General features: G+C 63.2%; 3 protein-coding genes across 4 annotated transcripts; 2 read left to right on the top strand and 1 right to left on the bottom strand.

The window, feature by feature from the left end:
* Positions 1 to 12,188: 12,188 nt before the first annotated feature.
* Positions 12,189 to 16,071, bottom strand: LOC135317552 (ADP-ribosylhydrolase ARH1-like). The gene is made up of 7 exons (XM_064473836.1): positions 16,021 to 16,071; positions 15,708 to 15,931; positions 14,797 to 14,895; positions 14,596 to 14,701; positions 14,017 to 14,096; positions 13,751 to 13,934; positions 12,189 to 12,895 (listed from the first exon to the last, which is right to left on the bottom strand). The coding sequence occupies exons 1-7, from the start codon at positions 16,029 to 16,031 to the stop codon at positions 12,523 to 12,525; spliced, it is 1,077 nt and encodes a 358-aa protein (XP_064329906.1). The 5' UTR covers positions 16,032 to 16,071; the 3' UTR covers positions 12,189 to 12,522.
* Positions 16,072 to 26,068: 9,997 nt separating this feature from the next.
* Positions 26,069 to 28,973, top strand: LOC135317434 (leukotriene B4 receptor 1-like). 2 transcript variants are annotated; one of them, XM_064473712.1, is made up of 2 exons: positions 26,069 to 26,389; positions 27,470 to 28,973. In XM_064473712.1, the coding sequence occupies exons 1-2, from the start codon at positions 26,086 to 26,088 to the stop codon at positions 28,588 to 28,590; spliced, it is 1,425 nt and encodes a 474-aa protein (XP_064329782.1). In that variant the 5' UTR covers positions 26,069 to 26,085; the 3' UTR covers positions 28,591 to 28,973. The 2 variants fall into 2 exon arrangements, with proteins under 2 accessions (XP_064329782.1, XP_064329783.1); XM_064473713.1 differs by having other exon boundaries at positions 26,140 to 26,402.
* A 662-nt stretch (positions 28,974 to 29,635) lies between these two features.
* On the top strand, positions 29,636 to 60,357 carry LOC135317506 (complement C4-like). Its single transcript, XM_064473799.1, is given in 45 exon segments — positions 29,636 to 29,747; positions 30,492 to 30,684; positions 30,812 to 30,989; positions 32,058 to 32,128; positions 32,701 to 32,789; positions 33,321 to 33,403; positions 34,011 to 34,107; positions 34,790 to 34,884; positions 35,181 to 35,269; positions 35,508 to 35,631; positions 36,037 to 36,149; positions 36,619 to 36,678; positions 36,680 to 36,791; positions 36,967 to 37,118; positions 37,120 to 37,155; positions 38,840 to 39,035; positions 39,819 to 40,012; positions 40,497 to 40,617; positions 40,820 to 40,891; positions 42,147 to 42,356; positions 42,964 to 43,072; positions 43,567 to 43,637; positions 43,822 to 43,961; positions 44,744 to 44,944; positions 45,842 to 45,893; positions 46,443 to 46,532; positions 47,009 to 47,247; positions 48,201 to 48,277; positions 48,573 to 48,729; positions 49,402 to 49,518; positions 51,774 to 51,875; positions 51,877 to 51,946; positions 52,714 to 52,880; positions 54,446 to 54,616; positions 54,695 to 54,754; positions 54,872 to 54,965; positions 55,085 to 55,481; positions 55,880 to 55,970; positions 56,466 to 56,540; positions 56,641 to 56,743; positions 56,947 to 57,036; positions 57,138 to 57,221; positions 57,768 to 57,851; positions 59,227 to 59,347; positions 59,463 to 60,357. Coding segments are annotated over 45 exon segments (5,460 nt in total). The 5' UTR covers positions 29,636 to 29,667; the 3' UTR covers positions 59,596 to 60,357.
* The last annotated feature ends 9,214 nt before the right edge of the window (positions 60,358 to 69,571 follow it).

Raw genomic sequence — 69,571 nt, forward strand, 5'->3', positions numbered from 1 at the left:
AGCTGCTGTCTCTTCTGCCCCTCGCTGTGAGTGCCAGGCTCAGGCGCTCCCTGCAGCCAGAGACCTGGACAGCTGTGGGAGGGCTCTGTCTGCGTCTCCATATTCCTTCTCGCAGTGGTTCTCAAGTCAGTGGAGACCATGGCTGGTGCCTCTCCTGGAGGGGGACGGTGACCACTAGCTGAGTTACTCGTTAGGGCCAGGACGGGGACTGCACCCTGCCCGCACGCCCTGCCTGCACCAGCTGCCGCGCCAACTGCCGCACCCTGCCCTGGCTGACGCGCCCCACCCTGGCTGACGTGCGACGCCCTGGCTTACGCGCCACGCCCTGTTCGCCCATCCTGGTCACGGCACTCCTGGCCGCTCACGCTCCCTAGAGGCCATTTAAATCTCCTGCGGTTGCTCATGGCAATGCCCAGCCCGCGTCAGCCTCCCTCACGAGAGCTGCCGGGACCCGGGTGGCCGCTCTGCGCTTCCTCGGGCTTCCCTGGCTCTGGGAGCCCCCCTGTCTGCCCCAATCTAGCGCCCAGACGTGGAACTTACCATTGCTGCTGCTGTGTTTGTCGCCGATTAAATTCTTGTCAAATCAAATCTGAACCGGAAACATTAATGATATTGAATTGGTTTATAATGGTTGCATGTTTCAGAGCTTTGGAACGGCATTTCACCAATTTTCCTGGTTTGTGCGAGGCAGAAGGGCAGCATTCAGAGTCAGGGAGCTGAGACAGGTTCTCTTTGTTCACTCCCAGAATGATTTGGCAGCAGTCTAGGAGAACACGCAAAGCCAGTGCCGAGCGCCGTGGGAAAATAGGTAGTTTCAGGAGTTTCTGCATTGAAAACTGAAGCGTTAAAATGGGAAACCTTTATGGAAGACCATATGCAAAGATGGCAAAGGCTGATTTGGAACCAGTTGTACAACAAATAAACCTTGAAAGAAAAAGAAGTTTGCAGCAACACTGGAACATTGGCTAATTCTGCAGCACAATATGTGCAGTATTTCTGCTTTCCTCGTAAGAGTCATCAAGACTTGGAGCAGCAAGAATTTGAATAATCAAAACACTTTCTGTAGTGCTTTGAGCACCCAAGAAGACTGGAAACGTAATTTGATTTCCAGGAAATCTCTCCTAGATTCCTGTGGGTTAGAATCCGTGTAGCCAAAGGAAAGGCAAATTCTGTAGCAGGTTGCCAGGCAGGGCAGTCACAGCAAGTGCTCGATATGGGAGAGGAGAAAACCTCGGGGTTTAGTTCATTCTGTGCAATGAACTTGTTGTGATGAGTTAACTTCTTGCTTTAACTTCTCATTCATCAGGATGAGCCTCATCCTTGCTGGAGACAGAGAGCGGTTGCCAGAAATTCTCTCTCAGGCCAACATGGCAAGACCTTTCCTATAGGTCAGAGGCAGCTGGCTGTAGGGAGAGCCAAGCCTTACCATCTGCCTTCATCCGGACCAAGAGGAGGTAATTTTTAGGGGGGGAGGGAATAAAACGCACAAATAACCATTGCTTTGATTACAAAAGGCAGCCTTTCAACAAGGTTTAGTCTTGAGCTACATGTTTGGAGAGAGGGAGGAGAATCTATTTAAATTCTGTTAGTGTTTCGGAGGGAAAGGTGCACCTGACTAAAGCTTTGTTTGGCTCTTTTGCATATGCAATGTGTAACATTTAAGAATCAATACATCATAAGCAATATTTGGAGAGTTTTCCTACTATGATAATCTTCGTTATGCAAATGTATATATTTACATGATGGTAAATGTGTTTACACAATTTCAGATGGCCGAAATTAAAACCCTGATTGCCATCAAGCTATTGGCAAGTAGACCTGACTGTGTGATCAAATAGTAATTTTTTCCCACTTCCTCCCCAGTTTCTGCCTCTTTTACTTAAATATAGGCAGAATTATAAAAAGCAGAAAAGAGGTCAGTAGTCGTCAGATGATTTTCCTACCGGTGGTATGGCCAAATCAACCTGAATCTTGGTATATTTGGAGTTCAGGGGAATGAAGGTCAGTTACCTTCTCCTTTTAATTCTGGTTCTACAGTTACAGCACCACCAGCCACAACCCATCCTCTCCCCGACGCAGAGTTACACGATGCGTTTGTTAGGACGCCGCTTACCAAATGCGCACAAAAATGTTCCGGGTATAGTAGAACTGCAGGATGAACGTGTCAAAAACGTGTTGCTTCTCACGTATATGTAACTGTGTGTGTGTGTTTGTGCACTCCCTGTGTTTGCAAAGTGTTCTCTTTGCGTTGAGGTTTCTATCTGTTAAAGAAAAGGCCAGCTTAGGGACACAACTCAGTGGAGAATCTGAAGCGGCCTCAGCATTGGAATCTAGATGGATTTTCTCCTGACATGAGAACTACATCACTTGTGTAACTTCCAATTGGATTCCTCTTGCATCAGGAGCAGTGATTTAGGAAATGAAGCACGAAATGCAAAGAAACAATTAAAAAAAGGGAAACCGCCTGTCTCTCGTTCATGGGCCTGAGACGTCACCCCAGCAGTGAGGGTTCCCCGGTGTTTCCTGTGCATTGAATGTTTTTATTACGGATCATCTCAGCTCTCTTGAACGCAGCGTGATTTTCTCATTTCTTTCTTTATGTTCATGTTGTAAACTGTGTATCTTCACAGATGGTGGGATTTGGAGGTTTGTCCTGTTCCTTCATGTTCTCCAGCACCGCCTGGCAACTGGCAGTCACCGCGCACAGCTTCTGCTTCATTCATGGCACCCAGCCCATTGCAATCAAATAGGCATGGCTCCACCTCACAAAAGAATTTGTCAGGAGCATCAGTGCTGAATTTGCTGGGGAATCCTCGTGTGGTTAAGGTTTGTATTTAAATAGCAGTAGCAAAAATCCCCTGTACTAGTAAATGCACTAGTAAATTGTCATACTCTGTTTTTATTATCCCTTTTATTGCCTGTTATAAAGAGCTACTCAGCTCTAACGAGCGTCTCTCTCCTCAATGAAGTTCTTACTAACAGATAATTTACTTGTTCCATGCTGCAGGCCTAGCGAACACTGAAATATTTTAGTAGTGCATGCAAGTTGAAAAGGCAAGCATAAAAAAAAAGAGAAATCTTGAGTTACCACCAATTTAGGGATGCAAAGCTCCCTCTTTTTGAAAAACCAGTAGTGAACTCAACGAACAGCCTTGAGGCAACAGTGTAAGCAGGGACTTACAAGACCCACATCATCTTAATGCTCCAAGGTCATGGAAACTCAATAAGCCGTCAAAAGTGTGATTAATTTTTACACTCAGCTTGAAAAGCAAAGATGTGCTAGGATGAGAACTAATTTTGTAACGCCTTGCTTAAACCTACACTTGTAAAACTGACAACGATCGGTATATGTTTGCTCTTGTTTTTAACTGCTTCGACAAAAAATATAAGCATGTTACTGATGGTGAATTATTTTCCTGAAAAAGGAAAAGGTAACAGAAGATGATAAAGCACTACCTGGAGTTTCATCTGAGCATCCTCGTGGAGTGGTGGAGGGTGCGTGGTCTGAAAGTTGAGTTAAACCAACTCTGTTGACTCTGAGCAATCCTGAGGCTGATGGTGCTGAAATAGAAGAGCCTTCAGAAAGCACACCCGGGGATGGTGTGGAGAAAGTGGATGTCAGCAAAGAAAATAGTAACTTCCCTGCCAGGTCAGAGCAAACTGCTTTGGAGTATCACGATGCAAAATCACCAGATGGTTTTGAAGATGACATCATCAGTAGGCAAGGAGCACAACGGCGGCAAGGGCAATTCCTGTGGCTCAGCACTAGATAGGGGCAGGCAAAGCAGTTCCTCATACCCGAGAAGCCCGAGGGTGAGCAGAGGGACCTGTCAGGAGCCGGCAACCCTCGTGAGCGAGGCTGACGTGCAGCTGATGCAGCGTGGGGCGTTTCCAGAAGCAACGGTGGGAGATTTAAATGGCCCCTAGGGAGCGCGAGTGACCAGGAGTGCGGCAAACAGGACGGGCAAACAGGGCGTGGCGCGTCAGAAGGGCGTGGTGCGGCAGTTCGCGCAGGCAGGGCGAGCAGGAGGGACGCCACAGCCCGCTTGTAGGGCTACAGCTCAGGCAAGGGCTTTGGTCTCTGGCGAAATGGTGGGCACTCGCCTCAAGCTAAAACCACTGTTCATTCTGTGAAAGCCCCTGAGATGTCAGACGCGTCCGCCCAGATGGGTCTGTAAGAAAGGACACACCAGTACAGGCCGTGGGTTGCAGCAAATGCCCAAACCCCTCTCCTGACGAAAAGGTAAGTACCCGCACGAGGTGTGCACAGGTCGACGACCTATTACATCAGGTGGCTGAACTGCAGGAAACGGTTAAGAGGCTGCGCAGTGTTAGAGGAGCTGAGGCAGAGATAGACAGGTGGCTTCAGAATCATGTTCCTGTGGCAGAAACCACTGAGAATGAGGCACCGTGGACCCTGGTGACTCACAGGAGCAGGATTCCCCGTCAGCCCGCACCCTCCACCATCACAATCAGAAACAGATATGAAGCCTTAATGGCTGAGGACACCCATGAGCAAGATCTGCAAAGTCCCCCAAAAGGGGAAACTGTACCAGCAACACGCAGTGGACATCATAAAAAGAAACGACGAGTGCTCGTGGTGGGTGACTCTCGGCTGAAGGGTACTGAGGCACCCACCTGCCGGCCTGACAGGGAGTCACGAGAGGTGTGCTGCCTCCCAGGAGCCAAGGTCCGAGATGTTGCTGAGAGGGTGCCACAACTCATCAGGAAAAGAGACTGCTATCCGCTATTACTATTTCATGTAGGCACGAACGACACTGAGAGCCACAACCTGGGTAAAATCAAGGAAGATTTTCAAGCCCTGGGGGAGTAAGTGAAAAAATATTGGCGCCCAAGTGATCCTCTCTTCCATTTTGCCAGTTTGAGGGAAGGGAGCAGCCAGAAACAGGCGCATAATGTGTATCAACTCCTGGCGACGTGGCTGGTGCCACCGTGAGGGGTTTGGCTTTTATGACAATGAGGTGTTCTTCAATGACGACAACGTGCTGGGGAGGGATGGAATCCACCTGTCCAAAAGGGGTAGGGGAATCTTCAGCAGTAGGCTGGCTAATTTGGTGAGTCGTGCTTTAAACTGAAGGACTTGGGGGGTGGGTTCCGTGGAGAAAACGCTCACACCAGCACGTCCAAGGGGGGAGTAAGTCAGGCCAAGCAGTGTGGTGATAAAGGTTCCTTAGCTGTCTCCCAAGAGGTGAAACAGAAGAGTAATAACCTCAAGTGTCTGTATACAAATGCACGCAGTCTAGGTCACAAGCAGGAGGAGCTGGAGCTCCGTGCCCACTCAGAAGGGTACGACACCATAGGAGTAACTGAAACATGGTGGGACAACTCAAATGGCTGGGGGATCACAATGGATGGTTACAGGCTCTTTCATAAGGACAGTCAGGGTAGAAGAGGTGGAGGAGTTGCACTCTACAATAAGGAAAAACCTCAAATGTATCGAAGTCAACTATGGTGATTGCGACTGCTCTATCGAATGCCTCTGGGCTAAAGACAAAGGGGTCATCTCCAAACAGGACCTCACAGTGGGCATCTGTTACCGACCTCCTATCCACGGTGACAAAGCCGATGAAGCGATATTTGGGGCACTAACGCAAGCTTCTGGCCAACAGAACCTGGTCCTGATGGGTGACTTCAACTACCCAGACACCTGCTGGAAGAACAATGTGGCAGCTCGCATGTCATCCACCAACTTCCTGGAATGCACAGAGGGCTGTTTCCTGATGCAAATGACAGACGTGCCAACCAGGAAGGAGGCGCTGCCGGACTTGCGATTCGCAAACCGGGAAAGCCTGCTTTGTAATATCTCGGTTAGTGAGAGCCTTGGCTGCAGCGACCACAGTATTGTGGAGTTGGGGATCCTGCTGAGCGTGCTGAAGGTCAGCTCTAAGACAAGGATTCTGGATTTTAGAAGAGCAAACTCCAGTGCGCTCAGGGCTCAACTAGGAGGGATTCGATGGGAGGCTTCCATGGAATACAAAGCAGCTAATAAGATCTGAGAATTCTTCAAGAACTCTCTATTGGAAGCACAAAGCCAATTTATCCCCTGCAAAGGAAAGGGAAGTAAGCAGAGCAAGAGGCCCCCTTGGCTCAACCATGACCTCCTGGGTCTACTCAAATCCAAAAGGGAAGCACACCAGAAATGGAGAAGTGGAGGATTATCTGCCGAGAACTACAAGGGCATTGCCGGAGAGTGCAGAGACGCAGTCAGAAAAGCAAAAGCCCAATTTGAATTGAAACTGGCTGTAGGCATAAAAAATAACAAGAAAGGGTTCTTCACAACCACAACCACAAGCAGAAAAAGAAGGAAAACATAGGCCCATTGTTAAATGGAAAAGGAGAGTCAATCACCAATGATGCAGAAAAGGCAGAGGTCCTCAACACCTTCTTCACCTCGGTCTTTACCAGCACTGCAGGGTCCCAGGCTTTGGGAACAAAATTGCCAATTGAACCAAACGCCGACCCACCGTCGGTGAAGGAAGAGTTAGTACATGAATTACAACAGGAGCTTGACCCCCACAAATCAATGGGCCCTGACGCCATCCACCCGAGGGTGTTGGGAGAGCTGGCTGACATCATCGCAAGGCCGCTCTCCATAATCTTTGAGAAGTCACGGAGAACGGGGGATGTCCCAGAGGACTGGAGGAAGGCAAATGTTACCCCCACCTACAAGAAAGGCTCGAGGGAGGATCCGGGTAACTCTAGGCCCATCAGCCTTACTTCAATCCCTGGGAAAGTTATGGAATGAATCCCCCTGGGGGCCATCACAAGCCAAGTGAAGCGCGTGATTGGGAGAAGCCAACATGGCTTCGCTAAAGGCAGATCGTGCTTGACAAACCTGGTGGCATTCTACGATACAGTGACTTGCCTAGCTGACATGGGGCGGGCAGTGGACATTGTCTACCTGGACCTCTCCAAGGCGTTTGATACGGTCCCCCATAGTCTCCTCCTGGAGAAATTAATGCATTATGGCCTAGACAAGGGGTCTGTGCAGTGGGTGGGAACTGGCTGACAGGCCGCACCCAACGGGTGGTGGTAAATAGCTCTTTCTCAAACTGGCAGCCTGTCACTGGTGGGGTCCCCCAGGGCTCGATATTGGGCCCAATGTTATTCAACAGCTTTATAAGTGATCTGGATACCAGCATCAAGTGTGGCCTGATGGAGTTTGCTGATGACACCAAGGTGAGCGGGGAAGCAGACACGCCAGAAGGGAGAGCTGCTCTGCAGGGAGGTCTGGGTAGGCTGGAGGAGTGGGCCAGCAAGAACCTTATGAAGTTCAACAAGGACAAGTGTTAGGCCTTGCACCTGGGAAAACACAATCCAGGAGTGCAGCACAGACTGGGATCCACCTGGCTGGAGAGCAGCTCTGTGGGAAGGGACCTGGGGGTCCTGGTGGGGGGAGGCTCAACATGAGCGAACAGTGGCTGCTGTGACCAAGAAGGCCAACAGGATGCTGGGTTGCATCAACAAGGGCATCGCCAGCAGAGAGAAAGAAGTCATCATCCCGCTCTACTCAGCACTGGTCAGGCCACACCTGGAGTGCTGTGTCCAGTTCTGGTCCCCGCTCTACAAACAGGATGTGGCCAGGCTGGAAGGGGTCCAGAGAAGGGCCACCAAGATGGTTAAAGGACTGGGAAGCTGCCATACGAGGATGGGCTGGGAGAGCTGGGTTTGTTCACCCTTGAGAAAAGGAGGCTCAGAGGGGGTCTCATCCCCATGTACCAGGACTCAAGGGGCAGCTACAAAGAAGATGGAGACTCCCTTTTTACACGGAGTCACATGGAGCGGACAAGGGGGATGGACACAAGTTGCTCTTGGGGAGATTCCGATTGGACACAAGAGGGAAATTTTTCACAGTGAGGACAGTCACCGTTGGAATAATCTCCCCAGGGAAGGGGTTGACTCGGCCACGTTGGACACCTTCAAGAGTCAGCTGGACAGGGTGCTGGGCCATCTTGTCTAGGCTGGGCTCTTCCTCGAAAGGTTGGACTAGATGATCCCTGAGGTCCCTTCCAACCTGGGATTCTTGGATTTGTTACAATCAAAATATCGACTTAGTTAAAGATTTGAGAATGACAAGGTCACCCAAAATTTACAGCAGGGCCGTACACACGGATGAGGTTTAACTCAAATCACACACATACATGGACAGACCGACAGCTCTAAATCAAATTGCACATGTACACACAGACAGGCAGACAGATTAAATCAAGCTGCGTGCGTACATCACTGATTAAAAGTTCTCTTTTCATGGATTTCATGAATTACTTTTCTGTGCTGGCGTTCATCAGCGCACAGCTGGTGAACCTCGCAAAGTCAGGCCTTTGAGTCCCCGCGAAATCGTCAATGGATCAGCCTTCACTCCTTGAGAAACCTCCCCCCAGAGGCGTCCCAGCCCCGGGAGAGATACGGGGTCACACAGCTCGGTCCCGGAGAGCTCCAAAGGTCTCCCTCATGGATCGCTGGATATAGGACAGAGATGATTGGCTTTGGGCAGTGTCTCCCATTCCGGCCAAACTTTGTGCTGAGTCACTCTGGTGTACAGCCCAGGCACAGACGGCCCAGGTGTGGCCAGGAGGTGCCTGACGCCAAAGTCACAGCACTTGTGACTAAGAGATTGGCACAATAAGGCTTATCCTGAGATCTGGGAGTGGACCACGGCGGGGGCTGCACCACCACACTGTGGGGGTCCATCACCCCTTGGGTCCAGCCAGCCTTTGGGTGTTTAACCCATCAGTTTCAGAGTCCCTAAATATTGTGGGGTTTAAACCCAGGTAACCAGCACTCCTTGGGACTGGAAATTTTGGGGTATGTGACACTGGGTGCCCATCGCTCTTGGCGGGGATAACCCTGGGAGCCCATTGCCTGGGGCCCAACAACACTATGGTGGTTAACCCCCATCTACCATTCAACCCAACACCACTGGGGTGGTTAAGGCTCATCTACCATTAGGCCCAACATCACTGGGGTGGTTAAAGCCCATCTACCATTAGGCCCAACACCACTGGAGTGGATAAAGCCCATCTACCATTCAACCCAACACCACTGGAGTGGATAAAGCCCATCTACCATTCAACCCAACAGCACTGGAGTGGATAAAGCCCATCTACCATTCAACCCAACACCACTGGAGTGGATAAAGCCCATCTACCATTCAACCCAACAGCACTGGAGTGGATAAAGCCCATCTACCATTCAACCCAACAGCACTGGAGTGGTTAAAGCCTGTCTAACATTAGGCCCAACACCACTGGGGTGGTTAAGGCTCATCTACCATTAGGCCCAACATAACTGGGGTGGTTAAAGCCCATCAACCATTAGGCCCAACACCACTGGGGTGGTTAAAGCCCATCTACCATTAGGCCCAACCCCACTGGGGTGGTTAAAGCCCATCTACCATTAGGCCCAACACCACTGGGGTAGTTAAAGCCCATCTACTATTAGGCCCAACCCCACTGAGGTGGTTAAAGCCCATCTACCATTAGGCCCAACCCCACTGGGGTGGTTAAAGCCCATCAACCATTAGGCCCAACACCACTGGAGTGGTTAAAGCCCATGCACCGTAAAAGCCCATCAACACTGGGGTACTTAAAGCCCATCTACCATTAGGCCCAACATTACTGGAGTGGTTAAAGCTCAGCTACCATTAGGCCCAACACCACTGGGGTACTTAAAGCCCATCTACCATTAGGCCCAACACCACTGGGGTGGTTAAAGCCCATCAACCATTAGGCCCAACACCACTGGGGTGGTTAAAGCCCATCTACCATTAGGCCCAACCCCACTGGGGTACTTAAAGCCCATCTACCATTAGGCCCAACACCACTGGGGTGGTTAAAGCCCATCAACAATTAGGCACAACACCACTGGGGTGGTTAAAGCCCATCAACAATTAGGCACAACACAACTGGAGTGGTTAAAGCCCATCTACCATTAGGCCCAACACCACTGGGGTGGTTAAAGCCCATCAGCCATTAGGCCCAACATAACTGGGGTGGTTAAAGCCCATCAACCATTAGGCCCAACACCACTGGGGTGGTTAAAGCCCATCAACCATTAGGCCCAACATAACTGGGGTGGTTAAAGCCCATCAACCATTAGGCCCAACACCACTGGGGTGGTTAAAGCCCATCTACCATTAGGCCCAACCCCACTGGGGTGGTTAAAGCCCATCTACCATTAGGCCCAACACCACTGGGGTAGTTAAAGCCCATCTACTATTAGGCCCAACCCCACTGAGGTGGTTAAAGCCCATCTACCATTAGGCCCAACCCCACTGGGGTAGTTAAAGCCCATCAACCATTAGGCCCAACACCACTGGAGTGGTTAAAGCCCATGCACCGTAAAAGCCCATCAACACTGGGGTACTTAAAGCCCATCTACCATTAGGCCCAACATTACTGGAGTGGTTAAAGCTCAGCTACCATTAGGCCCAACACCACTGGGGTACTTAAAGCCCATCTACCATTAGGCCCAACACCACTGGGGTGGTTAAAGCCCATCAACAATTAGGCACAACATAACTGGAGTGGTTAAAGCCCGTTTATCATTAGGCCCAAAACTACTGGGGTGGTTAAAGCCCATCTACCATTAGGCCCAACACCACTGGGGTGGTAAAAGCCCATCAACCATTAGGCCCAACACCACTGGGGTGGTTAAAGCCCATCAACCATTAGGCCCAACATAACTGGGGTGGTTAAAGCCCATCTACCATTAGGCCCAACCCCACTGAGGTGGTTAAAGCCCATCTACCACTAGGCCCAACACCACTGGGGTCATTAGCTCTTGTGGCCCATCAGCCTGGGTGGGTCATTGCACTTGAAGTTTTGAAACCACCTCTTTAGCCAGTTACGCTTGAGGGTGTTAGCCATCCGGGCCTACCAACCCTCGGGCCAATCACCTTTTCACTTGTTAACCCTGGGATTCCACTGCCCTGGGATCCATCACCCTTGCTGTGCTTCATCTCAGGGGATATTACGCTTGTTAACCCTGGGGACCCAGCATCATTTCAGCCTATCGCTTTCGGGGGCTAAACCCTGGCACCTGCGTGTCCAGTCAGCCACAGGCTGATTGAGAGCTTATCACACCTAGGAGCCCTTGTCCTCTGGGTGGTTAACCCTGGGCACCCATCATCCCTCGGGCCCATCACCCTTGGAATGGACCACCCTGGGGACAATCACCACTCATAAGGAGTTTAACAAGGGGAAGTGCTGGGTTTTGCCCCTGGGGCGCGTCAACCCTGGATGCACAGACAGCGTGGGGAACGAGAGGCTGGGGCGCAGCTCTGCAGGGACCTGGGGGTTCTGGTCAGTGCCAAGTTGAACACGAGCCAGCAGCGTGCCCTGGCAGCCCCGAGGGCCAGCCGTGCCCTGGGGGGCATCGAGCCCTGCATCGCAGCCGGGCGAGGGGGGGATTGTCCTGCTCTGCTCCGCACTGGGGCGGCCTCACCTCGAGTGCTGTGGGTAGCCTTGGGTGCCGCAGGACATTGAGGGTATAAAGCTACGGGAGAGTGTCCCGAGGAGGCCGCGGAGCTGGGGAAGGGTTTAGAGGGGAAAGTGTATGAGGAGCGGCTGGAGTCGCTGGGTTTGTTCAGCCTCGAGCAGAGGAGGCCGAGGGCAGCCCTCATGGCGCTCCACAGCTTCCTAACGAGGGGAGAAGGAGGGGCAGGCGCTGATCTCTTCTCTCTGGTGACCAACGCCAGGCCCCGAGGGAATGGCAGGGAGATGTGCCAGGGGAGGGTGAGGCTGGGCGTTAGGGAAAGGTCCTTCCCCCAGAGGGTGGTGGAGCCCTGGCACAGGCTCCCCAGGGAGGCATCACGGCACCAGCCTGGCGATATTCCAGAAGCCCTTGGACAAGGCCCTGAGAGACACGGTGTGAATTTGGGGTGTCCTGTGCAGGGACAGGGGTTGGACTTGATGCTCCTTGTGGGTTCCTTCCAGCTCAGGATGTTCTATGACTCTATGAGCCCTGGGGCTCCTCACCCTTGGAGGTTTGTACCCTTGGGGCCCATTAGCCCTGAGACATCCCACGGCCAGGAGCCTCCTGGGGTCTGTGTGAGCCCAAACTGTTCACCCTGGAGAAGACTTGGCTGTAGGGGTTCCCAACAAGTGGGATCTCAGCGGTGGCAGTGATGGGACAAGAGGCGCAGGGCACAGACCTAGACACAGTGACCTGGGAGGATGCTCTTTTACTACGGGGGTGACCGAGGCTCCTCAGGGAGTTTCTGGGGTCTCTGACTGAGGAGGGATAAAAGGCCACCTGGATGTGGCTGTGGTGGTGTCTCTGGGGCTTGCCTGAGCCCCTAAGCACCCTGTGATGGACTTGCTTCCCCCCATGGTCTCCCATGGTCCCTCCTGAAGCACCCCAGGACCCAGTGAAGGTCCCAGCTGATCCCCATAGACCCTCCCAAGCCCTTCCAGGACTCCATGAAGGTCTCTGCTGCATCCCGGGGACCCACAAAGGCTTCCCACGGTGGGGGTGGGGTGTGTGTGACACAGCGGGAGCTCAGCGTCTCCCCCAGGCCAGCGCATGGAGGCGATGGGCGACGTCGCGCAGCCGCTCACGGTGCTCAAGAGAGCGGTGCAGCCCGGGGGGGACGGGCACCAGCCCCCCCCGCAGCCCCCAGCACCCGGCAGCAATGGTCCCCGTCGAATCGTTGTCGCCGCCATGCAGCACCCCGCGGGCACACAGGTCCCCCCAGCACCCTCCGGCTGCCAGCAGAGCCTCCAGGGCCACCATGGGAGCGTCGTGGCCACTGCGGCCTGCCCACCCCTCCAGCGCCCAGCCCAGGTACGCCGCGTCCCGCTCGGCCGGTGACGGAAGGGGTGGCACCTGCGGTGGGCCATGACCCTCCAGAAGACCCCGGGATTCCAGGTACCTGCAGGGACATTAAGGTTACTGGGAACACTGGAGTCATTGAGGACATGGGGACACCAGGGTCACTGGGGATACTGGAGCCATCGAGGATGTGGAGACACCAGGGTTACTGAGGATACTGGAGTCATTGAGGATGTGGGGACACTGGAGTCACTGGGGATACTGGGGTCATTGAGGACATGGGGACACCGGGGTCACTGGGGATACTGGAGCCATCGAGGACATGGGGACACCGGGGTTACTGAGGATACTGGAATCATTGAGCATGTGCAGACACTGGGGTCACTGGAGATACTGGGGTCATTGAGGATCTGGGGACACTGGGGTCACTGGGGGTGCTGGTGGTACCAGGGACATGGGGATATTGAGTTCAGCAGAGACACTGGAGACATGGAGACACTGGGGTCACTGGGGACACTGGAGACAGTCACTGGGGACACTGGGGTCACTGCTGTCACCAGTGACAATGGGGTAACTGGTGACACTGGGGGTCACTGGGCTGTGGCTCTCCAGCCACTGGGGTCGTTGGGGGCTCCATGGCCATGGGTGCAGTGGGGACACCAGTAACACCAGGGACACAGAGGTCAGTGGATGGGGGTGTGGCCCTGGGCCACATTCCCACAGCTGAGGATGGTGGGGACATTGGGGACACTGGGGACCCTGGAGACCCTGCAGAGAGGCTGGGCACCAGGGTCAGCAGCGACACCAGTGCCAGTGGGGCAGGGAACACTGGGGCCATCCAGGCACTGGAGCAGAGTAGTGATACCAGTGCCCCCTCTAAACCCTTCCCAGTAGCCTCACGACCCCCTCCCAGTGCTCCCAGTGCCCCCACAGGACCACCCCAGTAACCCCTTACCGGTGCCAGGCACTCCCGAAGAAGGGCCAGGCGGCAGCATTGGCCTCCACGGCCACCCCGGTGCCCTCCACGTAGTCCCACGCGAGGGGCAGGACCCTCAGCAGCTCAGCCCCCCAGCGCTCTGGGGGCTCCCCCCGAGCCCCCAGCGCCCCAAAGAGGGCCACCGCCAGCGCCCCGAGGTACCCTGCAGGGACAAGGGGTTCAGGGGGGGCTCCAGTGGCCCCTCCTCCCCCATCCCATCCTCCCCCCCCCCGCCTGGCACCCACCCGTGGGGTGGTGGTGGGTCATGCGCCCACTCTCGATGCTCACCCGGATCAGCGTCGGCAGCTCCCAGGCGTGTGGGTACCTGCACAGACACCAGCCCTGTCCCCGCCCCATCCCAGTATCCCCAGTATCGTCCTTATCCCCACCCCACCACCCTTGTCCCCACTGTCCTGGTCTCCCCTGGCCCCAACCCCTCCATGTCCCTGTGACCCGACACCCCTGTGTCCCCACCACCCTGCTCTGACACCCCCATCTTCTCCCTGTGCCCATCCCACCCGCCCCAACACCCCAAATCCCCATCCCTGACACCCCACATTCCTGTACCCCACCCCCCCATCCACGACACCCCACATCCCTCTACCCCCGATCCCCATCCCTGACACCCCCCACATCCCCATGCCCACCCCGCCCAGGCCTGACACCCCCACCTGCTCCCTGTGCCCCATCCCCACATCCCCGACACCCCAAATCCCCATCCCCACCATGCCCGCCCCATCTCTGCCGCCTCAGTCTCTCCCACCCCGCGTCCCCCCGCGCCCCCTCGCCCCCCGCCGCTCCTGCTCCCGTCGCCCCCTCCCCACCTGAGGCCAATGGCCAGGCTGCGCATGGCGGCCCCACAGCCCGTGCCCGTGGGGTTGAAGGGGATGCGGTAGCCCTCGGGCTCCCCAGGCCGCAGCTGCGAGGTGCCTGGGAGGGGGGGTGGGGGGGTGGGGGTCGAGGGCATGAGACACACACACACCCCTGACACCCCCCGACCGCCCGCAGACCCTCACCCCACTCACCCAGGATGCTGGTGGGCCCCGGCTTGCGACCCTCCATGTCACCCATGGCGGCCACGTAGCGCCGAGCCAGCTCCTGCAGGAGGGGTTCCCCCTCTGCGCCTGGCGGGGGGACTAGTGAGGACCCACCCCGGCCACCCTATGCCCCCCCAAACCTGAAAGGGAGGGGGATGACCCCCATTGCATGACCCCTCAATGGTGGGGGGGAGGGAACACCACCCCATAGACAACCCAGCCCCCCTTTGGACCCCTAAAATGAGGGAAAAGGGGACACACACACACCATGGACACCCCCAAAACTAGAGGGTAATGTGACACCCCCCCCCCATGGATGCCTCAGAATGGGGGCACCACCCACCGGCTCCAAATCTGGAGGGGAAGGGGGATCCCCCCCCACCCCCCATCCATGTGGGACAGCACCCATGGACACCCCAAAATTCAGGGGAAATCCTGAGGGGGACCCTCCTGAGCACCCTAAATTGGGTGGGAAAGGGGTAATCACCCCCCCTCGCCACCACACCCACACCCCCCCGAAGGCAAATTGGGACCCACCCCAATTATTTGTGGGGGGGGCGGAATGGGGACCCTCACTGGGGCCCCTGAAAGGGCGGGGGGTAGAATTAGGATGCCCCCAAACACCCTCACAGGCTTGCTGGGGACCCCCAAAAGTGCCTCCCAGGGCCCCTCCAGTTTGGCTCAGGGGTACAAAGGGGACCCCCAACCTCCCTCAGAACCCCCCTAAGCAGCTCAGAGGTATAACGGGGACCCCCAACCTTCCCAGGGACCCCGCCCCATACAACCCAGGGGTAAAAAAAGGGGGGGACACGCCCCCCCCCCCGGATGCCATCCCTTGGGGACCTTCCCTGTGTCTGTGGGGTGTAACGGGGACCCCCACTGCCCCCCCTCCCCCCAACCTGTAGCCAGAGCCTCAGCGGTGGCAAGGTGGAGGATGGTGTCATCGCTGACGGGCCACTCAGGGGGCTCGAGACTGATGGCTTCCAGCCCCCCCAGTTCGGCCAGCTCGGCGTGGATCTGGGGGCCCGAGGTGCAGTACTCCCAGCGGCCCCCCCGGTAGCCGAGCGCGTCCCCCACCCCGCTCAGCACCATGGCTGCTTCGTAGGCTTCCACCGAGGGCACCCTGGGGGAAACGGGGGGGCTTCAGCTGGGGTGGGGGGGGCGAGGGGTGCAGCGCTGGGGTGCACCGGGAGCCCCCCCTGGGGAACTCACCTCTCCTCCATTGCGGTGGCAGCTGGGGCCGCCCGTCACATTCGGGGCGCGAGGCCAGCACTGGGTGGGGGCCCTTAAGGGGGCCAAGGACACCCCGGGGATTTGGGGGGGACAAAGGGGGGGCTGTCGCATGGCCATGGGGGTGAGTGAGGGGGGATGCCGGGGGTTCTGGGGGGGTGGCAGGGAGGGGAAAGGCACCAGGGGACCCCAAAAAGGCACTGAGAGGGGACTGGGGGTCTCCGGGGGGCACCCAGAGGGGCTTGGGGGGTACCCAAGGAGGCATGAGGGACCCTGGGGGGGCACCCTAAGGAGTCTGGGGGAGACCCATCAGGAGACAGGGGACACCCAAAAGGGCCAGAGGGTACCAAAAGGGGGGGTTGGCACATGGGGGGCACCCAAAGGGGTGAGTGGAGCACCCAAAGGGGCATGGGGGCACATGGGGGGCACCCAAAGGGGTAGGGGGCGGCAACCAAAGGGGCACACAGAAGGGACAGAGGCCTCAAGAGGATTTGGGGCTCAGGGGGGTGGGGGTGGGGGGGTTGCAAGCGCCGGGGGAAGGCAGTGATGAGAGAAGGAGCAGCCCCAAGGAAAAAAATGTTCCTGCCAAAGATTTTCCCCCATTTATTTCATCCCCCAAAACATGGCCCTGAGCTGTATTTTGGGGTGAGACCCCCCAAAACCGCTATCCCGGGGGTCCCACCTGGGCGGGGCAGCGAAATGCAGCCCTGCTCTGACAAGTGGGGACGGCTCCGACCTAAAACTGCTGAGTTTGGCTCTTCAGAGATAATAAAAATAAGGGTTGGTTCTGGGCAGTGAGAGGTTAAAAGATCGTCCTTAAAATTCAGAGCCCTGATTATGGAGTCAAGCAGCAAAGCCCGGCCCAGGCCCGGTGCCAGGCCCAGGGAAGTGCGACTCCAGCTCCCGGCACAAGGTTTTCATCCCTTTTTTTTTTGACCCAAATTATGCCAAACTAGACACAAATCTGTGTTCTGTCAGTAAAAATCCTGTCTGGGGTGGGGGCAGGGGGGTGGTAGTAAAATAGGTGAATTATGATGTTTAAAATTCATTGTCAGTTTGCAAAAATTAGGAGGAAAAATTAAAAAAAAAAGTATAAAAAAATCATACAAGGAATAATACCTTTTATTTCTCATATTTTTATTTGGAGGTACAGTAATTGAGGTTTCATTCTGCCACACCCCAAATAAACCCCACACCCCGTGGGTCAGGGTCAGGGCATGGACAGGGCTCCCCCAAACCCCACAGGTCATGGACCCACAGGGACAGGGCACCCCAAACCTCATGGGTCCAGGCCAGGACATGTGCAGGGCACCCCCAAACCACACAGGTCATGGACCCACAAGGACAGGGCTCCCCCAAACCCCACACATCAAGGACCCACAGGGACAAGGCACCCCCAAACCCTGTGGGTCAGGGCCAGGGCACAGGCAGGGCTCCCCCAAACCCCACAGGTCATGGACCTATAGGGATAGGGCACCCCAAACCATGTGGGTCAGGGCCAGGGCATGGGCAGGGCACACTCCAAACCCCACACATCAAGGACCCACAGGGACAGGGCAGCCCAAACCTGTGGGTCAGGGCCAGGACATGTGCCAGGCTTCCCCAAACCCTGTGAGTTAGGGCCAGAACGTGGGCACGGCACCCCCAAACCCCACAGGTCAGGGCCGGGGCACAGGCAGGGCACCCCACACCCCGTGGGTCAGAGCCAGGACACAGGCAGGGCACCCCCAAACCCCACAGGTCAGAGCCAGGACACAGGCAGGGCACCCCCAAACCCCACAGGTCAGGGCCGGGGCACAGGCAGGGCACCCCACACCCCGTGGGTCAGAGCCAGGGCACAGGCAGGGCACCTCAAAGCCTGTGTGTCAGGGCCAGGACATGGACAGGGCACCCCCCAAACCCCACACATCAAGGACCCACAGGGACAGAACACCCCAAACCCTGTGAGTCAGGGCCAGGACGTGGGCAGGGCATCCCCAAACCCCACAGGTCAGAGCCAGGGCACAGGCAGGGCACCCCACACCCCGTGGGTCAGAGCCAGGACACAGGCAGGGCACCCCCAAACCCCACAGGTCAGAGCCAGGGCACAGGCAGGGCACCCCACACCCCGTGGGTCAGAGCCAGGACACAAGCAGGGCACCCCCAAACCCCACAGGTCAGGGCCAGGGCACAGGCAGGGCACCCCACACCCCTCGGGTCATGGGTCAGATGCCGCCGCAGGCCTTCCGATGCTGCCCTACGCCTGTTCCTGCCTCCCAACGCCTCCCAGGGATGTCCCGAGCTTTCCCGGGGTCTCTGCGTTCGCACTGGCTGTTGCTCCAAACATAAAGCTTCAGCTCTCTGAGGATTCCCGATGCCCGTGGGTTCCTCACAGCCCACCCAGCTCCTTCCAGAGCCCTGCTGATGTTCCCCTCGTGCCCAGGATGTCCCAGGCCCAAACCTGCTCCAACCTCACCCCATAACCCACATAAACATGCCCTGAAATGCCACGTCTACATGTTTTTTGAACCCGCCCAGGGATGGTGACTCCCCCACCTCCCTGGGCAGCCTGTGCCAGGGCCTGACTGCTCTTGAAGTAAAGAAATTGTTCCTCATACCCAATCTAAACCTCGCCTGACACAGCCTGAGGCCATTTCCTCTCATCCTATCACTAGTGACTAGGGAGAAAAGACCAACCCCCACCTCACTCCAGCCCCTTTCAGGCAGTTGCAGGGAGCAAGAAGGTCTCCCTTCAGCCCAATATCTTCATCAATGACACAGTGGGATCGGGTGCACCCTCAGCACGTTCACAGGTGACACCGAGCTGAGCGGTGCAGCTGACACGCCAGAAGGATGGGATGTCATCCAGAAAGTCCTAGACAGGCTGGAGAGGTGAGCCTGTGAGAACCTCACTCATGAGGTTCAACAAGGCCAAGTGCAAGGTCCCGCACCTGGGTCAGGGCAGCCCCCGGTCTCAATACCGGCTGGGGGATGAAGGGATTGAGGGCAGCCCTGCGGGGAAGGACCTGGGGGTACCAGTGAACGAAAAGCTGGACATGAGCTGACAACGTGTGCTTGCAGCCCAGAAGGCCAACTGTATCTTGGGCTGCTTGGAAAGAAGCAGGTCGAGGGAGGGCATTCAGCCCCTCTACCCCGCTCTGGTGAGACCTCACCTGGAGTACTGTGTCCAGCTCTGGAGCCCTCACCACAGGAAGGACATGGACCTGTTGGAGTGGGTCCAGAGGGGGCCACAAAAATGATGCAAGGGCTGGAGCCGCTCCCCTACGAGGCCTGGCTGAGAGAGTTGGGGTTGTTCCTCCTGGAGAGAGAAGGCTGTGGGCACCACTGAAAAGATTCCAGCCCCATCCTCCTGACACCCGCCCTTCAGATATTTATAGGCATTGATGAGACCCCCCTCAGGCTTCTCCGCTCTCAGCTGAACAAGCCCAGGTCTCTCAGCCGTTCCTCCCACAGGAGATGCTCCAGCCCCCAACCAGCTCTGTAGCTCTCTGCTGGCCTCTCCCCAGCACCTCCCTGCCCTTCTGGAACTGGGGGGCCCAGAACTGCCTGCAGCCCCGCAGATGTGGCCTCACTGGGGCAGAGCAGAGGGGGAGGAGAACCTCCCTCACCCTGCTGGCCACGCTCCTTTCCATGCCCCCCAGGACACCGCCGGCCCCCTCAGCCCCAAGGGCCCGGGGCTGGCTCAGGGTCACCTCGCTGCCCCCCAGCACCCCCAGGCCTTTCCCAGCAGAGCCGTGCCCCAGCAGGTCCCCCCCAGCCTGTGCTGGTGCGGGGGGCTGTTCCTCCCCAGGGGCAGGACCTGGCACTTGCTCTCGTTGGTTTCCATGAGGTTCCCCTGGGCCCAGCTCTCGCTGGATGCCGGCACAGACCCCACCGTACCAGCCGCTCCTCCCGTGTGGGGCCATCGGGGAGGATGATGAGGGGACGCTCAGTCCCATCGTCCAGGTCATCGATGTCTATATTGACCAGGGCTGGCCCCAGCAGAGACCCCTGGGGAACACCGTGAATTACGGTGAGTTAGGTGAGTTACACCATGAGTAAGGTGGTGCTGGGCTAAGGATTTGGAGAAACTGAGGCCAAACAATGGCCAAAGGCGGCTCACAGAAGCCAAAGGCTTCGCTCGGGGGATGGGCGGGTCAGCGGCAGCCTGGGAAACGCTCCCTTGGGCGCCAGGTCACTCGGCGTGTGCGAGCTCCTGCCGGGCGAAAGAGAACCAAAGTCCCAGGAAGAAAGAATGTCCCTGTGCGGTGGGGGGGGTGATGGAACAACCGAAAAGAAATGACCAAAGACAGAAGCAGGAGGTTTCTGGTGATCAGAAGATTAAAATTAAAATTACCAGAAGGTGAAGAAGGACAATGAAAAGTAAGGAAGGTTTGTGACATCATCAGGAGAAACGTTTCCTCACTCCTTGCTGGCTGTTTCAGATGCAAAGAGAGAAACATTGGCTGTTCTGACTCATCAAAAGCCACCGCGAAGCGTTTTCGGCCCAAAATTAACCTCCAGATCTTGAAATCTGCGACTGAAACATGAACATTGCCATCAAACCCCAACCCAGCCCCAAGTGGCGCTTCTGATTTTGGCAGAGGATTTTCCCAGGTGAGAGAGAACAGCTGGGGGTTTCTTAAATTTGTTTAACTCACAGAACCGTGGAGTCACTGAGGTTGGAAAAGACCTTGAAGATCATCGAGTCCAGCCCTTAACCCAGCACCGCCAAGTCCAGGACTAAGCCACGCCCCTAAGTGCCACCTCTACACATTTAAAAGACGTATAGACGCGGCACTTCAGGGCGTGGTTTAGGAGACGTGGGGGTGTTGGCTTGGCAGTTGGGCTCGATGATCCCAGAGGTCTTTTCCAACCTTAATGATTCTGTGATTTTATGATTCTCCACATCTTTTAAATACCTCCAGGGATGGTAACTCAACCCCTTCCCTGGGCAGCCTCTTCCAGTGCTCAAAAACCCTTTTGGTAAAGAAATTGTTCCTCATCTCCAACCTAACCCTCCCCTGACGCAGCCTGAGGCCGTTCCCTCTCGTCCCGTCACTGGTGCCTTGGGAGCAGAGACCAGCCCCCCCCTCACTCCAGCCCCTCTCAGGCAGCTGCAGAGAGCGAGAAGGGCTCCCCTCAGCCCCCCCTTCTCCAGCCTAAACCCCCCCAGCCCCCTCAGCCGCCCCCCAGCACACTTGTGCTCCAGACCCTGCCCCAGCCCCGCTGCCCTTCTCTGGACACGCTCCAGCCCCTCCAGGCCCTTCTTGTCCCGAGGGGCCCAAACCTGAGCCCAGCACTCGAGGTGGGGCCTCCCCAGGGCCGAGCACAGGGGCCCCATCCCTGCCCCGGCTCTGCTGCCCTTCTCTGGACATGGTTTCCCAGGGCTGCCTCCAGACACCTTTTGAATATCTCCAGGGACTGAGACCCCCCCCCAACCTCCCTGGGAAACCGGAGCCAGCGATCGTCACCCTCACAGTGGAAAAGTGTCTCAGATGTTCTGAGGGAACCTCCTGTAACTCAGTGTGTGCCCGCGGCCGCTTGTCCTGGCCCCGAGCACCAACCCACTTCGGTGCCCCCTGCAAACTTGCTGAGTGTCCGCTCTGTCCCACCACCCAGCTGTGAGCCAGGAAAACTCTGCCTGCCCCCTGCCCAGCCTATGGCTCCAGCCTAACTCTAGGCTCTGGCCTAACTCTGAAACCAGTGTCTGGGTCCTGGCGCTGTGCACCTCACGCCACCACTTCAGAGCTGCCACCTCCAGCCATCGGTACCCAGCACCAATAAAACCAGGGTGAATCTGGTCACCTTCTCCTTCAGACAACCAGAGGTGGGATCCAGAATTGGAATCCGGAATTGGAATTCAGAATTGGGATCCGGAATTGGAATTCAGAAGGAGATCCAGTGGTGGGATCCAGAGGTGGGAACCAGTAGGACAAACTCTCTGACCCTCCTTAACCACAGCGAGGGTGAGCAACCTCTGATTCTCCAGCTCATCCTTTGACCTCTTGCAAGTGGCACCTACAGCTGCTGCCTGCTGCTCCCAGGCGGAGCGGCCAGCGCCCAGGACCCTGCAGACACGGCTCCCAGCACCTCGCTGTGCTGTCGGCCGGGCAACGCCTGGGCAGCAGCAAGGCCTGACTTCATCCCCATCCCCTGACAGTTCTCCTTGGGTCCAGCCAATGCTGGTTCTTCTCCTCAGGCTCATCCAGTCCTGGTTCTTCTCCTCAGGTTCATCCAATGCTGGTTCTTTTCCTTCAGTTAATCCAGTGCTGATTCTTCTCCTTGAGTTGATCCAGTCCTGGTTCTTCTCCTCGTGTTCATCCAATGCTGGTTCTTCTCCTTGAGTTGATCCAGTCCTGGTTCTTCTCCTCGTGTTCATCCAATGCTGGTTCTTCTCCTCGTGTTCATCCAATGCTGGTTCTTCTCCTTGAGTTGATCCAGTCCTGGTTCTTCTCCTCGTGTTCATCCAATGCTGGTTCTTCTCCTCGTGTTCATCCAATGCTGGTTCTTCTCCTTGAGTTGATCCAGTCCTGGTTCTTCTCCTCGTGTTCATCCAATGCTGGTTCTTCTCCTTGAGTTGATCCAGTCCTGGTTCTTCTCCTCGTGTTCATCCAATGCTGGTTCTTCTCCTCGTGTTCATCCAATGCTGGTTCTTCTCCTTGAGTTGATCCAGTCCTGGTTCTTCTCCTCGTGTTCATCCAATGCTGGTTCTTCTCCTCAGGTTCATCCAATGCTGGTTCTTCTCCTTCAGTTCATCCAATGCTGGTTCTTCTCCTTCAGTTCATCCAATGCTGGTTCTTCTCCTTGAGTTCATCCAGTCCTGGTTCTTCTCCTCGTGTTCATCCAATGCTGGTTCTTCTCCTTGAGTTCATCCAGTCCTGGTTCTTCTCCTCAGGTTCATCCAATGCTGGTTCTTCTCCTTGAGTTCATCCAGTCCTGGTTCTTCTCCTCGTGTTCATCCAATGCTGGTTCTTCTCCTCAGGTTCATCCAATGCTGGTTCTTCTCCTTTGGTTCATCCCGTGATGGTTTTTCTCCTCAGGTTCTCCCACGAGGCACCAAAGCCCAGAAGACGTTCCTAGAGAAGACGGAGACAAGGCGGACATAAAACACCTCAGCCCATTCCGTACCACCTGCGGTACCTCCAGCAGCGGCCGCGCCTGGTGTTTGGTTTGAGCGGCGCCGCGTGCTGCCACGCCAAGGACCCGCCCTTCCGCGACGCTGCCCTCCGAGCCCCACCCTCCCGCGCTCCGCTGCCCTCCGGGCCGCTGACCGGGTTGTCCCACCCAAGAGACCTCTGCAGGACGCCAGCCGAGCCGTGCTGGTCCCTCTGCCAGGCGCTGGCCTCCACCAAGCCCCGTGAAGACCGTCAGAACTTCCCGTTCGAGCCAGAGACACCATCACGCCTCTACGGTGGGCGTGTCTGGGGGCGGGGCCGCGGTGGGGGCGGACCCTCGTTGGCCAAAGCCGCCTCGTGACGACGGGTTTGGGCCCCAAACCTTGAAGAAAATGCCCTTTTCTTGGCAAAATTTGGTGCCGCCTCATCGTCGACGGTGGAGGGAAACACCCCCGACACCACCCTTGGGACGAGCAGGAGAAAAAAGGTGGAAAATTTGGATTTATCGTGGCCGCCGCTGCTTCTTTTGGCCTCTCTGACGAACAGCCCTGTGTCGCGGCTTCCCATTGGCGGCCCGCGGCGCCACGGGGCCGTAATGCAGCTCCCGGTGCTCCTATTGGCTGGTTGCGCCCTGGGCGGGAGGAGAAGGACCCGGGTAAGGGAAGGAGTGAGGATCGGGGTAGAAAGGGATGGAAAGTGCATAAAGTGACCGCCTGAATTGGTGTGAATTGATGAAATGAAATAAATTAAATTTATTAATCCCATTAAATTGCTTTAAATAAATTAAATTACTTTAAATTTATTAAATCAATTAAATTTATTTTACTCAATTAAATTTATTTAATCAATTAAATTAAATTAATTAAATTAATTAAATCAATGAAATTCATTTAAATTTATTAAATTACATTAATAAAATTAATTAAATCAATGAACTGTTTTAAATCAATTAAATTAAATTTATTAAATTTATTAAATCAATGAAGTTGCTTTAAATCAATTAAATTCCATTAACTAACTGTATTAAATCAATTAACCTTATTTAAATCAATTAACTTTATTTAAATCGATTAAATTACATTAATTAAATTTATTAAATCAATGAAATTGCTTTAAATTTATTAAATTAAATTTATTAAATTAATGAATTGTTTTAAATCAATTAAATAAATTTATTAAATTTATTAAATCAATGAAGTTGCTTTAAATCCATTAAATTACATTAATTAAATTTATTAATTCAAATACATTTCTTTAAATCAAATTAAATTTATTAAATTTATTAAATCAATGAAGTTGCTTTAAATCCATTAAATTCCATTAACTAACTGTATTAAATCAATTAACTTTATTTAAATCAATTAACTTTATTAAAATCAATTAAATTACATTAATTAAATTTATTAAATCAGTGAATTGTTTAAAATCAATTAAATTAAATTCATTAAATTTCTTAAATTAATAAAATTGCTTTGAATTTATTAAGTTAAATTTATTAAATTAATGAATTGTTTAAAATCAATTAAATAAATATATTAAATTTATTAAATCAATGAAGTTGCTTTAAATCCATTAAATTCCATTAACTAACTGTATTAACTAACTGTATTAAATCAATTAACTTTATTAAAATCAATTAAATTACATTAATTAAATTTATTAAATTAATGAATTGTTTAAAATAAATTAAATTAAATTTATTAAATTTATTAAATCAATGAAATTGCTTGAAATCAATTAAATCCCATTAATTAACTGTATGAAATCAATTAACTTCATTTAAATCAATTCAGTTAATCAAATTTCTCAATCCGTTCATTTGCTTTACGTCAGTGCAGAGGCGGCGCCGTCAGCAGAGGCGAAGGGGGCCCGGCGAGGGCCGAGCGCTGCCGCTCGGGGGCCCTCCCCAGGGCGGGGAACCTCCGGCCGCGACGCGTCCCCGCGACGCCGAGCGACGCACCGCGGCCCCCCGACCGCGGCCCACGTGGGGCACCGCTGCCGCCGCCCGACCCCGCTGCCCCGCGCCGTGGGGAGGAGGTTCTCGCGCCGCATTGGCCGCCAGCGCGTCGGGCGGCTGGGGGCGGGAGCGTCCCCGAGAGATTCCCGAGAGAGCAAAGACCCGTTTTTCTCTAAAAAATAATGCTTTAATGAGAATTTTCTTCCTTTGTCTCTTCATTGACTGGAAGAGTCTCCAAAAAAACGTGCTTCGACCACGCCCTTCATCGATCAAAACGATCCTCGATCTCAGGACAACGCAGGAAACGCCTGGATTATCACCCAAAAGCGCCTTATTTGAAGCCTCGTCTCCAACCCCGGTGGAAAGAAAGGAGAAATCAAAAAAAGCCGCGTCGGGTTTATCCTCCTGAAACCCACGTGGGCTTCCTGGGCGCTGGGAGAGCCCTTCCCAACGCGCCTGAAAGCCTTGGCTCGCGTCGCAGCCCGGCCCCACCTGGAGAACACCTGCCCAGACCCAACCCCAGGGCGTTCGGGGGGGGGGAGGGGGGCAAAAAAAAGCCACAGCAGCGCCTCAAAACGGCCGACGTTGCCCGTTGCCGGTCTCGGTCAACGGCGTTGTGGGAATGTTGGGGGCGATGTGGAAAGCGGGGGGTCGGGGCGGGGCGGGGGGGGTCGGATCCCGTCGCCGGACATCTCCGGCCTCGACTCTCTTTGACTGGAGAACGGCATGGCGGGGGATGGGGAGCCCCTCAGCGTGGTGGGTTATGGGGGGCCACCACCGTCGCCGGGTCTTCTTCTCACGTGGGGTCACCCCGTTGCGGGGGGGGGTGGGGGGTGGGGGGCATCTGCTGGGGGTCGCCCTGGCTTTAAGGACCGAACACCAGGACGGGCGGAGGGAAGGGGGGAGGAGAAGGTGCGCTGATGATGCCACGCGGAGAAGACGCCCTCCCCTGTCCACCCCCCACCCCCCATCTCAAGGTTCTCCCACCATGTGATGGGGCGCCCAGACCCCACCCCCTTCCTGGAGGACCTCCCAGAGGGTCTCGCTCCGGGGTGGCAACTCCACCGGTGCGGTCGTGCGGCCCCTCCCCGGCCCAGGGGGCAAACGAAGGTCCGGCGCCCCTCCCCCACCCCGCGCCCCCTTCCTCCCCCGCGGTTTTCCTGCCTCCTTCCTCTTGCGCGAGCGCTTCCTGCCCGGGGCTGGGCGGAGGGGAAGTGGCACCCAACGGCCACGGCCACCACTGGTGACGGGGACGCCGAGGACCCACCAGCCAGGCGGGGGCTCTGGGAAGGGACATGTGAGTCCTCGAGGTACGGGAGAGGCGATTGGTGGGGCGGGAGGGCTTGGGAGCGCCTTGGCGGGGGGGGTGTCTTGGGGAGGGGGTGGGAGGGTGTGACTGGGGGGTCTGGGGGGGGGTGTCACTGGGGGGTCTTGGGGGGGGTCACTGGGAGGGCAAATGGAAGATCTGGGTGGACAACGGGGCTGTCTTAGGGGTGGAAACTGGGAAGTTCAATGGGGGCAAACGGGTGGTGTGGTGGCCCACTGGGAGGTGGGAGGGGGGCAACTGGGAGGTCTGGGAGGTGCCAAGGGGAAGGGGTGGGAGGGGTAAAGGAAGGAGGGGAAGAGACCTCGGGGGGGGGAGGAGGAAGGAGGGGTGGGGTGGGTGAGGGAGGGAGGGGCCTGGGAGGGGTGAGAGGGAGGTGGGATGGAGGGAGGAAGAGGTGGGTGGGGGGAAGGAGGAAGAGGTGGGTGGGGGGAAGGAGGAAGAGGTGGGTGGAGGGATGAAGGAAGGGTTGGGTGGAGGGAAGGAGGAAGAGGTGGGTGGGGGGATGGAGGAAGAGGTGGGTGGAGGGATGAAGGAAGGGTTGGGTGGAGGGATGGAGGAAGAGGTGGGTGGAGGGATGGAGGAAGAGGTGGGTGGAGGGATGGAGGAAGAGGTGGGTGGAGGGATGGAGGAAGAGGTGGGTGGAGGGATGGAGGAAGAGGTGGGTGGAGGGAAGGAGGAAGAGGTGGGTGGAGGGATGGAGGAAGAGGTGGGTGGAGGGATGGAGGAAGAGGTGGGTGGAGGGATGGAGGAAGGGTTGGGTGGAGGGATGGAGGAAGAGGTGGGTGGAGGGAAGGAGGAAGAGGTGGGTGGAGGGATGAAGGAAGGGTTGGGTGGAGGGATGAAGGAAGGGGTGGGTGGAGGGATGGAGGAAGGGTTGGGTTGAGGGATGAAGGAAGGGGTGGGTGGAGGGATGGAGGAAGAGGTGGGTGGAGGGATGGAGGAAGAGGTGGGTGGAGGGATGAAGGCAGGGATGGGTGGAGGGATGGGAGGCAGGGCTGGAGGGAGACCTGCATTTTCTCTGGAGGATTATGTGTCTCCTTCCCCCCACAGCCCCTCCCCCGCCCGCTGCCGCAATGGCTTCATCTGCCACCAACGCCTCGTCCGCCACCAACGCCTCGTCCCCTGCCAGCGCCGCCTCCGTCCCCGTCCCCGGTGCGGCGCTGGCGCTGACCCTGCTGGCCGTGGCCGTGGCCGTGGGGCTGCCGGGCAACGCCATGGTCCTCTGGAGCTGCGTCGCCGCCCGCCGCCGCACCGTCCCCGTCCTCCTCATCTTCCACTTGGCCTTGGCCGACGTCGCCACCCTCCTCACCGGCCCCATCTACCTCCGGGCCTTGAGCGTTGGCCAATGGACCATGGGCATGGCCCTGTGCCGCGCGTGTCACTACCTCTGCGCCGCCGCCATGTACGTCAGCGTCTTCCTCATCGCTCTCCTGGGTCTCCATCGGTTCTTGGCCGTCTCCAAGCCGACGTTGACCGCGACGACGGTGGGCGGGAGCGCCGGCCAACCGGCTCACGGCGCCGCGGCCGTGACGTGGGCGGCGGCTTTGGTGTTGGCCATCCCCTCCATCGTCTTCCATAAGGTGGAGGGCGGGCACTGCCGGCGGATGCACGACACGAAGGTGTGGTGGGTGGTCCACAACCTCCTGGAGACCCTCTTGGGTTGGGCCCTCCCGTTGACCGTCGTAGCCGCCGGCTACGGGTTGCTGGTCCACCGGCTCCGGCAGACGCGATTGGCCCGTCGCGGCCGCACCTTCCGCCTGGTGGCCGCCGTGGTGGTGGTCTTCGCCGTCGCCTGGGGTCCGTATCATCTCGCCAGCTTATTGGAGGTGGTGGCGGCCCTACGGGGTGGCGACGGGGGGGCTCTGCTGGCGGTGGCCGAGGCCATCCGACCGCCGGCCACCACCTTGGCCTTCCTCAGCAGCGCCACCAACCCCCTCCTCTACGCCTGCGCCGGGTGGGGGCTGCGGCGCCGCACCGGGGGGTCCCTCCTGCCCCGCATCCTGGAGGTCTCGGCCATCATGGGCAGCTCCCGAGGGGGGGGGACGGTAACGGCCAAGGGGACCCAGCGTGGGGGGAGGGGCGGGAGGGGCAGGGAGGAGGGAGGGGCGGGGGGAGGGGAGGGGGGTACGACGGTGGGGGAGGACGGCGGGGTGGAGGTGGAGAGGGTGTGATGGTGGGGAAGGGTCTGCGGGGTGGGGGGGGGAGAGCCCCAAACCAACCTCTTCCCTCTGTTCATCTCCCCCTTCTCAGCCGCCCCTCCCCCACCTCCCCTCCCCCACTCCCCTTCCACCCCCCTCCCCTTATCAGCCCCTCCCAGCTCCCCCCACCCCTCCCCCCACCCCCAGCCATTCCTCCATCCCCCCTCCCCCAACCTCCCATCCCCCCACCTTTCCCCCCACCCCACGCCGTGGTGGCCCCGCCCCCCCATCACAGAGGGGCGGAGCAAAAACACGACAACTCGGGACCCCTCCCCCCCACGGGGGGGGTGTCTCGTGGGCATCGGTGTCACCCGAGTCCGTCTGTCTGTCTGTCGCCCAGGCCAGGAAGGGGCAGCACGGGATTGGCTGGTCTGGGGGGGGGGCGGGGCTGGTCCTGGGGGGCGCTGGGACCATCAGGGGGTCTTGGGGCGTGGTTGGGGGTCCCAGGGGGTATCACTGGGGGGTCACGGGGGTGGGGCTCCAGTTAGAGCCCATGTGCCATCACACACCGCCTGGTAGGAGGGGAGGTACTGCAAAGTGACCTCATGCGTGACATCATCAGTGACAGCAGAGCTCAGCCCCGCCCCCCCGCCCCACTCTGGCTAGTGGGGCAGCGTGTGCCCCACCCCCACCAGCACCAGTTTGACACTGACACCCAAACTGGGAGGAGGAGCTGAGACCCCAGTGGGGCAGGTGGCCCGATAGCACCCCATAACCTGTCATACACCCCATAGTGCCCCATAACTAACCTCTCACATGCCCCATAACCTCTCACACACCCCATAGAGCCCCATAACTAATCTCTCACATACCCCATAGCGCCCCATAACCGCTTGCAGACCCTGCAGGGCCCCTGTTGCCCCCCATTTCTGAGTCCCCCTGCCCCACAGCCCCCCCCCCCCCAGGGCCGTTTCCCCACAGTCACGTGTCATGACCTGGGGGTCAGTGGCCGTGGGGCTGGCAGAGTGCTCCACACATCCAAGTTAATGATTGACCCCCTGCCCCACTCACCCTCTGCCCCCAGCCCCGCTGCCCCACACCGGCCACGCCATGGGCCCACGCTGGGCACTGGGTCTCCTCGTCCTCCTACTCCTCCTCTGGGTGCTGGGGGGCAGCGCCCCGGACCCTGAGTAGGGTCTATGGGGCAGCTATGGGGCTGGGGTGGCTATAGGGGGCTATGGGGCTGGGTGACTATAGGGGGCTGGGGGGCAGGTGTGGGGCTGGGGGCTATAGGGAACTCTGGGGCAGCTATGGGGCTGGGGGAGCTATATGTAGCTGGGGGGCAGGTATGGGTCTGGGGGGCTATAGGGAGCTGTGGGGTAGATATGGGGCTGGGGGTCTACAGGGGGTTGTGGGGCAGGTATGAGTCTGGGGGCTATAGGGGTCTGTGGGACAGGTGTGGGGCTGGGGACTATAGGGAACTCTGGGGAAGGTGTGGGGCTGGGGGAGCTATATGTAGCTGTGGGGCAGGTGTGGGGCTGGGGGGCTATAGGGGGCTGTGGGGCAGGTATGGGGCTGTGGGGCTACAGGGGTCTGTGGGGCTGGGGTGGCAATAGGGAGTTGTAGGGCAGGTATGGGGCTGGGGGAGTGTGCTATGGGGCTCAGTATGACTATTGAACACCTGTGGGGCTGGGGTCACCATGGGAGCTATGGGGCAGCTGTAGGGCTGAGAGGGGGCCGTTGAGGCTCTGTGGGGCTTGTGAGGATCCATGGGGTAGCTCTAGGGCTGAGGGGGTCTCTGTGGGGTGGAGGGTGCTATGAGACAGCTATGGGGCATCTATGGGGCAGAGGGCATCAAGGCCTATGTGGGTGGGGGCACCCATGGGGCAGAGGGGCCTATGGGGCAGCCGTGGGTCAGGCTGTGTCTCCCCCAGGCTGGTGCTGGTAGCCCCACGGCTCGTGGCACTGGGGTCCCCCATGGGGCTGCTGGTGGCAGCCATGGGGCCAGTGACGGGGTCAGTGACGGCGTGGCCGGGGGACGGCGGCCGTGGGGCAGGACCCTGCGCCCCCCCGGTGCCCTTCGACCTCGGGGCCCACAATGACTTCAGCCAGATCCTGAACATCAAGGTGTGGGGATGTGTGGGGTGGGGGGGGGGGGCGGAGCATGGGGACGTCCCTGTGGGGCTGGGGGACACCACGGGCCCCCTGTTTGTCCCCCTCCCCCGGGCCCCCCAACGATGCACTGCCCCCCCAGGTGACCCCGGAGCAGGCCAAGCGCTGTGGGGTGCTGGAGGACGCCATGGGGCAGACGCTGCTGTTGGAGGCCCAGAGCCCCCAAGTGGCCCCCCGGGTGGTTCGTGTGGGGCTGGGGGCGCCCCGCGGGGTGCTGCTGGTCCAGACGGACAAACCCCTCTACGCCCCCCAGCAGACTGGTGAGACACACCCCCCCCAGCACCCCAAATCACCCCCAAATCACCCCCAAATCACCCCCAACCCCCCGAACCCCCAAATCATGCCAAAATCACCCCAAAATCACCCCCCAAACCTCCAAATCACATCAACCCCCCAAATCACCCCGAAATCGTCCCCAAACCCCCAAAACCCCCAAATCACACCAAAAGCACACCAAAATTACCCCCCAAACCCCCAAATTACCCCCAAATCACCCCAAAACCCCCAAATCACCCCAAAATCACCCTGAAATGTCCAAATCATTGCAAAACCCCCAAATCACATCAAACCCCGCCAAATCACCCTCAAATCACTCTGAAATCATCCCCAAAACCCCCGAATCAACCCCAAATCACCCCAAACCCCCCAAATCACCCTAAAACCCCCAAATCATGCCAAAATCGCCCCAAAACCCCCAAATCACCCCAACATCACCCTGAAACGCCCAGATCACCTCAAAACACCCAAATTGCTCCAAAGTCACCCCAAAAACCCCAAATCATCCCCAAATCCCACTATTTCACCCACAAAATCCCTAAATCCACCCAAATCACCCCAAATCCTACAAATCCCCCCAAACTCCCTCTAATTCACCCCAAATCCCCCCCCAAATCTTTAAAATTTACAAATTGCCTCTAAATTGCCCCAAATTTCACAGATCACCCCGAAAATCACCCCAAGCTCCTCACATCCCACGACTGCACCCCAAATTTCCCAAATCCACCCCAAATTCCCCAAATCCACCCCAAAATCCCCTGAATTCACCCCAAATCCTCCCCAAATCTTCAATACCCACAAACCGTCCCTAAATCTCCCCCAAATCACCCCAAACATCCCCAAATCCCATAAATCCACCCCGAAACTCTCCAAATCCCCCCAAGACCCCTCAATTGTCCCAAATCCCCCCAAAATACCCCAAATTCACCCCAAATCCCCCCAAACGCCCCCCCCAACCCCTCACCCCATACAATTCTCTGTACCCATATATTGCCCCTCCCCCACTGACCCCCCCTCGTGCCCCTCCCCCACTGACCCCCTCCTCCCCCCAGTGCGTTTCCGCGTCTTCTCCCTGGACCCCGACCTGCGGCCGAACCCCGAACCCGTCCTGGTCACCATCACGGTGCGGGGCCTGTGGGGCTGGGCTATGGGGCAGCCCTGTGGGGCTGGGGGTCCCTATGGGGCAGCCTTACGGATCTGGGGGTCCCTATGGGGCTGGGCTATGGGGCAGCCCTGTGGGGCTGGGGGTCCCTATGGGGCAGCCTTACGGATCTGGGGGTCCCTATGGGGCTGTGCTATGGGGCTGGGGGCCCCTATGGGGCTGGGTTATGGGCCTGGTTGTCCCTATGGGGTGGGGGCCCCTATGGGGCAGCCTTAAGGGTCTGGGGGTCCCTATGGGGCTGGGCTGTGGGGCAGCCCTATAGGGCTGGGGGCCCCTATGGGGCTGGGTTATGGGCCTGGGTGTCCCTATGGGGCTGGGGGTCCCTATGGGGCAGCCTTAAGGATCTGGGGGTCCCTATGGGGCTGGGCTATGGGGCAGCCCTATGGGGCTGGGGTCTCTATGGGGCTGTGCTATGGGGCTGGGGGGTCCCTATGGGGCTGGGCTGAGCACTCCGGGGCCGGGCCGTGTGTCCCCCCGTGGGTGCCGTGGGTCAGGCTGTGGGTCGGGGCTCCATGTCACCCCCTGCCCCCCAGAACCCCCTGGGGGCCCGGGTGCGGGAGGGGCAGCGGGTGCCCCTGGGGACGGTGCTGAGCGACCAGCTGGAGCTGCCCGACGTCGCCGTGTGAGTGGGGCCACTGTGGGGCAGGGGCCGCTGTGGGGCAGGGTGGTGAGGGGTACATGGGGCTATGGGGCGCTATGGGGCAGGGTGGTGAGGGGTACATGGGGCCATGGGGCACTATGGGGCGGGATGGCATGGGGGGGTACATGGGGCCATGGGGTGCTATGGGGCAGGGTGGTGAGGGGTACATGGGGCTATAGGGCGCTATGGGGCGGGGTGGTGAGGGGTACATGGGGCTATGGGGCAGGAGGTGCCATGGGGCTGTGGGGGACTATGGGGTGGCATGGGGGGCTGTGGGGCTGGGAGCAGGTGAGACTGTGGGGCTGGGGGTGCTGTGGGGTGCTGTGGGGCTGAGGGTGTCGTGGGTCTGGGGTTGCCGTGGGGCGGGTGTGGCCGTGGGGCTGGGGGTGCCATGGGGTTGAGGTTGCCATGGGGTGCTGTGGGGGTGGGGGTGCCGTGGGGTGGGTGGGGCCGTGGGGCTGGAGGTGCCGTGGGGTGCCGTGGGGCAGCCCCACAGGTGCCGTCTCCACCCAGGCCGGGCACGTGGCGGGTCGAGGCCCAGCTGGTCGCCAGCCCCCGCACCCGGGGCGAGGCCACCTTCGCCGTGCGGCCCTACGGTGGGGGAGGGGCCGGGGGGGAGGGGCACGGACGGCTCCCCTGACGCCCCGCCCACTCTGACCCCATGCCCCACCCCATCCGATGCCCCACCCCCACGCTGGTGCCCCGCCCCTTTCTGAAGTCCTGACACCCCACCTCACTCTGAAGACCCACCCCCTCTGATGCCCCGCCCTCATGCCCCACCCCTTCTAAAACCCTGAAGCCCCACCCCTTCGGAAGCCCCGCCCTAATCCTCCACCCCTTCGGAAGCCCCCAGCACCCCACCCCCACCCTGATGCCCTGCCCCTTCTAAGCCACCTGATGCCCCACCCCCGTAGACCCCTCCCCCTCTTGCCCTGCCCCTCTGACACCCCACCCCTGACACCCATCCCCTCCGACACCTTGATGCCCCGCCCCTGTTCCAACGCCCCACCCCTGATGCCCCGCCCTGATCCCCTTACTCCACCCCTTCCAGCCCCACCCCCTCTCACCCCACCCACAACACCCCGCCCCCTTTACACCCTGCCCCCCTCTGACGCCCTGCCCCAGATCCCCTTGCCCCGCCCCCTCTTGTCCCGCCCCTTCACGCCCCGCCCCCTCCCCTGACGCCTGTTGCCCCGCCCACAGTCCTGCCCAGCTTCTCCCTGCGGGCCAATCCCGATCGCCGGTTCCTCCTGCTGGGGCCTGGCCCCGCCCCCTCCCTGCGCCTGCGCCTGCGCGCCCGGTACCGGCCCCTCCCCCCACCGGCCCCTCCCCCCACCGGCCCCTCCCCCCCCGTGGGACCCCCCGATCCCCCGCGGGACCACCCAACTCTGCCCCAAGGCCCCTAAAATCCCCTCCAGACCCCCACCAACACCCCCTGAACACCCCCAAACCCCCTGTGGGACCCCAACCCCCCCCTGGGACCCCAAAACCCTCCTCGGGACCCCAAAACCCACTCCTAGGACTCAAACCCCCCCCCGGGACCCCCCAAATCCTCTGTGGGACCCCCAACCCCCCCCCCCCCGTGACCCTCCAAAACCCCTCCCGGACCCCAAAAACCCCCCGGTTCCCCCCAAATCTGCCTCGAGACCCCCTAAAATCCCCTCCAGACCCCCCCAACCCCCTCTGGGACCCCCAAATACTCCCCGGATCCCCCTAAAGCCCCCGTGGGACCCCCAAACACCCCCGGGTCCCCAAAACATCCCCCCCGGACCCCAAAACCCCCTGGGATCCCCCAACCCCGCCCGACTTCTGGGTGACCCCCCCCAATTCCCGGGTGACTTTTGGGGGACCCCTGTGACCTCCCCTGACCTTTGGTGACACCCCCCCCCCCATTCCCTGTTGACGTTTGGGGGGGCACCCCCTGACCTCGGGGTGTCCCCCCCGATTTCGGGGCCCCCCCCTGATTTTGGGGTCCCCCCCAGGTACCTGGATGGGGTGGGGGTGCGGGGCCGGGCCCAGCTGCGGGTGGGGCTGCGGGGGGGGGCCCTTCCTGCGGGAGCTGGACCAGCGCACCCAGGTGAGGCACCCCAAAACCTGGGGCACCCCAAAACAGCCTTCGGGCACCCTGAAACTTCCCAGGGCACCCCAAAACTTTGGGAACCCCCCAAAAACCAGCCTTCCAGCACCCCAAAACCGCCCAGGGCAACCTGAAACCTGGGGCACCCCAAAAACGAGCCTTAGGGCACCCCAAAAAGCTGTCAGAGCACCCCAAAACCTGGGGCACCCCAGAACAACTGAGGGCACCCCCAGAACTTCGGGAACCCCCAAAACCACCCCTCTGGAGACACCAAAACCCCCCCTGACCCCCCCAAGGTCATCCTTGGGGACCCCAAAACCTCCCCCCCACCCCGGTCACCCCCAAACCCCCGAGGAACCCCCGTATCCCCGGGGACCCCCCCCGGGTACCCCCAAACCACCCCAGGGGGTCCCGAACCCTGCCTGGGGACCCCCCAAACCATCGGAGGACCCCAAAACCCCCCCCCGTGGACCCCAACCCCCCCCGGACCCCATAACCCCCCCCGCGGTCCCCCAAAACCGCCCCCCCGGGAGGCCCCGCCCCTCAGGCCTCCCGGTTGCCCCACTCCCCTCCCCGCCGCTGGCTCCTACGGCCCCGCCCCCCGCCTGCCCCGCCCCCTCCAGGTGACGTCAGGGGAGGCGGAGTTCAATGTCACCCTGGAGGCCGTCGTCAGCGCCCTGGGCGTGGCCCCGCACGAGCTGGAGGGGGAGGGGCTGCGCCTGGCCGTCACCGTCATCAATGACGATGGTAGGGTGGGGCCGGGGCGGGGCGGGGCGGGGCCGGGGCAGGTGAGGGTGCTGGAGGGGCGGGGCTGAGTGGGGAAGGGTGGGGTGGAGCTGGGGGCGTGGCCTGGGCTGGGTGGGCAGGGCCGGAGTGTGGGTGGGGCAGGGGTCGGCAGGGGTGGGGCTTAGGGTTGGAGGGGTGGGGCCAGTGATGGCGTGGGGCGGGACTTGGGTGGGGCAGAGGTGGGATGTGGGGGGCGGGTCTGGGCGGGGACAGGGTGGGCTGGGGCGGAGACTGGAGGGGCGGGGCCTTCTGGGGTGGGGGATACTGGAAGGGGCGGGGCCAGGAGCTCTGTCCCCACCCTCTCGGGGGAGGGGAGGTGAGGCTGTGCATGGCCCCGCCCACTTTTAAGGCAGTGGGCGTGTCCAGGGGGGGAGGTGGTGCAGCGGGAGGTGCGGGTGGGGCTGGTGACCTCGCCCTGGACCCTGGACCTGAGCCCCACCCCCCGCTACTTCGTGCCGGGCGGCCCCTTCACCCTCCTGGTGAGTGAGGGCGGGGTGGGGGGCGGGGCCCAGGAGGGGGCGGGGCCTGGCACGCTGGGGGGAGGCCTTGCACCAGGGCCAGGCTGCGCGTCAGAGGCTGCGGGGGGCGTGGCAGGGCGTGGCAGGGCGTGGGAGGCCATGGGAGGGTGTGGGGGGGCATGGGGGTGTGGGGGTCATAGGAGGGCGTGGCAGGGCGTGGCACGGTATAGGGGGTGGGGGGCCATGGGAGGGCGTGGCAGGGTGGGGGGTGGGAGGCCATGGGGGCGTGGCAAGGCATGGTGGGCGTGGCAGAGTGTGGGGTGTGGGGGAGGCCATGGGAGGGAGTGGCAGGGCGTGGCAGGGCGTGGCAGGGCGTGGAGGACCATGGGAAGTTGTGGGAGGTTCTGGGAGGGCGTGGCAGGGCGTGGCAGGGCGTGGCAGGGCGTGGCAGGGCGCGGCGGGCCCAGCGCGACCGTCTCCCCTCCCCCAGGGCCGGGTGCTGGACGCCGGGGGGGCGCCGGCGCCGGGGGTGGAGGTGCGGGTGGGGGTGGGGGGTGACGGGGGCCGCCCCTCCCCCACCCCTGACCCTGCGGGCGGATGCCGGGGGGGGCATCGGCGCCCCCATCAACGTGCCCCCCGCCGCCGGGGGGGGTCAGCCTGCGCGTGAGTGGGGGAGGGGCAGGGGGCGGGGCGGGAGGGGGGGTGGGTGATGGGGGGGACGTGGGGGGCTGGGGGCGGGGGGGGGGATGTGGGGGGGGGGGGTTGGGGGAGGTCACGGGGTCTCGTGGGGTGACCCACGCCCCCGCCCCCCCCGTGACGTGACGGGGTGGGGTCGCAGGTGGAGGCGGGGTCACCGGGGGCCCCCCCCCGCCCGCGCCCCGCCTGGCGCTGAGCCCGGTGACCCCCGTGTCGGGGCGGTTCCTGCTGCTGGGGGGGCCGGTGGGGCCCCTGCGCCCCGGGGGGCTGCTGCGGCTCCAGCTGCGCGACGTGGGGCCCCCCCCCGGCCCCCCACATCTACCACGTTCTGGTGAGAGCCTGGCGCCCCCATGACCCCCCCGCGACCCCCCGCGACCCCCCGTGAACCCCAGAGACCCCCCATGATGCCCTGCCAACCCCCGAGACTCCCCGAGACCCCCTGCGACCCCCTGCAACCCCCCATGGCCCCCCAAGACCCCCCTGGACCCCCCGAGACCCCCTGCGACCCCCTGCATCCCCCCATGACCCCCCACGACCCCCTGAGACCCCCCCGGGACTCCCCAGGACCCCCCAATACCCCCCCACCCCCCCACGCCCTCCCATGTCCCCCCGTGTCCCATGTGTGTCCCATGTCCCCCCACACCCCCACGTGTCCCCACGCCCCCCATGTGCCCCCCACGTGTCCCCACATGCCCTGATGTCCCCCCACATGTCCCACGTGTCTTTTGCGTGTCCGGTGCCCCCCCGCGTCCCCCCAAGCCCCCCACGTGCCTCCCATGTGTCTCTCCCATGTCCCACGTGTGTCCCATGTGCCCCACATGGCCCCCGGTGTCCCCCCACACCCCCCCGTATCCCCAAGCCCCCCATGTGCCCCATGCGTGTCCCCCACGTGTCTCCCCGTATCCCACGTGTGTCTCATGTCCCCCCACGTGCCCCACGTGTCCCTTGCGTGTCCCATGACCCCGTGTCCCACGTGTCCCCCCCGAGCGCCCTCCACATGCCCCCCCGTGCCCCAATGTGTCCCACACGTGTCCCACATGTCCTATGTCCCCCCATGTCCCCCATGTGCCCCCCACATGTCCCCAAGCCCCTCTCATGCCCCCCTGTGTCCCCACATGCCCCCTATGTGTCCCACGTGTGTGTCCCCATGTCCCCACGTGCCCCCACGTGTCCCCACGTGTCCTCTTGTGCCCCCCACGTGTCCCCACATGCCCCCCGTGTCCCCCGTGTGTCCCCACGTGTCCTCTTGTGCCCCCCACGTGTCCCCACATGCCCCCCGTGTCCCCCGTGTGTCCCCACGTGTCCTCTTGTGCCCCCCACGTGTCCCCACGTGTCCCCATGTGTCCTCTCGTGCCCCCCACGTGTCCCCACATGCCCCCCGTGCCCCACGTGTGTCCCCACGTGCCCCCACGTGTCCCCACGTGTCCCCATGTGTCCTCTCGTGCCCCCCACGTGTCCCCACGTGTCCTCTTGTGCCCCCCACGTGTCCCCACGTGTCCCCATGTGTCCTCTCGTGCCCCCCACGTGTCCCCACATGCCCCCCGTGCCCCACGTGTGTCCCCACGTGCCCCCACGTGTCCCCACGTGTCCTCTTGTGCCCCCCACGTGTCCCCACGTGTCCCCACGTGTCCCCATGTGTCCTCTTGTGCCCCCCACGTGTCCCCACGTGTCCCCACGTGTCCCCATGTGTCCTCTTGTGCCCCCCACGTGTCCCCACGTGTCCCCACGTGTCCCCATGTGTCCTCTCGTGCCCCCCACGTGTCCCCACGTGTCCCCATGTGTCCTCTCGTGCCCCCCACGTGTCCCCACATGCCCCCCGTGTCCCCCGTGTGTCCCCACGTGCCCCCACGTGTCCCCATGTGTCCTCTCGTGCCCCCCACGTGTCCCCACACGCCCCCCGTGTCCCCCGTGTGTCCCCACGTGTCCCCACATGCCCCCATGTGTCCCACGTGTCTCCGCCGTGCCCCACGTGTGTCCCCACGTGCCCCCCACGTGCCCCCCGTGTCCCGGCGCAGGCGGTGGCGCGGGGGCGGCTGGTGGCGGCGCGGGGGCTGCGCCGGGGGACGCTGACGGAGGTGACGGTGCCGGTGACCCCCGCCATGGCCCCGCGGCTGCGCGTCGTCGCCTTCTTCCAGGCCGGGGGGCGGCTGGTGGCGGCCACCTGGGGGGCGCCCGTGGGGGGCTCCTGCCACCGCCAGGTGGGCACTGGGGGCACTGGGGGGGGCTGGGGGCCTGACTGGGGGTCACTGGGGGGGACTGGGAGTGACTGGGGGGGCTGGGGGCCTGACTGGGGGTCACTAGGGGGGACTGGGAGTGACTGGGGGGGTCTGGGGGCCTGACTGGGGGTCACTGGGGGGGACTGGGAGTGACTGGGGGGGCTGGGGGCCGGGCTGGGGGCCTGACTGGGGGTCACTGGGGGGGACTGGGAGTGACTGGGGGGGCTGGGGGCCTGACTGGGGGCCTGACTGGAGGTCACTGGGGGGGACTGGGAGTGACTGGGGGGGTCTGGGGACCTGACTGGGGGTCACTGGGGGGGACTGGGAGTGACTGGGGGGGCTGGGGGCCGGGCTGGGGGCCTGACTGGGGGTCACTGGGAGTGACTGGGGGGGGCTGGGGGCCTGACTGGGGGGCACTGGGAGGGACTGGAAGGACTGGGGGGGGATGGGGGGCACTGGGGGTCACTGGGGGGACTGGGAGGGACTGGGGGGGACTGGGGGTCTGACTGGGTGGGAGTCACTGGGAGGGACTGGGAGGGGCTGGAGGGTGACCACGGGGCACTGGGTGGGGCTGGGGGTGTGACTGGGGGGCACTGGGAGGGGCTGAGAGGGACTGGGAGGGGCTGGAGGGTGACCACAGGGCACTGGTGGGGACTGGGAGGGACTGGGAGGACTGGGGGGGGGACGGGGGGCACTGGGGGGCACTGGGGGCACTGGGGGGGGCACTGGGCCCCCACCGGGGGTACTGGGAGCCCCAGGGCGCTGACGGGCGGGGCAGGTGCGGGTGGGGTGGGGCAGCGGGGGGCCGCCCTGCGCCCCCAGGCCCCCCTGACCGTGACGGTGACGGTGACGGCGGAGGGGGGGCCGGGGGGGCCGGGGGGGCCGGGGGGGGCACCCGCCACCCTGGCCCTGGGCGCCACCGACGGCGCCGTCCTGGAGCTGGAGCCGCGGCACCGCCTCGACCCTGCCAAGGTCACCCCCAAACCGACCCCCCCCCAAACTGTGACCCCCCCAAAAACACCCGGGGGACCCGCCCAAAACGGGGGTCCCCAAACCCACCCCCCCCCAAAACCCGACCCCCCCGGAAACCCGGGACCCCCCAAAATAGGACCCCCCGCCAAACCATAGGGGTCCCCCAAAATGGGACCCACAATGGCGAGCCCCCCCCCACAAAACCACCCCCCCCCAATCCCAGAACCCCCCCAAAATGGGACCCCCCAAAACGGGACCCCCCCAAAACCAGTTAAACCCCCCCCAAACTGGAACCCCCGAATCTGAGCCACCCCCAAACCTTGGGGACCCCCATAAACCCGCCCTCCCCCCGGGAACCCCCACCCTTGGCACCCCCCAAACCCCCCCGGGGGGACCCCCCCAACCCCTCCTTGGGCCTCCCGGGGGGGGGCGGGGCCGATCCCTACCCCCCCCCAGGGGTGACCTGGCCCCTCCCCCCCCGCAGGTGGAGGCGGTTTTGGGGAGCAGCGATTTGGGGTGCGGCCCCGGGGGGGGGCCCGATCCCGAGGGGATGTTCCGGGCGGCCGGGCTGGTGCTGGGGGGGCCCGACCCCCCCCCGGGGCCGCGTGAGTGGGGGGCGGGGGCGGGGGGGGGGAGGGGGGGAGGAGAGGTGGGGGGATGGGGGGATGGGGGGGAAGGGGAAAAAGGGGGGGGTCCGCGGGGGGAGGGGGGGTTTGGAGGGATGGGGAGGAGGGGGGGAGGGGGGAAGGGGGGATGGGGGTCGTGGGGAGGTCACGGGGGTGACGGGGTGTCCCCCCCCCCCCGCAGCCCCCGGGTGCCCCCCCGCCCCTCCCCGCCCTCGGCGCTCCCCGAGGCTGCAGCAGCTGCTGGAGGAGGGGGGTGAGTGACAGCTGTCAATCATCAACCGCCCCCCCCCCCCCCCCGCAGCCACCCCCTCGGCGCTGGGTGTCCTCGTCCCCTCCCTCACCCCTGTGTCCCCCCCCCCACCCGGGCCGGGGGTCCCCGTGTCCCGAGTGTCACCCCCGTGTCCCCAAAGAGCCCTCCCCCTGCCCCAGGGGGACCCCCACGGCCCTGTGTCACCCCGTGTCCCCCCACGGCCCTGTGTCACCCCGTGTCACCCCATGGCCCTGTGTCACCCTGTGTCACCCTGTGTCACCCCGTGTCACCCCGTGTCACCCCATGGCCCCGTGTCACCCCGTGTCACCCCGTGTCACCCCATGGCCCTGTGTCACCCTGTGTCACCCCCGTGTCACCCCGTGTCACCCTGTGTCACCCTGTGTCACCCCGTGTCCCCCACGGCCCTGTGTCACCCTGTGTCACCCTGTATCACCCCGTGTCACCCTGTGTCACCCTGTGTCACCCCGTGTCCCCCCCATGGCCCTGTGTCACCCTGTGTCACCCCGTGTCCCCCCATGGCCCCGTGTCACCCCGTGTCACCCTGTGTCACCCTGTGTCACCCCGTGTCACCCCGTGTCCCCCCCATGGCCCTGTGTCACCCCGTGTCCCCCCATGGCCCTGTGTCACCCCGTGTCACCCCGTGTCCCCCCATGGCCCCGTGTCACCCCGTGTCCCCCCATGGCCCTGTGTCACCCCGTGTCACCCCGTGTCACCCCCATGGCCCCGTGTCACCCCCTGTCACCCCGTGTCACCCCGTGTCACCTCGTGTCACCCCATGTTACCTCGTGTCACCCCCGTGTCACCCCCGTGTCACCCCCATGGCCCCGTGTCACCCCTGTCACCCCGTGTCACCCCCACGGCCCTGTGTCACCCCTGTGTCACCCCCACAGCCCCCTGTCCCCCCATGTCCCCCCCATGTCATCCCCCCGTGTCCCCCCATGTCCCCCATGTCCCCCCGTGTCCCCCATGTCCCCCCCATGTCCCCCCCATGTCATCCCCCCATGTCCCCCCCATGTCCCCCCGTGTCCCCCCATGTCCCCCCCATGTCCCCCCGTGTCCCCCATGTCCCCCCATGTCCCCCCGTGTCCCCCCATGTCCCCCCCTGTCCCCCCGTGTCCCCCCATGTCATCCCCCATGTCCCCCCCATGTCCCCCCCCGTGTCCCCCCGTGTCCCCCCATATCCCCCCCATGTCCCCCCATGTCCCCCGTGACCCCACGGTGTCCCCCGTGTCCCCAGGCCCCCCGCCGGGGGGGGACACGCTGGCCGCCCGCTGCTGCCGGGACGGGGGGCTGCGGGTGCCGCTGCGGGCGACGTGCGCCCAGCGGGGCCGGCGGGTGCCCCCCACCCATGGGTGCCGCCAGGCCTTCCTGCGCTGCTGCCACCCGCGCCCGGGCCCTGCGCTCGCGGGGGGGGCCCGGGGTGGCGCGAGGTGGGCGCTGGGGGAGGGTCACTGGGGGGGCCTGGGGGGGCCGGGGGGGGGCTCGGGGGGGCACTGGGGGGGCACTGGGGGGGCACTGGAGGGATGATGAGGGGTTGGGAGGGGTCGGGGGGCCTTCGGGGGTGGGTTTTGGGGTGTCGTGGGGAGCTCTGGGGGGCCCTGTGGGGATGATGGGGGGTCGGGGGGGGGGGACGGGGGGGGTCAGGTGGTGTCGAGGGATCCATGGGGAGGCTTGGGAGGGGGCAAGGGAGTTGGGGGGGGTCACTGGGGGGGGGCCTGAGGGGAAGCTGGATGGATGATGGGGGACTGTGGGGGGTCATGGGGTGTCATGGGGGGTCGGGGGGGGTCACGGGGGCGTCTCGGTGCATGGGGTGGGGCCACGGAGGAGGGGTCGGGGGGAGCAATAGGGGGGTCCATTGGGGGAGATCGGGGGGGGGGGCTGGGGGAGGTTATGGGAGGGGGGTCCGGGGGGGCTGGTTGCATGGGGGGGTTGAGGAGGGTGTCATGGGGGGGGGGGGTAACGGGGGGTCAGTGAGCCCATGGGGGGGGGCCTGGACACCTGGGTCCCCCCGTGGTGGGGGAGGGGCGCTCCCGGACGCCGCGGTCCCCTCCCAGTTTTCTTTGAGGAGCTGGAGGAGGAGTGGGGGGAGGGGGACATCCTCTCCCGCAGCTTCTTCCCCGAGAGCTGGCTCTGGCGCACCATCCCCACCAACGGCTCCGCCAGGTGCCACGCCCGGCCACGCCCGGCCACGCCCGGTCACCCCTTGGCCGCTCCCTGTCACTGCCTGTCACCCCCCAGGCACGCCCGGCCACACCCATCACCCCCAGCCACACCCTGTCATCCCTGAGGCCACACCCAGCCACACCCAGCCACCCCTGACCATGTCTGGCCACACCCTGTTACACCCCCTCGTCACACCCAGCCACGCCCAGCCACGCCCTGTCACACACCCCCAGCCACACCTGGCCATACCCTTTCAACCAGCCACACCCTGCCACGCCCAGCCACGCCCTGTCACTCTTGGCCACACCCTGTCACCCCCAGCCACCCCGACTACACCCGGCCACCCCATCACACCTTCTGGCCACACCCAGCCATGCCCGACCCCCACCGGCCATGCCCAGCCACGCCCTGTCACCCAGGCCACGCCCTGTCACCCTGGCCACGCCCTGTGACCCAGGCCACGCCCAGCCACGCCCTGCCCCCCATCCCCCCAGGGTCACGGTGCTCCTCCCCGACTCCATCACCACCTGGGAAATTCAGGCCATCGCCGTCATCCCCGGCCACGGTGAGTGTGACTGTCATCCCCCCCCGCCCCCAGCGTCCCCACGTCCCCTCGGGGTGCCGCGGCCACCCCCCTGCCCCACATCCCCTGGGGGGGACCCCAGCAGCACTGACCCCCCCCAGAGGAGACGCCACCGCCCCACATCCCCCCCCCAGCCCCGCCCCACGGTGACACGCCCCCTCCCCAGGCGTGTGCGTGGCCATGCCCCGGCGGGTGACGGTGACCCAGGAGGTCTACGTGCGGCTGCCGCTGCCCCCCAGCGCCCGCCCCCACGAGCAGCTGCAGCTCCTGCCCCACATCCACAGCAGGCTGCCCCACAGCATCAATGTGAGTGCCCAGCCCCACAGACACCCCTGCCCCACAGGCCCCCTGCCCCACAGGTGTCCCCTGTACCCCCAGTTCCCCCTATGTTCCCCCTCCATCCCATAGCTCCTCCCTGTGCCCCATAGAACCCCCCTGCCCCATACATCCCCCCTGCCCCATACGCCCATCACCCCATAGATACCCCTGTGGCACACAGGTAAACCTTTGTGCCCCATAGATGCCTCTTCTGCCACACAGATCCTCCCTGTGCCCCATAGATACACCCTGCCCCATAGCCCCACTGTACCCCACAGATGCCTGCCCCATAGCTCCCCCCAGTGCCCCATAGCCCCCAGTACCCCATAGCCCCGCTGTGCCCCATAGCCCTCCCTGCCCCATAGCCTCCCTGTACCCCATAGCCCCCAGTACCCCATAGCCCCGCTGTGCCCCATAGCCCTCCCTGCCCCATAGCTCCCCCCCAGTGCCCCATAGCCTCCCTGTGCCCCATAGCCCCACTGTACCCCATAGCCCCCCTGTGCCCCATAGCTCCCCCCCAGTGCCCCATAGCCCCCAGTACCCCATAGCCCCCTTGTGCCCCTTAGCCCTCCCTGCCCCATAGCTCCCCCCCAGTGCCCCATAGCCCTCCTGTGCCCCATAGCCCCCCAGTACCCCACAGCCCCCCTGTACCCCATAGTCCCCACTGCCCCACAGCTCCCCAGTGCCCCCCAGCCCCCCAGTGCCCCATAGCCCCCTGCCCCATGGCGCCCCCCCAGCCGCGGGGGTGACGCGGGTGCCGTGGGGCGCAGGTGACGGTGACGGCGGCGGTGGCGGGGGGCGCGTGCGGGGGGCTGGAGGGGCCCCCCCTGCGCCTGCAGCTGCCCCCCGGGGGGGCGGTGCCGGTGCCCCTCCCCCTGCTGCCGCTGCGCCCCGGGGAGCTGCCGCTCACGGTCACGGCCCGCGGGCCCGGGGGGCTGGGCGACAGCGTCACCCGCGTGCTGCGCGTCCAGGTGAGGCCCCGCCCACGCGCCCGGCGCCACCCCCCACCCGTGGGTGCGCCCTGGTCACTGGGGTCCCCTCCCCCACCTGTGGGTGTCCCCTGGTCACTGGGTTCCCCTCCCCCACCCGTGGGTGTCCCCCAGTCACTGGGTTCCCCTGCCCCACCTGTGGGTGCGCCCCGGTCACTGGGTTCCCCTCCCCCACCTGTGGGTGCCCCCAGTCACTGGGATCCCCTCCCCCACCCATGGGTGCCCCCAGTCACTGGGTTCCCCTCCCCCACCTGTGGGTGCGCCCCGGTCACTGGGTTCCCCTCCCCCACCTGTGGGTGCGCCCCGGTCACTGGGATCCCCTCCCCCACCCATGGGTACCCCCGGTCACTGGGTTCCCCTCCCCCACCTGTGGGTGCGCCCCGGTCACTGGGATCCCCTCCCCCACCCATGGGTGCCCCCAGTCACTGGGTTCCCCTCCCCCACCTGTGGGTGTGCCCCGGTCACTGGGATCCCCTCCCCCACCCATGGGTGCCCCCAGTCACTGGGTTCCCCTCCCCCACCTGTGGGTGCCCCCAGTCACTGGGATCCCCTCCCCCACCCATGGGTGCCCCCAGTCACTGGGTTCCCCTCCCCCACCTGTGGGTGCACCCCGGTCACTGGGTTCCCCTCCCCCACCTGTGGGTGCGCCCCGGTCACTGGGATCCCCTCCCCCACCCATGGGTGCCCCCGGTCACTGGGTTCCCCTCCCCCACCTGTGGGTGCACCCCGGTCACTGGGATCCCCTCCCCCACCTGTGGGTGCGCCCCGGTCACTGGGATCCCCTCCCCCACCCATGGGTGCCCCCAGTCACTGGGATCCCCTCCCCCACCTGTGGGTGCCCCCGAGGTGGGGTCCCGCTGACCCCCCCCTCCCCCCCAGCCCGAGGGGGAGCCGCACCTGGAGGAGACCAGCTACGTCCTGGACACCGACGGTGGGTGGGGGCACCCAGGGGTGGGGGGTCCCAGGGGTGAGGGGGGTTTCATGGGTGTGGGGGTTCTCAAGGGTGGCGGGGAGTTCCACGGGTGTGGGGGGTCCCAGGGGTGGGGGGGGGGGGTCCCAAGGGTGGCGGGGAGTTCCATGGGTGTGGAGGGTCCCAGGGGTACAGGTTGGGGGTCACAGGGGTGGGGGGGGTCCCAAGTGTGGCAAGGGGTTCCATGGGTGCGGGGGGGTCCCAGGGGTGGGGGTGGGGGTCCCAAGGGTGGCGGGGAGTTCCACGGGTGTGGGGGGTCCCAGGGGTGGGGGGGGTCCCAAGGGTGGCGGGGAGTTCCATGGGTGTGGGGGGTCCCAGGGGTGGGGGGGGTCCCAAGGGTGGCGGGGAGTTCCATGGGCGGGTGGGTCCCAGGGGGACAGGTTGGGGGACACAGGGGTGGGGGGGGTCCCAAGGGTGGCGGGGGGTCGGGGGGTTCCACGGTCGCGGGGTGTCCCAGGGGTGGGGGGGCACCCATGGGTGCGGCCCCACTGACACCACCCCCTCCTCCAGACACGGAGGGCCGGACCCTGGAGATCCCCGGGGGGGTCCCTGAGGGGCTCGTGCCGGGTGGGGAATTCAGCGTCAGCATCCGCGTCACCGGTGGGTGGGGGCGGGGGGGGCACACGGGGGGGGACATGGGGGGGTGGGTCGGGACGTGGGGTGTCATGGGTGTGGGGGGTCATGGGGGGTCGTGGGGGTGGGGGATGATGGGGGGGACACTGGGGGGTGGGGGTTTGTGGGGGACATGGGGGGCGTTGGGAGGACACGGGGGGGTCATGAGGGGACAAGGGGGGGGTCATGATGGGGCATAGGGGGGTCATAGAGGGGACTTGGGGGGAGTGTCGTGGGGGTCTGGGGGGGCGTTGGGAGGACACAGGGGGGTGAGGGTGTCGTGGGGGTCGGAGGGGGTCGTGGAGCGATGTGGGGGGATGTAGGGGGTGGGGGGGGACACAGGGGGTCGGGGGGGGGACATGGAGGGACGGGTCATGGGGACACTTGGGGTCCAGCACTGACAGTGTCTCTGTCCCCCCATTCCCCTCCCTCGGCCCCCCCGCCCCCCCCGTGCCCCCCCACAGGCCGCGTGGGGGGCTGGGCGCTGCGGGGGGCGCTGGGCGCGGGGGGGGCGCTGCTGCGGGCCCCCCGGGGGTGCGGGGAGCAGGCGCTGCTGGCTCTGGCCCCCCGCGCCGCCGCCCTGCGCTACCTGGACCTACGGGGAGGCTGGGGGGGGGCGGGGGGGGCCGGGGGGCTGCCCCCCGAGCTGCGCCCCCGCGCCCTGCGCGCCCTCCAGATGGGTACGGGGCCGTGGGGGGGGGGGGTTTGGGGGGGCATTGGGGGGGTTGGGGGGCTAAAGGGTGGGGGGGCTGGGGAGGGCTGTGGGGTGTGGGGGACTATGGGGGGGGTTGAGGGGGCTGGGTTCTATTGGGTGGGGGGCTGGGGGGGCTCACGGGGGCCCCTGGGATGTGGGGGGCCATGGGGGGAATGGGCTATAGGGAGCCTATGGGGTATGGGGGGGCTATGGGGGGCTATGGGGGGGCTGGGGGGGGGCTATGGGATGTGCAGGGCTATGGGTGGGGTTGGGGGGCTGGGGGAGCTTTGTGGGTCCTGGGGTGTGGGGGGTATAGGGAACCTATGGGATATGGGGGCCTATGGGGTATGGGGGGCTCTGGGGGGGGCCTCTGGGTGTGGGGGGCCTATGGGGTGTGGAGGTCTATGGGGGGGATGGGGGAATGGGGGGCAATGGGGTGAGGGGGCAGGGGGGCTTAGGAAGCAATGGGGCTATGGGGTTTTGGGGGACTATTCGGTATAGGAGGGCCTATGGGGTGGAGGGACTATGGGGGACCGTGGGGGGCGATGGGGTGTGGGGGTGCTACAGCTGGGGGGAGAATGAGGGAATGGGGCGGTGATGGGGTGGAGTGACTTGGGGGGCTTAGGGGGCAATGGGGGGCTACAGCAAATGGGGGGCCCATGGGTATGGGGGGGTGTTGGGGTGCTGTGGGTGTGGGGGGACTATGGGGGGCTAACAGGGTATGGGGGGTTGTGGGGAGCTATGGGGGTGGAAGGCTGTATTTGGGGGTGCGGGGGGGCGATGGGCTACAGGGGGGATATGGGGGGGCTGAGGGGAGCCATGGGTGGTGGGGGTTGGGCGGTGGTGGGGGCATGGGTGGAGGGGTGTGAGGGGGGCTGTGGGGGGGCCCATGGTCTCAGGGGGATGGGGGGGTCTCAGGCCCTGCACAGGGCACCCCCTTACACCCCCCCCGGCCCCCCCAGGCTTTCGAGCGCGTGCAGAGCTTCCGCAAGGGCGATGGCTCCTACAGCGCCTGGCAGCACCGGGGGGGCAGCACTTGGTATTGGGGGGGGGCGCCTGGAAGGTGGGGGGTGATATGGGGGGGTAAGAGGACATGGGGGGCGGGGAGGGACATGGGGGGACACGGGGGAAATGTGGGGGGACATGAGGGACATGGGGGGCTGTGGGGGCCAAGTGTTGCTTTGGAGGGCCATGGGGGACTATGTGGGCTGTGGGGTCCATGGGGTGTCAGTGGGGGGCATGGGGGGCAACAGAGGGCCGGCGGTCTGTGGGGGACCATGTGGGCCATGGGAGGCCGTGGGGGCGGTGGGGACAGGGCAGGTCTGCCCCCGCAGGCTGACGGCGCTGGTGCTGCGGGTGCTGGCCCTGGCGCGGAACTACCTGCCAGCGGGGGCGGGGCAGCCCGAGGGGTCCCTGCGGTGGCTGCTGGAGCAGCAGCGCCCTGACGGCTCCTTCCACGAGAGCCAGCCCATCCTGCACCGTGAGAAGCAGGTGAGCCCTGTGGCCACTAGCACGGCTGCCACGTGGATGCCAACATGGCTGACAACATGGCCACCAGCATGGCTGACAACATGGCCGCCAACATGGCTGACAACATGGCATGGCCGCCAACATGGCCGACATCATGGCTGCCAACATGGCTGCCAACATGGCCGCCAACATGGCCGCCAACATGGCCGCCAACATGGCTGACAACACGGCCGCCAACATGGCTGACATCATGGCCGCCAACATGGCCGCCAACATGGCCGCCAACATGGCTGACAACACGGCCGCCAACATGGCTGCCATCATGGCCGTCAACATGGCTGACAACACGGCCGCCAACATGGCTGACATCATGGCCGTCAACATGGCCGCCAACACGGCCGCCAACATGGCTGACATCATGGCCGTCAACATGGCCGCCAACATGGCTGACAACATGGCTGACATCATGGTTGCCAACATGGCCGCCAACATGGCCGCCAACATGGCCGCCAACATGGCCGCCAACATGGCCGACATCATGGCCGCCAACATGGCCGCCAACATGGCTGACAACATGGCCGACATCATGGCTGCCATCATGGCCGCCAACATGGCCGCCAACATGGCTGCCAACACGGCCACCTCCCCGCAATGCCCCGCCCCCTGACCCCTGACCCCTGACCCCGCCCCCAGGGCGCCGTGGCTGACCCCGGGGCGGAGGCGGCCGCGTCGCTGACGGCCTTCGTGGTGGTGGCCCTGCAGGGGGCGCGGGGGCTGCTGCCCCCCCACAGCGCCCTCCACCCCCCCCTCGTGCGTACCCGGCACCCCCAGCCCCTCCCCCACCCCCCACCCCACGCCCCTCCCCCCATCCCCCACATCCCCCCATCCCCCACATCCCCCACATCCCCCCATCCCCCCATCCCCCACATCCCCCACATCCCCCACATCCCCCCCATCCCCCCCATCCCCCACATCCCCCACATCCCCCCATCCCCCACATCCCCCACATCCCCCCATCCCCCCATCCCCCACATCCCCCACATCCCCCACATCCCCCACATCCCCCCATCCCCCCCATCCCCCACATCCCCCCCATCCTCCCACATCCCCCCCATCCCCCCACATCCCCCCCATCCCCCCATCCCCCACATCCCCCACATCCCCCACATCCCCCACATCCCCCCCATCCCCCACATCCCCCACATCCCCCACATCCCCTCCCACATCCCCCACATCCCCCACATCCCCCCCATCCCCCACATCCCCCCCATCCCCCACATCCTCCCACATCCCCCACATCCCCCACATCCCCCACATCCCCCACATCCTCCCACATCCCCCACATCCCCCACATCCCCCACATCCTCCCACATCCCCCCACATCCCCACATCCCCCACATCCCCCACATCCCCCACATCCCCACATCCCCCACATCCCCACATCCCCCACATCCTCCCACATCCCCCACATCCCCCACATCCCCCACATCCCCCACATCCCCACATCCCCCACATCCCCCACATCCCCCACATCCCCACATCCCCCACATCCCCCACATCCCCCACATCCTCCCACATCCCCCCACATCCCCACATCCCCCACATCCCCCACATCCTCCCACATCCCCCACATCCCCCACATCCCCCACATCCCCCACATCCTCCCACATCCCCCACATCCCCCACATCCCCCACATCCCCCACATCCTCCCACATCCCCCACATCCCCCACATCCCCCACATCCCCCACATCCTCCCACATCCCCACATCCCCCACATCCCCCACATCCTCCCACATCCCCCACATCCCCCACATCCCCCACATCCCCCACATCCTCCCACATCCCCACATCCCCCACATCCCCCACATCCTCCCACATCCCCCACATCCCCCCACATCCCCCACATCCTCCCACATCCTCCCACATCCCCACATCCCCCACATCCCCCCCATCCCCCACATCCCCCACATCCCCCACATCCCCCACATCCCCCCACATCCCCCCACATCCCCACATCCCCCACATCCCCCACATCCTCCCACATCCCCCACATCCCCCACATCCCCCACATCCCCCACATCCCCCACATCCTCCCACATCCCCCCATCCCCCACATCCCCCACATCCTCCCACATCCCCCCACATCCCCACATCCCCCACATCCCCCACATCCCCCCACATCCCCCACATCCCCCCACATCCCCACATCCCCCACATCCCCCACATCCTCCCACATCCCCCACATCCCCCACATCCTCCCACATCCCCCACATCCCCCACATCCCCCACATCCCCCCACATCCCCACATCCCCCACATCCCCCACATCCCCCCACATCCCCCCACATCCCCACATCCCCCCCATCCCCCACATCCCCCACATCCCCCACATCCCCCCACATCCCCCCACATCCCCACATCCCCCACATCCCCCACATCCTCCCACATCCCCCACATCCCCCACATCCCCCACATCCCCCACATCCCCCCATCCCCCACATCCCCCCACATTCCCACATCCCCCATCCCCCCACATCCCCCATCCCCCCACATCCCCCCCATCCCCCCATCCCCCACATCCCTCCACATTCCCCCACATCCCCCCACATCCCCCACATTCCCCACATTCCCCCACATCCCCTACATCCCCCATCCCCCCACATCCCCCATCCCCCATCCCCCCACATCCCCACATCCCCCACATTCCCCCACATCCCCTACATCCCCATCCCCCCACATCCCCATCCCCATCCCCCACATTCCCCACATCCCCTACATCCCCCATCCCCCCACATCCCCCATCCCCCATCCCCCCACATTCCCCATCCCCCATCCCCCCACATTCCCCACATCCCCCACATCCTCCCCCATCCCCCATCCCCCCACCTACCCCCACATCCCCCCACATCCCCCATCCCCCATCCCCCCACATTCCCCACATCCCCCAAATCCTCCCCCATCCCCCATCCCCCCACATCCCCCATCCCCCATCCCCCCACATTCCCCACATCCCCCCATCCCCCCCATCCCCCATCCCCCCCTCACCCCTTTGCCCCACCCCCAGGACCACGCCCTCTCCCGCGCCGCCGCCTTCCTGCGGGGCCGCCTCCCCACCCTGGGCCCCTTCGCGACGGCCATCGCCGCCTACGCCCTGGCGCTGGGGGACCCCCGCCCCGCCCGGCCCCGCCCCCGACCCCGCCCTGCTGCGCCTGCGCCACCTCGCCCGCCCCGCCCAGGGTGAGCCGGGGCACCGCGGGGTCACCGGGGGTCACGGGGGTCACCCGGGGGTCACCCTGGGGTCAGCTGAATGCCCGGGTCCCTCCTGGGGGGGACCCACATGGGGTCCCTGGGTGGGGAGGGGGGGCATCGGATGCCCTGATGGGGGTCCCCGGGTGGGGGAGGGGGTATCTCATCCACCATTTCGGGGGGTCCCCAGGAGGTGGGTGCTGGGTGCCCCTTTGGGGGTCCCGGAGGGGTTGCAGGGGCCATGACGGGGGGTCGTTGGTTGAGGGGTGCCCAGATGGGGTCCCTGGGTGGGGTGGGGAGATGCTGGGTGCCCCTTTGGGGGTCCCGAGGGGGGATGTGTGGGTCCCTGACAGGGGGTACCCGGGCGGGGGGTGCCCAGCGCCCTTTCGGGGGCCCCGGGGTGGGTGCGGGGTGCCCTGATGGGGTCCCTGGGTGGGGTGGGCGATGCTGGTCACCCTTTCAGGGGCCCCAGAGGGGGGTGCAGGGTGCCCTTATGGGGTCCCCGGGTTGGGGGGGTGCTGGGCACCCTTTTGGGGACCCCGGAGGGGGGCGGGTCCTTGACAGGGGGTCATCAGGTAGGGGGGCTTTGGGGTGCCCTGATGGGGTCTGTGGGTGGGGTGGGGGATGCTGGTCACCCTTTATGGGGCCCTAGGGGGGTTGTGGGGTGCCCTGACAGGGTCCCCGGGTTGCGGGGGTGCCGGGCACCCTTTCGGGGGCCCCGGGTGGGGGGCGGGTCCCTGACGGGCCCCTCGGCGCAGGGGGCCAGGGGCAGTTCTGGCCGGCCGGGGGCGCGGGGGCCACGGTGGAGGCCACGGCCTACGGGCTGCTGGCGCTGCTGCAGCACCGCGATGGCGCCGGCGCCGCCCGGGCGGCCCGATGGCTGCGGGGGCAGGGCAACTACGGCGGGGGCTTCCGCTCCACCCAGGTGGGGGCCTGGGGGGGGGGCCTGGGGGGGTTTGGGGGGTCCTGGGGCTGGGGGAGCCCAGGGTAGGGGGCCCCAGGCCCAGGCGGCCCAATGGCTGTGGGGAAGGGCAATCATGGCGGGGGCTTCTGATGCCCACAGGTGGGGGCTGGGGCGGCCTGAGGGGGGTCCTGGGGGTCCTGGGGGAGCTTGGGAGGGGGTTGGGGGAGTCCTAGGGGGTCCTGGGGGGTTTTGGGGGGTCCTGGGACTGGGGGAGCCGAGGGTAGGAGGCCCCAGGCCCAGGCGGCCCAATGGCTGTGGGGAAGGGCAATCATGGCAGAGGCTTCTGATGCCCACAGGTGGGGGCTGGGACGGCCTGAGGGGGGTCCTGGGGGTCCTGGAGGAGCTTGGGAGGGGGTTGGAGGAGTCCTAGGGGGTCCTGGGGGGTTTTGGGGGGTCCTGGGGCTAGGGGAGCCGAGGGTAGGAGGCCCCAGGCCCAGGCGGCCCAATGGCTGTGGGGAAGGGCAACTATGGCGGGGGCGTCTGATGCCCACAGGTGGGGGCTGGGACGGCCTGAGGGGGGTCCTGGGGGTCCTGGGGGAGCTTGGGAGGGGGTTGGGGGAGTCCTAGGGGGTCCTGGGGGGTGTTGGGGGGTCCTGGGGATGGGGGAGCCCATGGTAGGAGGCCCCAGGCCCAGGCAGCCCAATGGCTGCAGAGACAGGGCAACTATGGCGGAGGCTTCCGCTGCACCCAGGTGGGGGCTGGGGGGGCCTGAAGGGGGTCCGGGGGGGGGCTGGGGGGTCGGGGGGGCTGGGGGATTTGGGGGTTGTTTTGGGGTTGGGGGAGCCTGGGGTTGGGGGCCCTGGACAGTGGGGACCCCTGGTTGGGGGTGTTCTGGGATGGGGGGGTCCCTGGGATTGGGGTCCCTGAGACTGCTGGGATGCGAGGGTGGGTGCTGGGGTCCCCTTGGAGGGGATTACCTTTGGGGGGGGTCCCCTTGGTCCCCAGGGATACATGGGTGGGTGCCAGATATGGGCCCCTTTTGGTGGGGGGGTTCCCTGGGGTGCCTGGGATGAATGGATGGGTACCAGCTGTTGGGGTCCCTTGGGTGGGGGTCCCTGGGACCCCTGCAACACATGGGTGGGGGCTGGAGTCTCCTTGGGGAGGGGGTTCCCTGGGGGGTGTCCCTTGGTGGGTGGGGCTCCCTGTGTCACCCGGGACACATGGGTGGGTGCTGGGTGCAGGGGTCTCTGGGATGGGAGGGTGGGTATTGGGTGCTGGGGTCCTCTTGGGTGGGGGGCAGGTCCCTGGGTCCCCCAGGACACGTGGTTGGGTGCTGGGTGCTGGGGTCCCCTTTCGGGGGGGGTCCCCTGGGTCCCCAGGGATACATGGGTGGGTGCCAGACATGGGTGTCCCCTTGGGAGGGTGTCCCCTGGGTTTCCTGGGATGAGTGGATGGGTGCCAGATGTTGGGGTCCCCTTGAGTGGGGGTCCCTGGGACCCCTGGGACACGTGGGTGGGTGCCGGGCGCTGGGGTCCCTCGGGGGGTCCCTGGGCACCCTGTGACACCCCCCCCCACGGGGTCCCCAGGACACACTGGTGGCCCTGGAGGCGCTGGCCCAGCTGTGGCTGCACTGGGGGGACACGCCTGGGGCCGGGCTCAGCCTGGGGCTCTCGTGGCCGGGGGGGTCCCGGGGGGGTCCCGGGGGGACCCGCGTGACGCTGGGACCCGGCCTGGGCTCGCTGGAGCAGGAGCTGCAGGTGAGGGGGGGGCACGGGGGGATGGGGGGGGACGTGGGGGGACATGGAGGGCCATGAGGACTTGGTGCCCCCCCCCAGGTCCCCCTGGGCAGCCCCATCATGGTGCGGGTGGAGGGACGTGGCGAGGGGACCCTGACGGTGAGTGACAGCCTGGACACCCTGGGGACCCCCCCACCCCCACCCTGGGGAACCCCCCCCCCACCCTTGGGGACCTCCCCCCACCCTGGGGACCCCCCCAAACCCCCTCCCCCCCAGGTCCTGCGCCAGTTCCGCGTCATGTCCCCGCCCAACGGCACGTGCCAAGGGCTGGGCCTGGAGGTGGCCATCACCGGGCCAATCATCTACGAAGGTGAGGCCACGCCCACTGCGAGCCCCACCCCCGGGGCTCCGCCCCTGAGGGCCACACCCTCTCTGGCTGAAGGGGCGGAGCCACATTCCCTTTCCTTCAATGGCCACCGCCCCCCACAGAGGAAGACTATGAGGACTATGAGGAGGAGGCGGAGCTTGATGAGGAGGGGGTGGAGCTGGAGGAAGGGGCGGAGCCCACGCAAGGGGCGGTGCCTGCTGAAGGGGTGGCACCCACGCAAGGGGCGGTGCCTGCTGAAGGGGCGGAGCCCACACAAGGGGCGGAGCCAGTGCAAGGGGTGGTACCTGTAGAGAGTTTGAGGCCAACAGAAGGATTGAGGCCTGTGGAAGAGGCGGGGCCTGAAAAGGGGGTGGAGCCTTCAGAGGGGGTGGAGCCTGCAGGGAAAGAGGAGCCTGTAGAGGCCACCGTCTCCCCAAGCTCTGTGACGTCACGGGGTCGCCGGCGGCGCCGGGAAGTGCATGACCCCAGCCGAGAGGTCGCCTTCCTGGTCTGCATCTGGTGAGGGGCGGGACTTCCTGTTCTTGCTTGGATATGGGGGTGGGACTTCCTGTTCTGGCTGGGAATGGGGCGGGACTTCCTCTTCGACTTGGAAATAAGGGTAGAGCCTCCTGTTCCACTTGGAAATGGAGGTTGGACTTCCTGTTCTGCCTGGAAATGGGGGTGGGACTTCCTGTTCCACTTGGAAATGGGGGCACGACTTCCTGCTCCACTTGGAAATGGAGGCGGGACTTCCTGTTCTGCCTGGAAATGGGGATGGAACTTCCTGCTCCGCTTGGAAATGGGGGTGGGGCTTCCTGTCTTGGCTGGGAAGGGGGGTGGGGCTGCATGCTCCCTACAGGGCGGGGCTGGGGGGCGTGGTGAGTGGCCCCACCCCCGACCAGCATGTCTGTGGGCAGGCGGGAGGCGGGGGTGGAGCTATCGGGGATGGCGGTGGCCGAGATCTCCCTCCTCAGCGGCTTCCGGCCCCATCGCCCTGACCTTGACAAGGTGGGGCTGGGTGGGGGGCGTTGGGGGGGGCGGGGTGTTCGGGGGTCTTGGAGGGTGTTGGGGGGTGTCGGGGTGTGTCGGGGGTGTTGTTTGGGTGTGTCAGCAGGTGTCAGGGGGTGTTGTAGGGGTGTGTTGGGTTGCGTTGGGGGGTGTCGGGGGCCATCAGGTGGTGGTGGGGGGTGTCGGGGTGCATCGGAGGGTATTGGGGGTGCGTCGGGGGGTGTCGGGGGGGTGTCAGGCAGTGTCGGGGTGAGTTGGGAGTGTCAGGGGGTGTCGGGGGTGTCAGGGACTGTCGATGGATGTTGGGGGTGTTGGGCAGTGTCGGGGTGCATCGGGGGTGTCAGGAGGTGAGATGGGGTGTCAGGGGGTGTGTGGGGGTGTTTGGGGTGCATTGGGGGGTGTCAGGGGCTGTCGGGGTGTCGGGCAGTGTCGGGGTGCATTGGGGGGGTGTCGGGGCGGGGAGTGGAGGTGCCGGCGTCACCGTGTCCCCCCCAGCTGCGGGACGTTGTCGATCGCTGGATCAGCCACTACGAGCTCAGCGGGTCCCGGCTCATCATTTACTTCGACCAGGTGGGGGGGAGGGAACCCGTGTCCCCCAAATCCCCCCGTGTCCACACCCCCACACCCCCACACACCCCCACACACACCCCCAACCCCCATGTCCCCCCAGGTCCCCGCCCACCGTCACTGCATCAGCTTCGGGGCCACCCAGGAAGTGGCCGTGGGGCAGATCCAGCCGGCCATGGCCGCCATCTACGACTACTATGAGCCGGGTGGGTGTGGCCTATGGCTGGGCGTGGCCGGTGGGGTGGGTGGGGCGTGCCTGTGGGGGTGGCCTGCAAATGGGTGGGGGCTGGGTGGCCAGGGTTCAAGCCAGACCCTGGGGATCCAGGTGTTCCCATTGCCTGGATCCCCTGTGGGTGTGGCCTGTGGAAGGGTGTGTCCTTACTGACTCCGCCCCCCGGGCCACGCCCAGCCCAGCGCTGCACCGTCTTCTACAGCGCCCCCGGCAGGAGCAGCCTCATCCCCACCCTCTGCTCCTCCCAGGCCTGTCTCTGTGCCCAAGGTGGGACCCCCACCCCCAACGCCCCCCACCCTCCTCCCAGGTTTGGGGTCCCCCCGTCCAGGGAGGGCGGGGTCAGCCTGTGGTGCCCCTCCCCCCCCCAGGCGCCTGCCCCCGGCTCCGGGTCGGGGCCCTGACACTCGACGATCGCCTCGACTTTGCCTGCTACAGCCCCCGCGTTGACTACGGTGACCCCCAAAAACCTGCACCCCCCCAAACCTGCACCCCTGAACCTGCCCCCCCAAACCTGCTGCACCCCCTGAGCCCCCTGTGACCCCATGATCCCCGTGACCCCATGACCCCGTGACCCCCAAGTCTCCTCCAGACCCCGTGACCCCCCTTAGCCCTTGACCCCATTGACCCCTGCATTCCTGTGACAACCCTGACCCCGTGACCCCCGTCCCCCAGCCCCCTGACCCCTGACCCCTGACCTCTGTGTCCCCATGACCCCCAGGACACCCATGACCCCCTGACCCCCACAACCCTGTGGCCCCGTCACCCCATGACTCCCCAAAACTCTTTGATCTTCCTGACCCCAGGATCCCCTTGACCCCTGTGACCCCGTGACCCCTGACCTCCAGCCCCTGTGACCCCGTGACCCCCTTGGCACCCCTCAACCTCCTGACCCCTGTGACCCCACAACCCCATCGGCCCCCCCAGGTCCCAACCCCCTGACCTCTGACCCCTGTGTCACCCGTGACCCCGTGACCCCTGACCTCTGACCCCGCCCCCAGCACTGGTGGTTCAGGCGCTGGCCCAGAGCGAGGTGGGGCCATTCCTGGCCTTTGACATCAGGATCCTGGAGGTTCTACTGGGAGGTGGGACTGGGGGGACTGGGGGGGACTTGGGGGGACTGGGAGTGACTGGGAGGGACTGGGAGGTGGGACTGGGGGGGACTGGGGGGCACTGGGAGGGACGGGAGGTGGGACTGGGGGGGACTGGGAGGGACTGGGAGGGACTGGGAGGGACTGGGAGGTGGGACTGGGGGGGACTGGGAGGGACTGGGAGGGACTGGGAGGGACTGGGAGGTGGGACTGGGGGGGACTGGGGGGCACTGGGAGGGACGGGAGGTGGGACTGGGGGGGACTGGGAGGGACTGGGAGGGACTGGGAGGGACTGGGGGGGACTGGGAGGTGGGACTGGGGGGGACTGGGAGGGACTGGGGGGGACTGGGGGGGACTGGGAGGGAGTGGGGTGGACTGGGTGGACTGGGAAGGATTGGGGGGGGACTGGGAGGAACTGGGGTGGACTGGGAGGTGGGACTGGGGGGGACTGGGGGGGACTAGAGGAGACTGGGGGAGACTGGGAGGGACTGGGGGAGACTGGGAGGTGGAACTGGGAGGTGGAACTGGGAGGGACTGGGAGGGACTGAGGTGGACTGGGTGGACTGGGAAGGATTGGGGGGGGACTGGGAGGAACTGGGGGGGACTGGGAGGTGGGACTGGGGGGGACTGGGAGGTAGGACTGGGGGGGACTGGGGTGGACTGGGGAGACTGGGGGGACTGTGAGGGACTGGGAGGGGGGACTGGGGGGGACTGGGAGAGGACACTGGGAGGGACTGGGGGGGACTGGGAGGGACTGGGAGGGACTGGAAGGTGGGACTGGGGGTACTGGACGTGACTGGGAAGGAAACTGGAGGGACTGGGAGAGGACACTGGGAGAGACTGGGAGGGGCTGGGAGAGAGACTGAGAGGGACAGGGAGGGGGGTGGGGAGTACTGGGAGGGGAGGCGGGGGTGACTGGGTGGGACTGGGGAGAGACTGGGGGCACTGGGATGTGCTGGATGCACCGGGGAGCCACCAGGGAGCACTGGGGTGTACTGGGGGGCACTGGGGTGTACTGGGGGGCACTGGGGCAGCAGAAGGGCACCATGGTGGGCCCTGGGCCGTATTGGGAGGGGGGAAGAGCCATACTGGGCAGCACTGGAATGTACTGGGCCATACTGGGGTGGTGCTGGAGGGGGCAATGGGCCATACTGGGAGAGCATGAGACTGAACTGGACAGTACTGGGAGAGTTGGGAGGGACATGCTGTGCTGGGTGGTTACTGGTTCTTACTGGTTCCTACTGGTGCATAACAGTTCTTACTGGTCCTTACTGGCGTGTACCAGTGCGTCGCTGCTGTCGGCGGCTGTTACTGGTGCATACTGGTCCTTACTGGTGTGCACTGGCGCTGACCGGTGCTCTGCCCGCAGAGGTTGCCCCGGGGGGGCGTGGCCAGGCGCTGGGGCGGGGCAGCTGCCCCCTGAGGCTCCGCCCCCCGCGGCGGTACCTGCTGATGGGGGGGGAGGGGATGCTGACCGACGCCCACGGACGGTGAGGGGGGGCACGACCCCGCGTGACCCCGCGTGACCCCACGTGACCCCATGTGACCCCGCGTGACCCCGCGTGACTCCGGGGGACCCTCACATCCTCCCCCTTCCCCCCTCAGCCCCCAGTTCCTCCTGGGCCCCCAGTCCTGGGTGGAGGAGGTGCCGCCCCTCCCCCGCTGCGGCCCCGCCACGCCCTGCCGCCCCCTGCTGGACTTCCTGGATACGCTGCGCCCCCTCGGCTGCCCCTTCTGACCCCGCGGGGAGCCACTGGGAGCCACTGGGAGCAACTGGGAGCCACTGGGACCATCCTGGGGGACAACTGGGAGCCACTGGGAGCCACTGGGAGCAACTGAGACCATGCCGAGGGACAACTGGGAGCCACTGGGAGCCACTGGGACCATGCTGGGGGACAACTGGGAGCAACTGGGAGCCACTGGGAGCAACTGGGAGCCACTGGGACCATTCTGGGGGACAACTGGGAGCCACTGGGAGCCACAACTGGAAGTGTGCTGAGAGACAACTGGGAGCCACTGGGACCATGCTGGTGGCATCTGGGACCATTCTGGGGGGCAGCTGGGAGTGCACTGGGGCAGACTGGGAGCAACTGGGATCACACTGGAAGGAACTGGCAGCAACTGGCATCATGCAGGGACAACGGGGAGCAACTGGGAATGACTGGGACCATGTTGGGGGCAACTGGGAGTGCACTGGGGGCAGACTGGGAGCAGCTGGGATCACACTGGGAGGAATTGGGATGAACTGGGATCATGCTGGGAGTGACTGGAAGTGACTGGGAGCAACTGGGAGTGACTGGAACCAAACTGGGAGGAACTGGTCCAACCATGCAGGCAACTGGGAGTGACAAGGAGCATGGTGGGGGCAAATGGGTTATACTGGGAGAAACTGGGAATACGCAGGGAGCAACCAGGAAAATACTGGGGGTGACTGGGATCATACTGGGAAAAACTGGGAACGAACACAAAGTCAGTGGGATCATACTGGGAGTAACAGGGATCTACTCCGAGTCACTGGAAGTCATTGAGATTGCACTGGGAGGGACTGGGATCGCACAGGGATTGCATTGGGATCGCACTGGGAGGGACTGGGATTGCACAGGGAGCAACTGGGATTACACTGGGAGCCACTAGGATCGCACTGGGAGCCACTGGGAGGCACTGGGAGGGACTGGGATCGCATGGGATCACACTGGGAGCGACTGGGATTGCACTAGGAGCCACTGGGATCACACTGGGAGCCACTGGTATCGCACTGGGATCAAACTGGGATCGCATTGGGATCGCACTGGGAGGGACTGGGATTGCATTGGGATCACACTGGGAGGGACTGGGATCGCACTGGGAGGGACTGGGATCACACTGGGAGCGACTGGGATCACACTGGGAGGCACTGGGATATACTGGGAGTGACTGGGATCTTACTGAGAGGGACTGGGATCACACTGGGAGCCACTGGGATCGCACTGGGAGGGACTGGGATCGCACTGGGAGGCACTGGGATCACACTGGGAGCCACTGGGATCGCACTGGGATCGCACTGAGAGGGACTGGGATCACACTGGGAGTGACTGGGATTGCACTGAGAGCCACTGGGATCGCACTGGGATCAAACTGGGATTGCACTGGGGTCAAAAGGGACCGCACTGGGAGGGACTGGGATCGCACTCGGAGCCACTGGGATCACAATGGGAGCCACTGGGATTACACTGGGAGCCACTGGGATCGCACTGGGAGGGACTGGGATCGCACTGGGAGTGACTGGGATATACTGGGAGGGACTGGGATCGCACTGGGAGGGACTGGGATCGGACTAGGGTCAAACTGGGAGCGACTGGGAGCCACTGGCTATCCTGAGAGGGACCGGGATCGCACTAGAACCGACTGGGATCACACTGGGAGGGACTGGGATCGCACTGGGAGGGACTGGGATATACTGGGAGCGACTGGGATGGCAATGGGAGCGACTGGGATCTCACTGAGAGGGACTGGGATCGCACTGGGATCAAACGGGATCTCACTGGGAGGGACTGGGATCACACTGGGAGCCACTGGGATTGCACTGGGAGCCACTGGCTATACTGGTAAGGACTGGGATCGCACTGGGAGGGACTGGGATCGCACTGGGAGCCACTGGGATCGCACTGGGATCGCACTGGGATCACACTGGGAGGGACTGGGATCGGAGTGGGAGCCACTGGGATCGCACTGGGAGGGACTGGGATATACTGGGAGCGACTGGGATCGCACTGGGAGGGACTGGGATCGCACTCGGAGCCACTGGGATATACTGGGAGCCACTGGGATTACACTGGGAGCCACAGGGACCGTAATGGGAGCGACTGGGATCGCACAGGGATCCAACGGGATCTCACTGGGAGGGACTGGGATCACACTGGGAGCCACTGGGATCGCACTGGGATCGCACTGGGATCACACTGAGAGGGACTGGGATCAGAGTGGGAGTGACTGTTATCGCACTGGGAGGGACTGGGATATACTGGGAGCCACTGGGATCGCACTGGGAGCCACTAGGATCACAATGGGAGGCACTGGGATCACACTGGGAGCCACTGGGATCGCACTGGGATCAAACTGGGATCGCACTAGGATTGCACTGGGATCACACTTGCAGCCACTGGGATCGCACTGGGAGGGACTGGGATCGCACTGGGAGGGACTGGGATTGCACTGGGATCAAACTGGGATTGCACTGGGATCGCACTGGGAGCCACTGGGTTCGCACTGGGAGCCACTGGGATCGCACTGGGAGCGACTGGGTCACACTGGGAGCGACTGGGATCACGCTGGGATCAAACTGGGATCGCACTGGGATTGCACTGGGATCACACTGGGAGGGACTGGTATCGGAGTGGGAGCCACTGGGATCGCACTGGGAGGGACTGGGATATACTGGGAGCGACTAGGATCGCACTGGGAGCAACTGGGCTCGCACTGGGAGCCACTGGGTTCACACTGGGAGCCACTGGGATTACACTGGGAGGGACTGGGATCGCACTGGTAGGGACTGGGATCACACTGGGATCACACTGAGAGGCACTGGGATCACACTGGGACGGACTGGGATCGCACTGGGAAGGACTGGGATTGCACTGGGAGCGACTGGGATTGCACTGGGAGCCACTGGGATCACAATGGGAGCCACTGGGGTCGCACTGGGAGGGACTGGGATTGCAATGGGATCGCACTGGGAGTGACAGGGATCGCACTGGGAGGGACTGGGATATACTGGGAGCCACTGGGATATACTGGGAGCCACTGGGATCGCACTGGGAGGGACTGGGATCGCACTGGGAGGGACAGGGATCGCACTGGGATCACACTGGGAGCCACTGGGAGCCACTGGGATCACACTGGGATCGCACTGGGATCGCACTGGGAGCCACTGGGATCGCACTGGGAGGGACTGGGATCGCACTGGGATCAAACTGGGATCGCACTGGGAGCCACTGGGATCGCACTGGGAGCCACTGGGACCACACTGGGAGCCACTGGGATTACACTGGGAGCCACTGGGATCGCACTGGGATCAAACTGGGAGCGACTGGGATCAAACTGTGATCGCACTGGGAGCGACTGGGATCGCACTGGGAGGTACTGGGATCGCACTGGGAGCGACTGGGATCGCACTGGGATCGAACTGGAATCGCACTGGGAGCCACTGGGATCGCACTGGGAACCAGTGGCTATAGTGGGAGGGACTGGGATCGCACTGGGAGGGACTGGGATCTTACTGAGAGGGACTGGGATCGCACTGGGATCAAAATGGGATTGCACTGGGAGGGACTGGGATCACACTGGGAGCCACTGAGATTATACTGGGAGCCACTGGCTATACTGGTAGGGACTGGGATCGCACTGGGATCACACTGGGAGGGACTGGGATCAGAGTGGGAGCCACTGAGATCGCACTGGGAGGGACTGGGATCGCAGTGGGAGCCACTGGGATCGCACTGGGATCAAACTGGGATCACACTGGGAGCCACTGGGATCGCACTGGGAGGGACTGGGATCGGAGTGGGAGCCACTGGGATCGCACTGGGAGTGACTGGGATATACTGGGAGGGACTGGGAACGCACTGGGAGGGACTGGGATCGCACTGGGAGCCACTGGGATTGCACTGGGAGCGACTGGGATCGCACTGGGAGCCACTGGGATCACACTGGGAGGGACTGGAATCGCACTGGGAGCCACTGGATCACACTGGGAGCCACTGGGATCGCACTCGGAGCCACTGGGATCGCACTGGGAGCGACTGGGATCGCACTGGGATCAAACCGGGATCGCACTGGAAGGGACTGGGATCGCACTGGGATCAAACTGGGATCGCACTGGGAGCCACTGGGATCACACTGGGAGGGGCTGGGATCGCACTGGGATCGCACTGGGATCACACTGGGAGCCACTGGGATTGCACTGGGAGGGACTGGGATCGGACTGGGATCAAACTGGAATCGCACTGGGAGCCACTGGGATCACACTGGGAGGGACTGGGATCGCACTGGGAGCCACTGGGATCACACTGGGATCAAACTGGGATCGCACTGGGAGCCACTGTCTATACTGGGAGGGACCGGGATCGCACTAGAACTGACTGGGATCTCACTGGGAGGGACTGGGATATACTGGGATCACACTGGGATCACACTGGGAGGGACTGGGATATAATGGGATCACACTGGGAGGGACTGGGATCGCACTGGGAGGGACTGGGATCGCACTGGGATCGCACTGGGAGCCACTTGGATCGCACTGTGAGGGACTGGGAGGGACTGGGATCGCACTGGGAGGGACTGGGATTGCACTGGGATCGCACTGGGAGGGACTGGGAGGGACTGGGATCGCACTGGGATCACACTGGGATCACACTGGGAGGGACTGGGAGGGACTGGGATCGCACTGGGAGGGACTGGGAGGGACTGGGATCGCACTGGGATCGCACTGGGAGGGACTTGGGATTGCACTGAGAGGGACTGGGAGGGACTGGGATTGCACTAGAACCGACTGGGATCACACTGGGAGTGACAGGGATCGCACTGGGAGGGACTGGGATATACTGGGAGCGACTGGGATGGCAATGGGAGCGACTGGGATCTCACTGAGAGGGACTGGGATCGCACTGGGATCAAACGGGATCTCACTGGGAGGGACTGGGATCACACTGGGAGCCACTGGGATTGCACTGGGAGCCACTGGCTATACTGGTAGGGACTGGGATCGCACTGGGAGGGACTGGGATCGCACTGGGAGCCACTGGGATCGCACTGAGAGGGACTGGGATCGGAGAGGGAGCCACTGGGATCGCACTGGGAGGGACTGGGATATACTGGGAACGACTGGGATCGCACTGGGAGGGACTGGGATCGCACTCGGAGCCACTGGGATCACAATGGGAGCCACTGGGATTACACTGGGAGCCACTGGGACCGCAATGGGAGGGACTGGGATCGCACAGGGATCAAACGGGATCTCACTGGGAGGGACTGGGATCACACTGGGAGCCACTGGGATTGCACTGGGAGCCACCGGCTATACTGGTAGGGACTGGGATCGCACTGGGAGGGACTGGGATTGCATTGGGATCACACTGGGAGGGACTGGGATCGCACTGGGAGGGACTGGGATCACACTGGGAGCGACTGGGATCACACTGGGAGGGACTGGGATATACTGGGAGCCACTGGTATCACACTGGGAGCCACTAGGATCACAATGGGAGCCACTGGGATCGCACTGGGAGGGACTGGGATCACACTGGGAGCCACTGGGATCACACTGGGAGCCACTGGGATCGCACTGGGATCGCACTGAGAGGGACTGGGATCAAACTGGGAGTGACTGGGATTGCACTGAGAGCCACTGGGATCGCACTGGGATCAAACTGGGATTGCACTGGGGTCAAAAGGGACCGCACTGGGAGGGACTGGGATCGCACTCGGAGCCACTGGGATCACAATGGGAGCCACTGGGATTACACTGGGAGCCACTGGGATCGCACTGGGAGGGACTGGGATCGCACTGGGAGTGACTGGGATATACTGGGAGGGACTGGGATCGCACTGGGAGGGACTGGGATCGGACTAGGGTCAAACTGGGAGCGACTGGGAGCCACTGGCTATCCTGAGAGGGACCGAGATCGCACTAGAACCGACTGGGATCACACTGGGAGGGACTGGGATCGCACTGGGAGGGACTGGGATATACTGGGAGCGACTGGGATGGCAATGGGAGCGACTGGGATCTCACTGAGAGGGACTGGGATCGCACTGGGATCAAACGGGATCTCACTGGGAGGGACTGGGATCACACTGGGAGCCACTGGGATTGCACTGGGAGCCACTGGCTATACTGGTAGGGACTGGGATCGCACTGGGAGGGACTGGGATCGCACTGGGAGCCACTGGGATCGCACTGGGATCGCACTGGGATCACACTGAGAGGGACTGGGATCACACTGGGAGTGACTGGGATTGCACTGAGAGCCACTGGGATCGCACTAAGATCAAACTGGGATTGCACTGGGGTCAAAAGGGACCGCACTGGGAGGGACTGGGATCGCACTCGGAGCCACTGGGATCACAATGGGAGCCACTGGGATTACACTGGGAGCCACTGGGATCGCACTGGGAGCGACTGTGATTGCACTGGGAGCCACTGGGATTACACTGGTAGGGACTGGGATCGCACTGGGAGGGACTGGGATCGGACTAGGGTCAAACTGGGAGCGACTGGGAGCCACTGGCTATCCTGAGAGGGACCGAGATCGCACTAGAACCGACTGGGATCACACTGGGAGTGACAGGGATCGCACTGGGAGGGACTGGGATATACTGGGAGCGACTGGGATGGCAATGGGAGCGACTGGGATCTCACTGAGAGGGACTGGGATCGCACTGGGATCAAACGGGATCTCACTGGGAGGGACTGGGATCACACTGGGAGCCACTGGGATTGCACTGGGAGCCACTGGCTATACTGGTAGGGACTGGGATCGCACTGGGAGGGACTGGGATCGCACTGGGAGCCACTGGGATCGCACTGGGAGGGACTGGGATCGGAGTGGGAGCCACTGGGATCGCACTGGGAGGGACTGGGATATACTGGGAGCGACTGGGATCGCACTGGGAGGGACTGGGATCGCACTCGGAGCCACTGGGATCACAATGGGAGCCACTGGGATTACACTGGGAGCCACTGGGACCGCAATGGGAGGGACTGGGATCGCACAGGGATCAAACGGGATCTCACTGGGAGGGACTGGGATCACACTGGGAGCCACTGAGATTGCACTGGGAGCCACCGGCTATACTGGTAGGGACTGGGATCGCACTGGGAGGGACTGGGATCGCACTGGGATCGCACTGGGATCACACTGAGAGGGACTGGGATCGGAGTGGGAGCGACTGTTATCGCACTGGGAGGGACTGGGATATACTGGGAGCCACTGGGATCGCACTGGGAGCCACTAGGATCACAATGGGAGCCACTGGGATCGCACTGGGATCAAACTGGGATCGCACTAGGATTGCACTGGGATCACACTTGCAGCCACTGGGATCGCACTGGGAGGGACTGGGATCGCACTGGAAGGGACTGGGATTGCACTGGGATCAAACTGGGATTGCACTGGGATCGCACTGGGATCGCACTGGGAGCCACTGGGTTCGCACTGGGAGCCACTGGGATCGCACTGGGAGCGACTGGGTCACACTGGGAGCGACTGGGATCACACTGGGATCAAACTGGGATCGCACTGGGATTGCACTGGGATCACACTGGGAGGGACTGGTATTGGAGTGGGAGCCACTGGGATCGCACTGGGAGGGACTGGGATATACTGGGAGCGACTGGGATCGCACTGGGAGCAACTGGGCTCGCACTGGGAGCCAGTGGGATCACACTGGGAGCCACTGGGATTACACTGGGAGGGACTGGGATCGCACTGGTAGGGACTGGGATCGCACTGGGATCACACTGGGAGGCACTGGGATCACACTGGGAGGGACTGGGATCGCACTGGGAAGGACTGGGATCACAATGGGAGCCACTGGGATCGCACTGGGAGGGACTAGGATTGCAATGGGATCGCACTGGGAGTGACAGGGATCGCACTGGGAGGGACTGGGATATACTGGGAGCCACTGGGATATACTGGGAGCCACTGGTATCGCACTGGGAGCCACTGGGATCGCACTGGGAGGGACTGGGATCGCACTGGGATCACACTGGGAGCCACTGTGAGCCACTGGGATCACACTGGGATCGCACTGGGATCGCACTGGGAGCCACTGGGATCGCACTGTGAGGGACTGGGATCGCACTGGGATCAAACTGGGATCGCACTGGGAGCCACTGGGACCACACTGGGAGCGACTGGGATCGCACTGGGAGCCACTGGGATCGCACTGGGATCAAACTGGGAGCGACTGGGATCAAACTGTGATCGCACTGGGAGCGACTGGGATCGCACTGGGATCGAACTGGAATCGCACTGGGAGCCACTGGGATCGCACTGGGAACCAGTGGCTATAGTGGGAGGGACTGGGATCGCACTGGGAGGGACTGGGATCTTACTGAGAGGGACTGGGATCGCACTGGGATCAAAATGGGATTGCACTGGGAGGTACTGGGATCACACTGGGAGCCACTGGGATTGTACTGGGAGCCACTGGCTATACTGGTAGGGACTGGGATCACACTGGGAGCCACTGGGATCGCACTGGGATCAAACTGGGATCACACTGCAAGCCACTGCGATCACACTGGGAGCCACTGGGATCACACTGGGAGGGACTGGGATCGCACTGGGAGTGACTGGGATATACTGGGAGGGACTGGGATCGCACTGGGAGCGACTGGGATCGCACTCGGAGCCAGTGGGATCGCACTGGGAGCGACTGGGATCGCACTGGGAGCCACTGGGATCACACTGGGAGGGACTGGGATCGCACTGGGAGCCACTAGATCACACTGGGAGCCACTGGGATCGCACTCGGAGCCACTGGGATATACTGGGAGCGACTGGGATCGCACTGGGATCAAACTGGGATCGCACTGGGAGCCACTGGGATCACACTGGGAGCGCTGGGATCGCACTGGGATCGCACTGGGATCGCACTGGGAGCCACTGGGATCACACTGGGAGGGACTGGGATCGCACTGGGAGCCACTGGGATCACACTGGGATCAAACTGGGATCACACTGGGAGCCACTGTCTATACTGGGAGGGACCGGGATCGCACTAGAACTGACTGGGATCGCACTGGGAGGGACTGGGATATACTGGGATTGCACTGGGATTGCACGGGGATCGCACTGGGAGGGACTGGGATATACTGGGATCGCACTGGGATCGCACTGGGAGGGACTGGGATATAATGGGATCACACTGGGAGGGACTGGGATCGCACTGGGAGGGACTGGGAGGGACTGGAATCGCACTGGGATCGCACTGGGATCGCACTGGGAGCGACTGGGAGGGACTGGGATCGCACTGGGAGGGACTGGGATTGCACTGGGATCGCACTGGGAGGGACTGGGAGGGACTGGGATCGCACTGGGATCACACTGGGAGGGACTGGGAGGGACTGGGATCGCACTGGGAGGGACTGGGAGGGACTGGGATCGCACTGGGATCGCACTGGGAGGGACTTGGGATTGCACTGGGAGGGACTGGGAGGGACTGTGATTGCACTGGGATCGCACTGGGAGGGACTTGGGATTGCACTGGGAGGGACTGGGAGGGACTGTGATTGCACTGGGATCGCACTGGGAGGGACTGGGATCGCACTGGGATCGCACTGGGAGGGACTTGGGATCGCACTGGGAGGGACTGGGAGGGACTGGGATCGCACTGGGATCGCACTGGGAGGGACTTGGGATTGCACTGGGAGGGACTGGGAGGGACTGTGATTGCACTGGGATCGCACTGGGAGGGACTGGGATCGCACTGGGATCGCACTGGGAGGGACTTGGGATCGCACTGGGAGGGACCTGGGACGGGACCTGGATCGCACTGGGATCGCACTGGGAGGGACTGGGATCGCACTGGGAGGGACTGGGAGGCACTGGGAGGCACTGGGAGGGACTGGGATCGCACTTGGAGGGACTGGGAGGCACTGGGAGGCACTGGGAGGCACTGGGAGGGACTGGGATCGCACTTGGAGGGACTGGGAGGCACTGGGAGGCACT

Source organism: Phalacrocorax carbo, chromosome 26, assembly GCF_963921805.1.
Source record: "Phalacrocorax carbo chromosome 26, bPhaCar2.1, whole genome shotgun sequence".
In the NCBI taxonomy this organism is placed as follows: domain Eukaryota; kingdom Metazoa; phylum Chordata; class Aves; order Suliformes; family Phalacrocoracidae; genus Phalacrocorax; species Phalacrocorax carbo.

Excerpts from the sequence above, each read along its gene's own strand:
- LOC135317552 (XM_064473836.1), bottom strand. Across the intron at positions 14,896-15,707 it reads CGCTGAGGCTCTGGCTACAG|GCGCAGAGGGGGAACCCCTC; the intron begins GTTGGGGGGAGG and ends TCCCCCCGCCAG. Across the intron at positions 13,935-14,016 it reads GACCCACCACCACCCCACGG|GGTACCTCGGGGCGCTGGCG; the intron begins GTGGGTGCCAGG and ends TTGTCCCTGCAG.
- LOC135317434 (XM_064473712.1), top strand. The coding sequence starts at position 26,086 with ATGGGGCGCCCAGACCCCACCCCCTTCCTGGAGGACCTCCCAGAGGGT. Across the intron at positions 26,390-27,469 it reads GGGGCTCTGGGAAGGGACAT|CCCCTCCCCCGCCCGCTGCC; the intron begins GTGAGTCCTCGA and ends TTCCCCCCACAG.